General features: G+C 38.5%; 2 protein-coding genes across 2 annotated transcripts in view; both read right to left on the reverse strand.

Moving 5' to 3' along the window:
- The window catches only part of sl (small wing phospholipase C gamma 1), a 138,404-nt gene extending 137,656 nt beyond the window's left edge, over positions 1 to 748 (reverse strand). Inside the window, exon 1 of the mRNA XM_083135782.1 lies at positions 572 to 748. The gene's annotated coding sequence lies outside the window, so the exon portion shown is untranslated. The remainder of the gene's footprint in view (positions 1 to 571) is intronic.
- Positions 749 to 16,120: 15,372 nt separating this feature from the next.
- Positions 16,121 to 36,809, reverse strand: LOC145998953 (sterol carrier protein 2-like). The gene is made up of 9 exons (XM_083135783.1): positions 36,600 to 36,809; positions 33,121 to 33,250; positions 31,100 to 31,293; positions 29,147 to 29,337; positions 27,888 to 28,125; positions 26,646 to 26,901; positions 22,703 to 22,856; positions 20,199 to 20,428; positions 16,121 to 17,604 (listed from the first exon to the last, which is right to left on the reverse strand). The coding sequence occupies exons 1-9, from the start codon at positions 36,678 to 36,680 to the stop codon at positions 17,414 to 17,416; spliced, it is 1,665 nt and encodes a 554-aa protein (XP_082991909.1). The 5' UTR covers positions 36,681 to 36,809; the 3' UTR covers positions 16,121 to 17,413.
- Positions 36,810 to 72,089: the final 35,280 nt, after the last annotated feature.

A 72,089-nucleotide genomic window follows, 5' to 3' on the forward strand; every position in this document is an offset into this window, starting at 1 on the left:
CTTGCTACTCTGCACCAATACCAGACATGAATCTGACAGGTACATAATTGTCAAGTATTGTACCACTCCATCCCCACTCCCTTATGGCTGTCATTCTAATAACCTTTACCAACCAAGGAATTGTTGGTGCGAGCAAGGAACTATTATTTGCCCTTCAACAGTGTCAAAAATATATGTATTCGTACGTATTACCGTTTGTTATTGGGTATAAGATTTCTTAATCTTGTACAAAATTATATAACTGTTAGCAACAGTTCTAAAGCTATTTGGCAGTTATTGTAAGTATGTGCAAAAATGACTACTGTCATGAAACAAATATTTCATCATAATTTGTTAAATTCTACGTTGCTTGTCATTTCTTGGCGACACCTACCGTCTCTCTTAACGTATTTTTTTACACGTGTTAACAACTAGAATTCAACGAGAAATGAATCAATCAGATGAAGTATGTAATTTTCACTTATTTTTCCCAAACACAAGAACTCTTGCACAATCGGCGTTGTAAAGGTAACTTTCTCTATAGCACCCTTCATTCGTATAGATAGAAAAAACGGACCACATAAAAACATACCTTACTCTTGTTAGTCTCACATTCTGTCTACATAAAACTTTCATATTTGTGTCGTCTCTCCTTCCTGGTATTTTCCAACATACATTTTTGACGGGTAAAAATTTACATGAGTGCAACAATTACCTACAGACGATGTAAAAGGTAAGGCAGGTAAGTGCAAATAGGTAAGGTAAGGTATTGAATGATGTATCGGGCAATCTAATCTGATACAAACTCAACTCGCTGAAGGAAATTTTCCTTTATTCACTTCTTTCTGCAAACCAAATGGACAGAAAGATAAACACGTTCGTAAATTTTGTTCCAGAAATGCAAAGTGAAATGTACAGTTAAAAATAGCACTTTTTCGTAACACTCGGAATGGATGGTGACTAATTCCACACAAATTAGTTAAAAATCTGCAGTTGAAGGGTTGATAGGTTAATTTGTCCATTGTGTGATTATTTCCTTCTTTGCGTTTCAGTTTCACTATCACCAAAAATGAAGAACATAAAATACTTACGACACCGTAGCACATCCAGAAAAAGCAGCAGGACGGTTAGAAAGTAGTATTTTCAGCGGCTACTAAAAAAGCATTTATTTATCTAAATTTACTTCAGGGACGTAGCTAGGTTGATCAGTTCGGGGGGGCCAAATCTAAAATTTGTTCCTATGCAAATATTACCCGACAGTAAAGAGTTAAACAACTCTGTGTGATGCACACACACACACATATATAATGTTTATATGTACATTATATTACATTATAATATTGCTACATATATAGTGCATTGGTATATAAAACTACTACGAAGTGTATATAATATATATGTTAATACTGGAGGTCAAATAAACATTAGAGTTCAAGAATTTTCAGGAAGCAAATCAATTTATGAAAGTACTACTATTAAACTATTACTTTACAGTTTTCTTAATGTATTTTACTTTCTGCCTGTCTCAATGACAACTTCTTCTTTTTTATCGAAACTACTGTAAAAGGTAAAGGTATAATATCAGCAAGGTAAAGTGCTCCCCTGTGCATAGCACCACGCCATGAAGGCGTATAGGGGGTGTGATCCGGTCGTGAGTGGGGGTGATGTGATCAGCATCACGCCCCTGACCGCCTTTACCCCCCAGGGTTTCCCCCAGGTACCCATGCTATTCGACGCTGGGTAGGCGCCGGGGCCGCTTGCACCGTTAGAAAAGTTCCCGGATTTGAACCGGCCGGGGATCGAACCCGGGACCTTGAGCATGGTAGTCAGACGCGTTACCGACTGAGCCACCGCGGCCACGAAACTACTGTGGAAGTGCTAAGCTGATTTCTTGAAATCTGATAAATTATTCTGTGCAGGATTTTTCCTATTTAGCTATTCTGGAGAATCCTCCTATGGATTGCATTATTGTCTGTCAAGATATTTGATATTAAGTTTCCGGAAAGACAAAACTACTACATTTATTTTCAACACAGCTACAAATGTAACCATCATGAGGATTCTTCCAAACCTACAGGTGAAAGGGCCTCGCCGATGGTGTAGTGGTAAGGTCGTCGCCTTGTAATCAAGGGGTCCCGGGTTCGATATCCGGTGGAGATAATGGCACAGTGGTTCGGATCCCACTTTAAACTGTAGGTCCAGTCCTGATTAGCCTTTCTGTGCATAAAGTGAAGACAACAAATCAAACAAACAAACCTACAGATGAAATCTTACATATTCATTTTTCAGAATTTACGAAATCTGCTTAGCACTTTCAGAGGAGAGATGTTTTTGAAAATTCCTCTCTGCTGAGACATGCAAAAATCAGTACAACGATTCATTCTTTCAAGCAATAACAATTTTACTTTCACGAGTCATCATGTAAGTAAACTGCTACATTTTCTTCGTCCTCTTGCATCTGCCCCGCCTCCCTCCCCCAAAGCCCTCCTGCCTCCTCACTCAAGTTATTCCTTGCTCGAGGGCAACGAGGTCATTGGACCGTTCTGGTACTTGGCACCCTGGATAGAAGCAAAATCTAGCAGAATGAACAAAATGAATCGGAAACAAAGATTTACTGGGGAAGGGAAAATTTAACCATATTTGCGTATTGCCTTTCAGAAACTGTGCTCTCAAACAGCAGGGGTACAACCCAGGGATAAGTCTTCTCTACCATTTGATTGTCATTTCCTTCCCTTTATCTTCTCCATCTTTCCCTTGTTCCCTTAAAGCAAGAAAGACCGCTCCTTGCAATTTGTCAGGTTCGACAGGTGACGACTGTCCTCTCGCAGGAATATTTTATGACAGGAAGTTCAGAGAGTATTTGGGACGCAGTGCCGCCTTTGGTTGTCCTCAACCTTCGCGCCAACATTTGTTGAACAAGCTTGTTGTATTGTCTCCATTCAAGCTTTGTGCTGGTCTTAGGACCGCCTTGTGCCTTGTCAAGACGTTGCTTTCCTGAAGATAGAAGATCGCGTTTTATTCGTATTTCTGGGCCTCCTCGATGGCGCAGTGGTAGCGTCGTTGCCTTGTAATTAAGGGGTCCCGGGTTCGATTCCCGGTGGAGGCACATAGTGGTTCGGACCCCACTTTAAACTGTAGGTCCAGTCCCCATTAGCCTTACTGTGCATAAAGTGGACTTAAAACAATAACTCAATCAATCAATCGTATTTCTGGCTGCGAATTTAGGCAGGGACGTAATGATAACAATAATAGGACGTTACAAAATCATATTAATAATAGTAATAATGATGACGCCTTTAACATTGAAGAAATTATTTTCAAATTTAAATTCTAGCAGTATTCCATCGCAAGCAGCACTGTACATTACGCGAGTGATTTGTAACTCTCCTCCAGACACAAACGTACGCAGGATTTTCTTTCGGAGGGGAGGTGGAGAGAGACAATATAAAATATTTGGTAATTACCACTTTTGGGATTCCTTTTTAAAGTTGTTCAAAGAGAGAAATGGTATCTAGGGTCATTTTAGGGGGTGTGGGGGTTGCACTTACCAATTTGTTTTTTTCCCCGAGTTCTTTACAGATTTCATTTCAAAATTTTGTTTTTCTCAAAGTTTCGGGAGAGTTGTAGCCTCGTCAGCTCCCCCATGTGTACACCAATGCCTCGAGATTTAATAGGAAAAATAGGACGCGTGCCACTTTTCTTTCGAAAATTGTGCACCTCTAAACTTGCACCCTGCATTATCGCAAAACGACGTTGGTGGTTTGTTCAAGTGTCATGAAGACACTGACTTAGGTATTTTCACACTTTGTTTATTTCTGTCTCAGTTCGTGTTATCAGTAGGGAGCGCGTTTATAATAGCCACAAACCATGCTAAATAGACAGGTAAATTGGCGCCAAAAATGACAACTTCAAAAAGCCCAAAAGTAGGTAGTAAATATCAACTTGTTATTACTTTTCTTTTCAGTTCATTTGTGAGTTTTGCTTCATTAATTGCCATTTACTTTTATTCTATGTATATTTTATTTTTCAAATTTTGTACCGCTTTTTTGTTACTTTTAGTTAATCGCAATGTTGACGATTATGAATGGCAATTAATGAAGGAAAACTCGCAAACGGCCTCACAATTATATGTAATATGCAGAATATTATTAGCGACTCAAATATTCTGGTTTTTCTTGTTGTTTTTTAACATTCTCAAGAATAAATTCACATTTTTGCTTTATATTGCATATTTCTTATAACGACACGTTCACCATGGCGGGCCTCCCAGGTGTGGTTTACCACGTTCTCTTATAACCAAAGAGTGTCAGGTTCAAGTCCCGATGGAGGCACATTACACAATGGGTCGGAGTCCAATTGACATTATAAATCCAGTTCCAATTAATATATTTGAGCATAAAATGGACTTTAAACTATTTTTGATTACGATGACAAGTTATTGTAATAATGAAAGAAAATAATATCTCCTTCAGGATTCAAACCTAGGACTCAGTTTTACAGAAATTGTAATCTCTAGGCCAGTGGTTCCCAAAGTGTGCACCGCGGCGCCCTGGTAGGCTTACGGGGCCGCCGCGTGATGTTCCAATATTTTCAATGAAATTCAGTCATCGATATGATTGTTCCAAATACATGTTCTTATTTTGTACTTGTTGCATAAAAAATGTTTCTGAATTTTAAATATGTTTATTTTTTAACTTAAGGCAAGCAACGTAAGCACACTAACAGAGCGTTACAAGTGTTAGATAGGGCCTCCCCGGTGGCGTAGTGTTAGAGTTCACCACCTTGTAATTAAGGGGTCCCGGGTTCGTTACCCGGTGGAGTCACATAGTGGTTCGGATCCCACTTTAAACTGTAGGTCCAGTCCCAATTAGCCTTACTACGTATGGACTTAATACATCAATTCAGTCAATCAAAGCAAGTACTAGACAGGCCTACATTCATGACGTAGGCGCTGTGGAAAAATCTTGAAACACGAAGGGCGCCGGGAAACGAAAATGTTTGGGAACCCCTGCTCTAGACAATGGAGATTAGCTTTGTTCCTTCGTTCGTCAGTGCTGTATATATTTTTTAAAACAATGCAAATATAGGTAAAAATTATTTCTCCGTTCTGCGAGGTATCGGTAGAAAGTTAACATCTGCTAGTAATGTCAACAATGCATTAGTGTACATGTTATTATCTCGGCTTCCACTCTCTCCGACATTCATTCTAAACCATGGCATTACTTATTTAATTTATTCCAGTGTTCGTGGCGGAGTCGTAAGCGTAAAGGGCTACGAAATCAGAGATCCCATGTTCAAACCTCCACCAGTCATTGGTGACTCATTCTGTTTGTCTATGCTCCCATCACTTTTCCATCCGTCCATCATTCATCAATCCACATCGACTTGTCGTAAAAATTAATCTACGAGGTAGGAAAAAAGGTAAAATAGCCAAAATGGAAACCTATTGAATTTTAGCCGCCTCAGTGGCTGAGCACGTTAGCTCCCGAATTACGATTTTGTCCCCAAATGTTCTATGTCCTCTTCATGCACAAATAGGAGGCCAATCGGGACTGGACGTACAGTTTAAAGTTTGATCCGAACCACTATGTGCGTCCACTAGATATCGAACCAAGGATATATATATGGAATTATATGGTGACGACATTACCACTACGCGATGTCCTCCCCTGGACAGGCAGGCGTGTCTTTTGTTACTGTCCATTCATTAATTTCTTGTATCACCGTTGCATATCTTTGACGAAAATCAAAGTACATCCAGTGTTCGAATTAAAATGGGGGGGGAGTTTTTAATTTAACTCCTGACCATGTAAAGAATTTACCCTCGTAAGTATATTCTAGATCATATTTTGCCATTGCTCAGAATTTGACGCAATCATTTCTTTCAATTTCAAGTAAATGTTACATTAATATCAACATATATATTGTCAGTTTCTGAACTAAATTTTACATTAAAATTAATCCTGTTGTTGGTTTGCAAATTACAATATATATTTAATGAGAAAATATTTCCTGATTAATTTGCCTTCCTCTAAGAAAAATAATTCTGATATTAAATAAAAGTCCACTGAGACGAGATCAGTGATTACTGAAACCTTGTACACTAATTGGAAAATTTGTGTTATTTACTTTGAACCCAAGAAATGTATATAAATCAGTCCGTATGTTTTAGATACGGGATTCTTGAAACCCCTCCCCTAGAGAAATTTCTGCCCAACACAGTTGGCTTTCTATGAGGTACAATTCTCAAAATTAGAATAGGGAAGCTGTGAAATTTTTCCCTCACCATTTTTTCAATTTGAACACTGGATACAGACATACACATATTTCATTTTTTAAATTTAATCTACGAACATACACCCCCCCCCCCCCACACACATATAATTGTTTTACAAAACTGATTGGTACTCACTTTGTAATTCGCCCACAGTTCCATGCATTTTAGATGGTATGACGTTCCTTTGTGTTCCTTGATTTTTTCACATGCTTTCTTTCAGTTGCGCATCCCTATTTTCCTGAAATTTGGTTCTGCATATCCTGAATCTGTGCCAAATTTACGGCATGGAAAACAAAAGCATGCGTCAAGTTCCACACTACATTCTAGCCACGGCGCAGATGCAAACCAGTGTTTTTGAAACGTAGTATTTGGATAGTTTTGCAAAAGTGGTTGCCTAGGATTATCTACCCCAAGATCAGTAATTGTTTTCACATTAGTACATTCACTTGTTTTGTCTAACTTTGGAACGTCAGAACTTGGACCAACACCCTCTTCATTGCCGTCATCTTCCACATGTTTTGAGATAGTTTTAAAATATCCGGTTTTGATAAATTTATCCATTCAAGATGGAAATGCACAACAACGCTAGAACTCTTCCCACACAAGAACAAATACACAGTGACCGTAGGAACCCGAGACCTTCCTCGCAAGCAAGAACACAAAGCTAATCTGTGGCTCTGAAGCTGAAGCATAGAGCAATTTTAAATCTCAGAACAATGTCAGTACTGGAGAACTCTCTCCATAGCCTATGTCGCTCGACCACCTACTGTTGACCGCTCGGCCACGGCGGAGTCTTTGATTCCATCTGTATTGGAAGGGTCATTTGCAACAAAAGGGTCGGATCTCTGGTTTCCAGGAACTTAGGGCAAGGGTAATAACCTCTAAGCAGGCAGATTTTATGACCTTGGTTATAATCTGGTAAGCAAGGAAAGGGTGGAATTTTGCTGTCCTACATTTGCTTCTGAAGATTTTCTTCGGAACAGTGTTTCCAACTCTGCTACAAATTTACCAGAAAATAATATGTAGTATTAATTTAGGATAATTTTTAATCGATCAAAATTTTGTTTGCGGGGGCCAGAGTTACAACTGCCGGGGCCAAAGCCCCCGCAGGCCCCCCCCTAACGACGTCCCTGATTTACTTGTTTAGGGCGTTCGCCCCTGCCTCTGGTCCCTCTGGTATCGTTAAAGAGATTGATTGGGTTATATACACCGCCCATTAACTTGGAAACTAGTAAAATTGGGGAAGGTTAAGGGGTGAAAAGAGTTTAGCATTGACAAAAAATAATATCACATTCACAGACGTCATTGGCGTGCGGAAGGGGCTGGGCAAGAGGAGGCAGTTGTCCTCTAATATTCTCACTTAGAAACTTAGTATGGACAGAGGAATCTGAAAACCCTTCTTCAACAATATCATGTGCTCTTTAAAAGAAAAAAAATTAAGCCGACGAAAGATCCGAACAACTACAGAGGAGGGTGGTGAAATATTTCCTATGTAATTGGACTCTCCCACTTCGTTCTCTAACAAATTTCTTGTTATTAAGACCCCATCATATTTTATTCGTTAGTTGTGTTACCACTGTGTGTCTGCCCATACATTGGAAATTAAGTTGTTTTGAATCTGCTGTACAAAACCATATTTCTAGGTAACTTAGTCTATGAACCACAGAGATGGGAAATAAAGCGGGAGAAGATAACATTGGTGCCACTCAAGTTAGAATTCTTCTAGTTAATAGTGATTTTTGGTGGGTTCGGACACACGCCAAATACACCCGTTTTTTGTACCCATCAATACAATAAAACAGTGAGGTGAGATAGAATGATTTTATTCCTTCTCTAGCTGAACTTTCATCAAGGCCCTTGCACCCCCCCCCCCTTCCCTTCTTATTACAATTACTGGGTAGGATAGGCTAACATATGAAGCACTGTTATTCCAACATTCTTCTGCAGTCTTTAAGTCAATTGGTACTCTTAAGGTACGCTCTCTTCTGAGTTGTAATAATCAGAAAGTAAACACAGTTGTTACAACCCAGGGTTTCAGTGACTGTCACTGATACATTCTATTACTTAAGAAAGAATGTCTCCAATCTCCTTGGTTACTTTTTACTTTCATCGGCTTGAAATAGCTTCATCTTTTTTTAAATATATTCAGTGACGTCGACACTTGGGGTAGCAGTCAGTGGCGTGCTCAATGGGGGTGTTGGGTGGTTGGTGTGGGTCACACCCCTCCCCCCTTTAGGGACCAGTATTCCTTATAAAAAAAGAATGTCAATAACAGGAAAAGATTACAAAATGATGAATGAATACTAAAAAAAAAGTAAACGTAAACCCCCCCACATTCGAAAATAAAAAAACTATTTGATTTTACTACTAAGCCAGAGATCCTGGGTTAGAATGTCAGCTTGGCCATGGGTATTCTTTGTGTATGTCCCTTCATCAATTTTATCGTATCATATTCGCGATTAGCGAAAAGTGGCGGGAAAACGAAGTAAAATAAACCAAATCGAGCAATCAATCAATGATTTCATTTCATTTTTTTTACTTAGCGTCGCTTTTTTGTCACATTTGGTTAATTGCGAAGATGTTACGATAAAATTAATGAAGGTACAAACACAAAGAACGGGGTTCGAACCCGGAACTCCTGGTGTCGTAGCGCGCTGTGATAACCACTCCCGCACAGTTGGCTGATTTGGTGTTTTAAGTCCACTTTATGCACAGAAACAAAACAGGAAACAAATCACACTTTTTTGTAGTTTCTTCAATAATATTCATGTGACTTTTTGAGTTCTGAGATACATTTTTCATTCCAAATTATTTCATTATTCACTGCAGAGTACAACACATAGGACAAGAATGCGCACTCATCACGGGTTCGAATCCTGGCCTGGATTGTTCATCTGAGGTCCCTTCATCAATTTAATCATATCATCACTCATCCTCATTTTTTGCGACAACCAAATGTGGCAGAAAAGCGAAGTAAAATAAACCAATCCAACAACTATATGAACGAGCGTTCTCCTGCCCAAATAAATACATCCGTATTTATGACTGACTGTTAGAGGCCAAGAGTAGTATATTTAAATAAAAACTACTAAAACGAGAGTGAGAGAGAGCCCGAGCACATATTTGTAATTTAATCATTATATATTCCATACTTGAAAAAAAAGAAAGAAAGCATAACATAACACATTCCCATTTCATAAATAATAAAAATACATCCCATATTATACATACATATTGTACAACGTGTAAAATGTTGTGTAAATACAGAGAACTGCAGAAAATTTTACCCTGAGTTCTTTAGAGGATTTACAAAAAAAATCTATGAGAAACCAATCCCCTATCTGTCCTATAGCAGATAGACTGGGCAACCTGAAAGCACGGGCTTTCAACCATTGCAGCAGGGTGAGGGGACAAGGAAGGTAGAGGTAGAAATCTTCCTTTTTTTCGGGCGGCCGTTTCTACCTGGAAACTGGTCTGGCGGAAGAAGAGCGAGCTAGGGTATCCAGCCAGCTTTGCCCGTGGAGAACACCGATGGGCGAGAAGAGCGTAGAAAAAAAGGTGTTGCATATGAGCTGTGGTGGCTTTAACAAGACAATACATATTGTGATTTGAATATAATTCGAGATGTGAGATTGATTGATCTATCTCTGCTAGACTAGCTACTCCTCAGTGCACGTCACTGAATATATTATTGATTTACGGCAACACAATCACTTTACACTAAAATTCTGAGTGAGAACATGAGTTGGCAACTGCCTTGTTCGCTCGTGTGTACTCCTATATTGTAATATACCAAAAAAGGTGGATTCATTCGATGAGGTAGGATCATATTTACCTTACCAGAGTAGCTGGAATGTATTTTCCAGCTGAAGCAAATCAAATGAGTCTTGGCCAATTATCAGCAGGAAACAACTCATATCATCCTTTCACAGATGCAAATCACCTACCACATAGGTATGGAGTTATGCAGGTCAGAAACCCTCTCCCCTTCATTTTACTTAATAGAGTAATATAATTATCTTGCTCCATGTCCCCCATTGTGACAAAAATGTTTATTCAGCAGTCTAAACCCTTTTCCATGTTAGATGACACTTTTCTAATTGCAACAATGAGGATGACTAGATTACATAAGCACCTCAGATCATGGGATTTTCAGAAATTCTTGGGACAGTCCATTGAATACTACAAACAATCACAATAATAATAATAATCATTTATATGAATTATATAATAACTATTATAAATCAATTTATTCAAAACTATTATTCTTTCCCTGGAGAGAGACTTCCATTTGATCCACCAGATGTCTGAATATCTGGGGCAACTGTTTTTCATAATTGTTTCTTACATTTCATACAGTTGGTGCACTGAAATATATTGTTACTACATTTTTGTTATTAACTTTTACACATCTTGTTCAAGAAAAAGCTTTAAAAATGAGGGAGAAATTTTAGTCATAAAATTTACGTTATGTGACCTCTCATATAAAACCACCTTATATCTGGAATTTTGAAAAGTGTGGAACCATCTATTTGCATTAAATGGTAGAATATGAAAACATAACCTGGTCCATACATTTAACACTCAATTTTATGCTCTAATGCAGTTTTTACTTGCGTTATTCTATCTAAACTGCATTTATGTTGTCAATAATAAGAATAACAAACTTTTTTTGTAACTTGAAATGATCCCCTGCTTCCTTGCCGTGCCTCTAGCAGTGGTGTGCCCAGAATTTTCAAAAGTAAGGGATTACATATACATTTTAGCAGTCAGCTCTAATTTGATGTTTTTTTAAAAAAAAACACTGGGCAAAAGGGAGCATATAACCCCCACCAACCCCCTCTTGGGCATACCACTGGCCTCTAGGCAAGTAAGACAAGAGTTTTTGGAGTGAAGGCGGCTGTTCAGAATGAAATAAAATGGGGAAAAAAACAACTTGTTGCAGATTATGTAGTACACAAACTCTCCACTTACTGTGCAGGCAGGTGGATCCAAGATTTTGTAAAAGACTAGGATCAACTCTTAAAAAAAATTTCAAATGCAATTATGTACGAGACAATAGATCAAGATAGTATTGGTTCTCTCTCAAACTTCTTGGATGCACCCACGAACTCGTGTCCTCACTTTCACAATAACTTGCATTCCATGTCTGATAAGATTTTGGTAACATCTGTGGTATCATTAATCCAGATAATCTCTGTGAGAAAGTATGTTCACTTAGAGATAACTGTGTGATCAATATAGTGGAATGTTTTGACTAAGTGACTTTCGTTGTTTCTAATACTTAAGAAGATTAATTTCTTCCGCCATGTTTATTTTGCAAGGAAATTAAACTCTTCGAAACATTTTTTTTTTGTCATTTATATTATTTTATAACTTGAATATTTATATCAGTAGTTTCATCTCAAGAAAGACGATGGATTATAAAATTATAAATGTGTTCCAATACTAAAATAGGCCACTAGAAACGACGCAACTTGCGGCAGTTCCTACAAATAAAAAAAATTAATGCCTTTATTAAAGCGAATCATATGGAGATAAACTCATAATGAGGAAGTAAATTTAGGGAGTAAACGTCCACTCTAAGTAAAGGAAAAACACAAAACACCATACATGAATATAATTATTATTTATATATAGTGTTTTCGGGTGTTTTATTGTAACTACCCCCAACAAGTCACTTTTCCCTGGGGACGCCACTGAAAATTACAATTCGATAATTCTTCCAAAGATTAAGAGGAAAATACACAGTCTACTATGAAATCAAATTTAATATCTTCTATGTTTTACTGGAAGTGAAAGAGAACAATTATTTTTACCATTTTTATTGATATTGGAGATTGTGTAGATCAGAAACAGTATTAAGATAAAATCCAAATTTCCAGATCATCAAGGAATTTCTAGGCTTATGTAGTCTCTCTCAAAAGTCTTAGGACAACGACATTTTAAGCTAGGCAACCCAATTTACACAAGATGTTGGTGGGTTGCATGTAGAGTTAGGCTCAATTTCAGGGTTGCCACATGCACAATAGATATTGATGAAATACGCAAAAGAAATAAAAACAAGTATTATTGTATAAAAGTATAATAATATCACTATTATATCGCAAATGACAAAATTCTTTCTGAAAGAAAAATAAATAGGTGTTCTAGTATTTCATCGCTGATGAGTCTACAGAAAGGATAAGAGGTGAGAGGAAACGAAAGGGGACAAAAGAGAGGAGAAGAAGAAAAGTAGAGGAGGGAAGAAAGATAGGATAGACGAGGAGAGGAGAAAGTGAAAATAAAGGAAACAGATTCGAGGAGAGATAAGGAAAATGGAGCAAAGAAGAGAAGAGAGGATGAAAAGGAGATGAGAAGAGAGGAAGGGAGGAGAAGAAGAGTTTGGAGAGAAGGGGGAGATGAGAAGAGGGAAGTGGAGAGTAGAGTAAAAGAGAAGCTGATGATGAGAAGAGTGCAGTTTAGTCGGAAATCTAAGACAGGCGAGGAGTGGAGAAGAGTGGGATGGAGACAAGATGCGAGAAAAGTAGGGAAGGCGATATGAGATAAAAGCAGAGGAGGAGGGGAGAGAAGAAGGAGAAGAGAAGATCAGAAGGAACTGGAGACGAGAGAATTGGCAGAATATATCATCTCAGCGTCAAGAATTGATGCATTGATCATATTATCGACATTAAACATTCAATAACATTTGGAGAAAAATTGGATAAATATTTTAGTGATATAATCGCAGGTAAAATCAAAGATGTTACGTGGAAGATTTTGTCTTGCTCCAAACTCAGCCAAAAGGCATTTCACACCGATCTATACGACGCATACTTTTAGAAGCGATATTGGGCGGGGCCACGCAGGGGGTGTGCATGGCGATCAGCCAATGGCAGGAGTGCAACGTTGTACAGTTAGGAGACTGCGGCGCCGAAGTTAAAAGCAGTGTTCTGTATTTTTCTTACGCGCAAGAAATTTTCATAAAACTCGCCACTTTAAGGTTCATCATAAGATGGGGAAATACATTTTGAACCTGACTGTCAAAGTCCCATGAATTTCCGTCGCCTACAGCTGAAGTTATCGTTCCTTGAAGAAACAAGGGAAACATCACCTTTCATTTCCTTCCGCCTGTTTTTTTCGTTGCCACCGTGTTGACGCAGCTGAGTTGTTGTGTCTAGGGAAAACTGTGGGTGTTAAATTTGCCTCGATATAAACAATGATCCTTCATTGTTCTGGGTGTTCTCAAACACTGAAAGTCTGGGTGAGTTTGAGTGCAGTGTTTTCATAGCAAGGCCGGTGTAAAATTATTCGCTTATCGTTCACTCGTGCGCCACAAAGAATAGTTTGTGAAAAGATTAAATACAACCCTTTTGTGTGATAGTGTGTGTTCCGTGTGTTATTTTAATTTTAAATAATGTCACTCTCAAAACGTAGCACCAGTAGTACAAAATCTAATCATTATCATCCAGGAGAGTGACTCTGAAATGAGTGAAATCAGTGACATGGAGACCGAGAAAGATGACGAGAGCGGTGATGAATAGATACCTTCAAGCTTCTTTCAGGTATGGGTTTCTCGTATATGCTACAGTCATATGATACCATAATCCTGTGTAGAAATATTCACTATACTCATATATACTGTGCATGCATTATCAAAATAATGGACACATCGCAAATTTTCTGTCCTTCCCTTGCGCTATCAGTTAGTTTGGCAACAGCGCAGTGGCACTGGCTGGGTATTGGCCGAACTCATGTTCCTTCTAAAAGCGTGCATCGTATAATACATTCTCCAATACATTTCAAAATGTTATTGAATGTTTCATGTTGATAATTTGATCAATGCATCAATTTGTGATGCTGAGGCGACAATCTCTCCTCTACAGTCCCTTCTGTTCTTCTCTTCTCCTTCATCTCCTCTGCTTTTCTCATATCACCTTCCCTACTTTTCTCGCATCTTGTCTCCATCACACTCCTCTTACCTCCTCTCCTGTCTTAGATTTCAGACTCCACTGCACTCTCTTCTTCTTTTCGTTCTTCTCTTTTACTCCACTCTCCACTGCCCTCGTCTAGTCTCCTCCTCTCTTCTCTTCCTCTCATCTCATCTCGTTTTCTTCCTCGCATCTCCTCTTTGCTGGTTAGATACCCGGTGGAGGCACATAGTGGTTCATATTCCACTTTAAACTGTAGGTCCAGTCCGGATTAGCCTTACTGTGCATAATGTCTACTTAAAACACCAAATCAATCAACCAAATCAAAGCATCTCCTCTTTGCTCCATTTTACTCATCTATCCTATTTTTTTCTTTCTCCTCATTACTTCTCCTATCCACTTCTGTCCTCTATTTTCTTCCCTCCTTAACTTTTCCTCTTCCCCTTTCTCTCTTCTCCTCTCTTTTGTCCCTTCCGTTCTTCTCCTCTTTTTTTGTGTAGACTCATCAGCAACAAAGAACTAGAAAATCTATTTTCTTTCTTTCAGTAAGTATTTCGAATTTGCAACAAATATAATACTGATGTTTTTTCTAGTTTTATACAATAATTATAATACTTGGATTTCTTTCTTTCACGTATTTCACAAATATCTATTGTGCATGTGGCAACCCTGAAATTGAGCCTAACTCTACATGCAACCCACAAACTCCTTGTGTAAATTGGGTTGCATAGTTTAAAATGTCCTTGTCCTAAGACTTTTGAGAGACACTGTACAAGTAGACTTGCAGAACTATCGAAGAGTCAACTATTAAACCTAATAGTCCAAGATTTATAACAACTAAAATAACATCAGTGTTCATACCAAAGCATTATTAGACCATCATTTACTGTATATTGTCATTACAATAAAAATAAAGGTGAGTACTGTAATGAATTGGATAATTGTAACAACAGACCCATGATAAGGAAATAAATATTTGACCAGATGTTTATGCAGAATTGGACTTTTATGAAAAACAGGGAGGAGGGGGGGGGGAGAAAATGTTTGAAAAATTTGTGGTGTGTTTATAAATCACTTTGAGCTTTCAAATATTCATTTAACATTCCTCAATGTCTCACTATAGAATATTGCAACCAAGAAATCAGAAGAAATAGTAGTTCAAGGAATTTTAAATTAAATTTGTGATATTTTATTAGCACAAAAAATCCAACTTTGCAAAACTTAACATGCTTTATTTCCATAAAGTTTAATACAAAGTATAAAAATAATCTCTGACAAATCTTATAACAGGTCTCAATCAATTATAGGCATATAACTTCTCACAATATTAAACTATTCTGACCCCCCCTCCCCACAACAAGTTATGTTAACGGTACTGAAAAATATAAAATTCACATTACAATTTTTATGGCAGATAACAATCAACTTCATAATAATATATGGAAGGAAAAGGAAATATATTTTGGCAATATTGATGATGCGGTATGAAAAGATGTATGATGTTGCACAGCATGCTTATTATGACTTTCCTGGGATGTTAATGTTTCTAGCATGGACCATAAAAGAAATCTCAGCAGCTTGTGGTTAACTTTGGATTACAATCTTAAAGCATAAAAGCATAATTATCTGGCTTCATATTTTTCAGATGCATACATTGCAGAATCATGATTTTACAAGTTCCTCACCCACAAGTCCCTGAGGAATGTCTAATTGAAGTTCGTTGTATGTATTCCCAAGTTTCATACATGGGAATGAACACAAGCCTATAGTTGTATGGAGTTAAGGCAGCAAATATCACACATTCAACTTAGTAAATGAAGAATAACCTTTGTTTATTAGTAAGGTTACTATTTCTTTTTGCATCACTCATGCTGAAAACACTTCCATTGTGCACGTATGATGGGCACACAGAAAGTAATGAGCAACAATCTTTTAAAAATACACGCAAACAACGCAAACAAAGTATATCATAGCAAAATATAGACTTTACTGAACAAGTCGAGGTAGTGTGATGTCATTAGCTTCGATTGCACGAGCACAGGCAGTTGTTTCAAAATGACTGATAGTGATGTTTCGTTTCGGCAACACTTTGTGATTGAATCCCTTGTTATAGAGGGAATTCCTGCTGCTGAAATTCGGAATATACTTCAGTGTGTGTATCGAGATGTATGCATGGGTGCTAGCAGTGTTAGAAGATGGGTAATACATTTTAAGGATGGAAACAAGAGCATCAAAGATCAGCCTTGGAACAGTTGCCCACGAACTGCTGGCAAAGTTTTGGGCACCATCTTCTGGGAAGCAGAAGGGTGCATTCTGGTTCAATTTCTTGAACCTGAGGAAACCATAAATGCTCACTGTCATATGTAAACACTTCACAAGCACCATCGTACATTGCAGGATAAACGTCCTTGAAAGAAAATCATCCTACAACACGATAATGCATGCCCCAACACTATTCAGTTCACCATGGAGGAAATTGGGGAAAACGGGTTGGGAATTTCTGCCTCACCCACCCTACAGTCCCATCATTGCACCCTTCGACTATCATCTGTTCGGTTTTGTGAAAGAACAGTTATGAGGCCAATGCTACCAGACAACGGACAACATACAGAAAGCAGTGCATCAGTGTCTGCGAGCAGCTGAAACTGAATTCTACTGTACGGGTATTTTCAAGCTTCCAGAAAAATGGGGAAAATGCATGCAAAGAAATGGAGACTTTGCTGAAAAGTAAAGAGAAGTCTGTAGGTTATGATGTAGCAGGTTTTTCTTTAATAAAACCAAAACTTGGTTCATGAAGAACTGTTGCTCCTTACTTCTGTATGATCCTCGTATCTGTGTATCTACACAAGTGTCACAATATCATGAATTCCATATTCCTTTTACTTTCATTTTGATAACAAGTGTAAATAATATGTCACAGGGCCATATCAATTGATAATAATTTGTAGCGCCATAGATAAAAGGCTTCATTCTCAAAGACACTGGACAGACAGTGATATGCATACTCATATTGAAAAAAAATAATTCTAAGAACTACCACAATTCAATATTCCCCAAAAATGGCAAGTCCTCTGAAAAAAAAAGGGGATTTCATATCACCCACAAAGAGAGTGTCATATATATATTTTTTTTAATTTCCTTGCAGAACTAGTAGCTATGACACCAATTCCCATACTGTTAAAGTTATTGCCCTTCAAAAAAAATCAGGATGAAAAATGATAAGGGAATAGAATGTGTAAGTGCTGTTCTACAATTTTGATCTAATATTGTTAATTCTGTCGCTTGCACGCTTCTGCAACTCAGTTAATTTCATTGCCAGACCCATGTTGCCCTGGATTTTGACCTTTCCTTGGAAGAAAGCCTTCTGTGGATTTAGTTTGCCAGACATTAGATCTATTATATCTTCATCGCTTACTATAAAAGTCACATCAGGTTTTTCTGAAAGGGACAATTAATCAGAAAATTAATTCTTCAACATAATAAGTATGCAAATATTCACTGAAAAGCTTGAGACAGGCACACAGCTTTTTCCATTAATAGCATGGGACTTGCATGAATCTAACCTTCCACGATTCTAACTACTGTGATCATTTTGAATATAAAAGAAAATCTGTGTGTACTATTTTTAAATGTATTTCCAAACATATACTTAGTGCTATTTCTAAGGCAAAACCCAACAGAGCAAATTGGACTGATTTAAAGAAATAATTTATGGAATAATAATGTACACAAGGACTCTGTACATAGTAAAATCACTTTTGGTGAAAGTACATTAATCTCTTATTAATGAAATGATGTTTCTTAAGCTCTAACAAAGAAAACAAAATATATATACTGATGGGATGAAGCTCATAGAAAGGAAATGAAATATGCAAACTGTAACTGTAAATAGTGTCAATCATTAAACTGCAAATAAACATGGCAGCTGATATTTTGCAATCTATCTGAAAAATTTGCCAAAATTCAGCTACAAAGACTATAAATATATATTTTAAGTTACAATTATATAGTACATCCAGAACATTTTATTTTCACTGGAAAAGATACTGAAATTATTATAGTTTCATTAACACACTCAACAAACATTTCCGTAGGAAGTTCATATACCGGGTGACCGGGTGGTCCATTTATAATTATAGTATGGAATATCGCATTCAGAATGCATCCAATCGAAAAATTGCACAGAAAAAAAAGTTTGACACTATTGAGGGGGTAAGTCAATGCCGCAAAAATTTTGTCGTCGCCACCCACCCCTTCTTTTTCAACACGGAATCCAAATATGTAAAACAAATGGGGGTGTTCCATTTGAAATCTCACATTTACCCACCCCCACCCCCTTAAGGCAGCGACAAAATTTTTGCGGCATTGACTTACCCCCTCAATAGTATCAAACTTTTTTTCTGTGCAATTTTTCGATTGGATGCATTCTGCAAGCGATATTCCATACTATCATTATAAATGGACCACCTGGTATACAGTATTGGAAACTGAAAAATGTACAGGGTGGGCGGAAAGTCCCTTTACACTTTAATAAAATAATATAAAGTTACTTTATCCACTTGTATATCATCTTATCATATTGGACAATCACCCTTATCCTTTCTGCAACCTTCCCCGAGCTATGCCTGATGCCACTAATGTGCTGCCTCCTGGTGGCAGAAAAAAATGTGCAAACATTCTGAGTGAGTAGTGATGGCGGACACAAGTGCTTTCACTGTAGAAGAGCGTTTGGTGTCTTGTGTGTTGGTGCATGAACATGGAATCAATGGGAAAACAATGCAGGATATAATGAATGACTTTGAGGTTCGTTTTGGCAAACCATCACCGTCACGGTCAATTTTATTGGGATGGGAGAAGAAGGCGTTTGCTACGGGAAATGTTCTTGATGCTCCTCAGAGTGGAAGACCGAACACTTGAGGGGAAACTTGTGTCACTGTGGAGGCATCGACTGAATGATCACCAATGAAATCAACATGCAAATGTTCACAGAGTAAGCATCCCAAGAACAACCATGTGAGATCATATGAAAAAGGACTTAAAAATGAAATGTTTTCGTCCTGCCTCCGTTAATGAGTTGACAGATGTTGACCCCGATCATCGTGTTTGTGCATGTCAGTTACTGCTGCAACAATTTTCGACAGCAGAGGACAGGAAGCATGTCATGTTCTCTGACGATTGTGCGATTTATCGCAGCTCTCGCAATCGGAATGTCTTCTTCTGGGTGAAAGATTATCTTTACTGTTTTGAGCAAATCAAGCACAATCCACCTCATGTTATGGTTTGGACAGGGATGACAAGGATGGGCAAAGACTGTTTGGTCCTTATTTCTTCGATGGCTCTGTTAATCAGCAAATTTATCTGGCAATGATCACTGAGTAGTTGCTTCCAGAGTTGACAGCAAAAGGTATCGCTGACACAGTTTAGTTCCAACAGGACAGAGCACCAGCACATTATGCTCTCAGTGTCCGCAGGTGCCTGGTACCAAATTGCTGGATCGGACATGGGTCAGCACAATCTCCAGTTCCATTGCCTTGGGCTGCAATAGCCCTGATATCAGCACACCTGATAATGCACTTTGGGGGTTTGTAAGAAAAGATGTGAGGAAAAACCGATACGCCAACAACAAACAGCTGCAAGACTCTGTTCGTGCAGTGTTTGAGAAAGTCACCCTTGATATGCTGTTACGGATGAGCAATCAGACGTGGACACTATGCTACGAAGTTGGAGGAAGTCGCACAGACATTTTGGACCCATAGGAGGTAAGTTGTGCAAAAGCACATAATTTTAAAGCCTGTGTAAAGGAAATTTCCACCCCCTGCCCTGAATATTTACACATATTTTTTTTTATTTGCTTTATCAAACTTCAAATATTTTATAGAGTCGTTTACCATAAAAAGGCCTTTCTATAAAAAAAACAAAAATATATCTATATGTATGGTGCCAAAAACCACACAAACCCTGGAACAGAGTCATTTGTGATTGTGGCATCATCTTCCACTCCCCTTGCACCCCATAAGAGCGCAGTACCTTACCTTTTCCATTGAATTCCACGCTGCCTTTCCCTGTTTTGGCATTGATAACCCAATAACCTTCTTTGCCACCTGGTCCATTCCTAATTTTGAAGCCATATACTCCTCTAACTCGTTCAACAAGATTATCACTATCGTCCTTCATTGCTTTATCCAGTTCTGTGAAGAAGAAGTTGGCCTTAAATCCTTCTGGATCAGTGGCAGCACTAGTCCAGTGGAGTCCAATCTGAGAGCTGCAAGAATCAATTTTAATAGGAAATTTTAAAATCAAGCCAGAATACTGAAACACGACAAACTAATCATACTGTTTGAGGTTATCCGAGAGTTCATAAAATGGGTTAAAGAAAGGTTAAAAAAATGCTTCTTTTGAATGTGTGCAGAAAACACAAAAATGCTATATTCTGTGGCTCAAACCTGTGGCAAGCAAGGTTCAAGTTCGCTCAGCAATCAAGTGAGCAGTGCCTATTTGGCCGCGAAGTAGCCGAGTGATCACGTTTCTCACTGAGCGCAAGATACTTGACGTGCCCCTGGTAAACGGAGACCCGCTCAACAGAACAAGATTGTCATTGACGACATGGATAAGTGTATACTGTGAAGGAAAATCCATGAACTGTATGTAGTGAAAAGAGAAGTTCCTACAATATTGAAACTTTTAGCTATAGCTAAGGAAGAAATTAATTATCAGGGGGGGGGGGGAGAAACATTACGGAAAATTATGAAACAGATAGGCTTTAAATTTAAAAAAATTAGAAACTCTCACTTAGCTCTGGTTGAACGAAGCAACATTGTGGTTTGGTTTCGAGAGCAAGATATCTTCGTGCGATCAACAGATTCCGCAACGAAGGGAGGCCTGTTGTTTACATTGATGAAACTTGGATTCATCCTAATTACAAAGTAAAAAAATGTTGGCAGAGTGAAGATGTGTCTGGTGTCTTCACAAACGACAGTCCGGGGCAGAGACTTATCATAAGTCATGCCAGGGGTTCCATGGGGTTTGTTCCAAATGCACTTAATATATTCCAGCCCAAAACAACTTATGGCGATTACCACAACAAAATTAATTCCGAGAACTTCGAGAAGTGGGTGGAACAGAAACTTATTCCGAATCTCCCACCTAGATCTGTCATTATTATGGATAATGCCTCCTACCACTCAATTCAAACCAATAAACCCAGAAACACATAAAGTAAGAAACTAGAGATTCAAGAATGGTTATTAAAAAATAACAACACTTTCGATATCGAACAAAGTCAGAATTGTTGCTGAAAGTAAAAAATAATTTCCCAGTCCTGTATATCGAGCGGATACAATTTTGAAAACCCACGGCCACCACGTTCTTCGACATCCATCATATCACTGCGACTTGAAACCGAACGAGTACATATGGAGCACCATAAAGCATAGAGTTGCCTCACAAAACATTAAGTTTAAATTTGAGAGAAATAAGGGCTCTTACCGAAAGTGCAATTGGCAGTGTCACAGTGCAGGAATGGGAACGTCAACATGCCATTTGTTTGGAAAAAGAATATCAGAGGAATGATGGAATTCTTGAAGATGAAGTTCAAATGTTGATTATAAACCTGGAATCGGGTTCCAAAAGTAGCGATGTAAATAGCGACAGTGACAGCGAAATTTCGAATTTGGACCTGTCCGGCATACATACCTTATAATCGGTCTCCAGGCTAACCAGAAGCAAGAACCCAAAAGTAAGTTGCTTTCTTTTTAAATATATAGTTTACATAATTTAGAATATTAATCTTATGTGTTTAAATTGTTGATATCCTTCTGAGAGACAGCTGGCATTTTTAACTTTAGTGTCCCCCTCCCTCCTCTCTCTTATGCTACGTTATTTGAATTACCACATCTACAAACAAAACTTAATATTCAGCCTGCATATTTGTTTACTTGCAAAACTTTGACGGCACACGCCCACTTCTAGATTTGGCAACACAGGGGGGAAAACACGTGTTTCTGCCATCCCTTTAATTGCCCCAGTGTTCCCGAGATCCCCTCCTAAACATTCGACACTAGCATCACTTGTTTCTGGGCAGGGTTTCAAGTAGGTTGGTGGATCTATGCCTGTTACTACGAACTTCATTTGAACTCTGCCAAGCACAATAATTCTATTTTTATACCAATGTGTTCATTGAATTATTTCTCGTTCAATGTGCCTGAGAAATCGTCTGGTGAAGATCGATCTTCCGATGAAGTAGCCATGTTTGTTAGCGACTACCAGTCATCTCGCTGACCACCGGTGAAAGCACGAATCAAGTTCAGTGCCACTTAACCTCCAGTTGAGGAGTTGGCCGCAGATGGAGAAACCCAAAATTGCAGTAACCCCTAGTTATTTGCCAACCCGAACATTAATCACACATTGAAAAACCAGCCCTTAATTGCATGAATGATGATGTGAAACTATGACATGTAGTTTAAAGTACAATGATACCGTGGGTATTGTCTTATTGGTTGATTTCAATACCACTGTACCCTTCAGATTAACTCCTCACCTGTGAGCACCTGGGAATCCTAGTTTGTAGAGAGCCACGACCACAGCTCCACCCAGTCCTATGTTATGCTGAAGAGCTAACTTGGCATTTATCACTTGTCTTTTGTCAGCCATACCTCGTAGCTGCCAGCACAATTCAGTGCACTGTGCTAAACCTGAAAATAGGCCATGACGTTAAGAATAGCACATGGATTAAGGATGGTACAGATTAAATATACAGTGTATGAAAACAATCTTATAGAATTACCTCTTATGTGCAACGCATTAGCTTTAATACATAATTGAAATCAGGGCCATGGAACAAAACATGTATTGTAAACTCTACAATGTTTTGGATTTTTGATTGATTGAGTTGGTGTTTTAAGTCCACTTAATGCACAGTAAGGCTAATCGGGACTGGACCTACAGCTTAAAGTGGGATCCGAACCACTATGTGCCTCCACAGGGTATCGAATCCGGGACCCCTTGTACAATGTCTTCGAATTGCCTAACTAAAGTGCTTTGTTGATCATGGTTTGAACTGGAGAAAAATTGTACTTAATTCACACTCCCTTAAAGAAATAAATCAAAATAATTACTTTCAAAAAGTAAGAAATCCTAGACAAGTTATTGGAAAATTAAGACCAGTTTTACGCAACGAGTGACATATTTCAAATAGCTATTTATTTAAAATGCCTATCTGGTAGACACACATTGCATAGTGCTTTGGACCCCACTTTAAACTGTAGGTCCAGTCCTGATTAGCATATCTGTGCATAAAGTGGATTTAAAGCAACAATTCAATTTAAAACACCTAATACATTAATAAAAAACATGCCGGAATATTGAATTCATGGCATCTTAATTTTTATACCCTCCTACTTTTACAGGTAGTTCAACTCCTGAAGGACTGAGAAGCAATTTGTGAAACTAATCTCAGGTACAGATCAGTACAAATAATAATAATAGGAAACCCTTAAAATTGTCCTCATAGTGATTAAACCCTTTCAATCCTTAGTGGATGGGACATATTTACACTTAAACCCTCTCCAGATGAAAGGTTTTTAATCATGCACTATTTAAATGTGCAATTGTGTATAAAACAAAATCATAGAAGGGCAACTAATTACCACAGCGAGTTCAAACTGGTTTTGTTTTTTGGGGAGAAAAGACCAGGGTCTTGTGAGAAATTCAATATTTTCATACATCCTCTCAATAAGCCTACTTAGAAGAAAATTGAAATTTTTACCCAAATTTATTTATTTGGTGGGTCAGAACCAAATCTAATTGTGTTTGTATGAAAGTGGGATATCTTATTTTATATTCTGCGAAAATCATTGCCGTTCCACCCATAATAAATAAATCACCACCCATCTACGACAAACAATTCTCATTCAATGATGTCTTCTGTGCATATCTTCATATTTGAATAGTCCATGATTTAAAATTCAAATAGATTGATTGATTAAAATCAAAATTCTGGGTGCATCAGCACTTAGGCTATTTGCACCCATCATATTATATGGAGTGTAACGCTATGGGAAGAACTAGCACTACTTGGGTTAAAACTTTAGTTGATAGTAGACATATAACATATATTTATTTGCCTAAGTGTCTAACAATTATAATGCTTATAACCTAACTTTAACTATCTGGCCATATGTGACTTGATCTTATACTATAAGACATGGATTTCCCAGGTGTCACCACGTATGGAAATGAGACTTACCCTCTAAGACAGAAGCAGCGAACAGCAAAGCAGCCTCTCAGCGTCTGTCGATGCACCAGGTCTCAAGACTCTCGAGACTTGTTTCCGGGAGAATTTATTGAAGTTACGACCTTGTCTCTATCCTCAACAAAGCTGAGAGAGTTCACAACCTTGTGGCTATTTTCGCTGACTGTCCATTCTGGGGGAAAGGGATGGCCTTGCTGGCCATGGCGTAGGCTTGTGGTCAGTAGACCTCTGGGCTTATCACCAGGGTTATTCCCAGAATATTCACTGCCAAGGTTTTGGCCTTGTTGACGCTATTCCACCCAACTTCCTGTAGGTTATCTTGTGGGAAACCTTGCCCTTAGTATAGGGAGAGGAAAGGGCCTTGGCTGAATCACACGTGTCAAGGATGAGACACGTGTGTGTGTGATACATGTCCTTACTTCCTGGTCTGCTTTATTATTTCCTTGTAGAGGTAACACCCTATTACGTAACTCACAGAAACTGATCGTTACAGGAGCCAAGGCCCTTATCATAAATAAAAATCTACATGTGACTGAGTACTAAAAATCTCCTTGCTTTCAACAAACCTACTGTACTTGTATTGCACGGAAATTCAGTACTATTATGTACATAAACAAAAAAAAACGAAATTAAATATCAAGAGTTGTTACAGAGAAATGAGAAACTTAGGTCATGTTCTGTTGGTCCCAAAGGGTGATGTAACATTTGTCAAGAGAAGTAAATGGGATGAAGTGTAATGCATGTAAAACGTATGAAGCAAATTTTAGACAAATAGGATATTATGTAGAACCAAATGTAATTGCTATCCAGCTTATAGTAACAAAAATAAAGAAGAATTAAAGATGTGCGAGAATGCTGCACAGAAGTTTCACCATATTCCTACTTTACTTGACAATGGAATCCAATTTTGCATAACCTATCTTCTTCCTTTCCAGTACAGTAACTGTTATGACACCATTCACAATGAAAAATTCCACTAGATTATGCTAATTTTGTGTTCACTTTGTGTTGTGCACACAGCTGGAATTGATTTCTATGTCACTTTCTTTCCACTTTACTTAATTTGAAACACTCATGGGCTTGTGAACAAGTAGCGAATTGTGTATATTCTCTATCTATGCCAAATTTGAGTTAACATACTGTTATTCATGATTAATAGATATATTCATGTTATGGGACTTTGGATGCGGTAAGATATTAATGTACACATGAAATGTGCTTATGTACCTCCATATCTGTTTATTTACTTAAATTAATTTTGGTGAGCACTGTACAAGTACAACTGTAAGTTTCAATGTGGATGGTGACCGTGATCACCGAAATTAGTCAATCAAACAAAATAAACAGGTACACGGATATGTAAGAATGTTTCATGTGTATATTAATATAATGATTAGAGTCCAGAAGTTCAGGCATTTATTTTCATTAAAATAGGCAGGCAAATTTAGAAAATAGGCACTAAGCACTAAAATTGAAAAAAAAAAGACAAACCGAAAAAAGGCACATTTGGAAGTAGCTTACTTAGGCAATATCCTTACTCAGCATGAAATAATTTTTTCTCACACTTTTCTCCTTCAGCAATGTTGAAACATGCGTGAGTTGAATGTTACTTAAATAAGGCGAAAATTATTCACATAATAAACGGAAGAAAAATAAATGCCAACAACGTTTTTTGGGAGAAAAATAATTTATGTACATATTTTTTTTTTAAGAAAATGGTCAAATTTCATTGAAAGAGGCAAAAAGGCATTATATTAAAAATAGGCAGTGGGGTCCCACAATAAAAAAAAGTAAAGTACTCCCCTGTGCATAGCACCATGCCATGAAGGCGTATAGGGGGTGTGGGGGTAACGCCCCACACTTTCTTGATCCTGTCGTGAGTGGGAGTGATGTGATCAGCATCACGCCCCTGACCGCCTTTACCCCCCAGGGTTTCCCCCAGGTACCCATGTTATTAGACGCTGGGTGGGCGCCAGGGCTGCTTCCATCGTTAGAAAAGTTCCCGGATTTGAACAGTGGGGTGCCAAATAGGCAAAATGAAAAGGCTTCTAAAACATTTGAAACAACATAAAAAACGTATATCCGGGAAAATGTTATCAATATAAGCAGTAGATTAAAAGAGGCATTTTGCCAAACTTCCGGGCTCTAATAATGAGGCTTTAAAGTAAGACACATCTTATAGAATTTTTTCTCCATATTTTCCACAACTACCTTCATATCTTGAGCATACCTGTTGCACCCAAAGGATGTCCCTTTGAAATCAAGCCACCACTTGGATTGATGACATATTTTCCTCCGTAAGTATTATTGTTTGTGTCAATGAGTTCACCAGCTTTACCAGGTCCGCACAGGCCAAGAGCTTCATAGGTTATTAGCTCATTTGCAGAAAAGCAGTCATGAAGTTCAACAACGTCTACATCCTGTGCTTTATAGCCAGCTTTTTGGAACATTTTGTCAGCTGCAGTTTTTGTCATGTCGTATCCAATCTGCAAAAGTTAAAACATTGTTTGTTGGAATACTTGTGTATATTGCACTTACGTGAAATGGTGCAAGAGTAGTTTACAGTAGCATCAAATGGTGAAACGCAACATCCTGTACACTTTGTTCTGATGGGAGCAGTTAAGGGAAAGAGTCTTGCAAATTACTCATAACAACTTCATATTGCATTGAAAGATTGCAAGATAACTTGTATAGCATGTTTACAATGCATTGTTGTGTTGGGGTGCCATTCTTTAAATAAGACTTTTATCTTATCTTATCATCAATTTTAACATGTGATAAGTGCTAGAATACTGCGCTATGACTTTGCCAGTGTTGGCTTCAATTCAAGTTTCTAATAAAACAGAATAACAGTTGGAATTTTAACTTTCCTCGCAATGTGATTCAAACCTGATGATGAGAGCAATGTTTACGCTCAAAATGTTGCAAGCTAACATCAACTTAACTTGGCTGATAACCAGAGAACATTTGTTAGAATAAAGGTTGTACCTGAAGCAATCAACATTTAGACATAAATCAATATTTCAACCTCACAAAGGAGGATCTTCATCAGAAAGAGGGAATAATTTGATAATAAGTAAGGAAAAAGTGACATTACATGTAATGCAATCTGCTGGAGTAAATCAGAAGCTTGTGTGCATCACATTTGACCTTGAGTGGAGTGTAGCCCAGATGGCTTGAATCTCAAACTGTTCATAACTTAAGATTCAAGCACTTCTGTGAATCACCTTTTTATAAATATACATCTCCTTGCGTATGGTTAACATGCGCACTGCCATTCTCAAGAATTATCTTGCTTCACACACTTTCCTGTAGCACTCGTCCATCATTGGCTTCCCAATACTTAATTCCATATTAATTGTGAACATCTACAACTATTGTGTTCACAAAGGAACACAATAAGAATTTGCCATAAATTTTTAAGTCTAGTTATATAGCTTTGGAAGAAAGAAAAGAACTGTGTTGGACTTACAGCTTTAATACAGCTTTGATCATTGAATGTTGAAGGCAAATCCGTAGTCATTTCCATTCCAACGATTTCTACAGCTTGGCCTTCCAGCCCATGCTGGTGTACAAAATCTTCGTTACATAATATTGCTGCTGCAGAACCATCGGAAGTAGGGCAACACTGAAGCTTACTGAGAGGCCCAAATATTGTTGGAGAGTTCATTATTTGCTCAAGGGTATATTCTTCTTGGAACTGAGAATTGCTGGAAAAACAACAAGGACAATGAAAATTATCAAAATAGGAAACCTTAGTGTCATCTTTGCAAAATAACAACGTGCAATATTTTTAAGTACAGGGTGTTCCACTTGCTACATTACCAGGCAACAAAATGTGAACTGTACATACCTTAGTCTGTGAGAAAGGCAGTAACATCACAATATGTGCTGGAAATGACCACGTTCACCTCCAGACAGGCTTGAACATGACGTTTCAGATTTTGGAAGGCCTGGGCAAGCATAATCTAGGCACATGTTGAATTTCCTGAATGACCATTGATGGATTTTGGTTTGTTTTAGTATAATCAGCCTTTCAGATACCCCAGAGGATTATCTTCACATAAGATCAGGCAACAGCAGTTGCCAAAGACCCTTTGAAATAATAACGTCACAGAAAAAGGACTAAATTTCGGCCAAGCTGTGGCTGGAAGTGTAGTAACCAATCATTGTTCAGCACGTTCCTCAGCCAACAACCTGACATCACACATCCCTTTAACTTACATCTTCGCAGAATGAACTTTGTGCAGTTCATGTTTTGTTCCAGTGTCTTCTATATTGTCATAATTATCAGCAATATGCTGGGTAAAGTAGTGAGTGGGACACACATTCAACAATACATAACCTGTATGCACAGACTCAATTTACATACCTCCCTAATTCTTTCATGCCAAAAAATAATATCCCTATATATTTAAAAAAAAAGGGGGGGCAAACGCCATGGTGTAATAGCCCTCTAAGAGTCTAGGCCTGCCATGCAGATTTTCACTGGATGACACGTTGTCAGTACATCAAGTCCCATCACCAACATTTTCCAGCTTTCTACAGTGAATACAATATTCTAACTTGCAGATGTAAGAGTACGTTACAGATACAATATATATTATTTAAAGTTTTTCAGCTCTAAAAAAATTGTTTACGCATTGTTAGCTGTAAAAGCAGACATTCAGTTTTGTTCACCACAATGCAATATCTGTAACTATTTAAAAAGAATCTGAAATAAATACGTACGGATTATTCACAGAATGTTTATGATTTTTGTATGCAATTTTTGCAAAGTGCTCAGGCCTAGTTCCATATTTCTCCATGTGTTCCTTCCCAGCATTTCCGAACAGTTGTGCTGTAATAGGAGACTCATTCATACCCGCAACATCAGCCATAACCTCCACATGTTTGTCCATTGGATTTGTCCTATCAAAATACTGAAAAGAAAGATAATTCCATATAGTTTATCTTGTATGTACACATTGCTTGCATTATAGAATCATTTTCCTGTAGTTAAATAAATGTCTGATGAAAGGAGCGTGTGTTCTCCTGAAATGTCACAAAGAAAAACTGTTTTCTTATGCTTGTAATAACCGTAAACTACAGGAAAATAATTCCATATATATTATACATTTTCCATATTGATAATGCTACATTCACAAACATACAGGTTGTATTATAAGTGTGGCTAATATAGTGTGTGAAAACATGAATGTGTATAATTTTAGGAATATAATGTTTCACTTATTTCCAGAATTTCCTATCTATATTAACTAAGAGCATCTGGTCTCTTGAAATTCCCAAATGAAAAGAATACAATTTTAATGAAATATTGCAACAATTTTTAATGTTACTTTCAAGTACACACTAATATTCAACATAGCTAATTCAGTTGAAGTATAGAGCATTCACGACATTCGCTACGAGACTCGGCAGCAAGCGGCCCGGCGTCAGCGGTTGTCTTTCCCGGTGAACGGGGTCTGTGACAGCCACACGCTACAGTCAGTTTCTTTCGCTCTCTTTCCCTTTCTGTTCACGTTGCAGACTGACGCCAGTAAAATCCTCCCTCGGAAGTTGTGTTGTGTCATGTCTGTGTGTTGAAAATTGTGTCTTAATATGGCACCACAAAAGTTTACATTACAGCAAAGGATTTATCTTGTCGAGTGTTACTTCGGAAAGAGCAATTGTGGAGAAGTGCGATGACGTTTTGCAACGAAATTTCCTGGTGTTCCCGTTCCACATAGATCACTATATTAAACCTCTGAATAAAAGTGGAAACGAAAATGGGGAAATCTAAAAAATAAAGTATACAAAGACAATCCGCACACCATCCGTGAGTTAAAAGAGTATTGTACGAGAAATCGAGAGATTTACAGTAGACGAACTTGCACGTGTAAATGCCAATTTCCTTCGGAGATGCCAGGAATGTGTTGCAGCAGAGGGGCATTATTTTCAACACCTTATGTAGTCAAGGTTAGTACACAATATGAAAACTGTAATTTTAATAGCCGACTCTAGTGACTGTCGCAGACCCCGTTCACCGGGAAAGACAAGCCGGGCCGCTTGCTGCCAAGTCTTGTAGCGAATGAGGGAATGCTCTGTAGTTCTCTCAGGTAAAGACAGATGACATTAGGCTTTCATGTAACATAGAGGGTGTGTACACATTTTTTATCTAGCCTCTTATCAGTGTAGATGTGCTTACCACCATGCTCCAGCTGTCTTTAACCCTCTCCCCAAGGTATATACTAGCTGAGACCCAGGGAGATTGTCAGAAAAATTCTCCCTTAGATCACCCAACCCAGAAATTCAATTCTGAGCTCTCGTATGGTGCCTACCAACTGGCCCGTCACAGATCTCTCTCAAAATAATAACAACAACCAATAATAAAAACGAATGAAATACTGGCAATACCATTTTATCACAAACTTGCTTCTTCTTACAGAATCTTTTTCCCTCTGACAAACCCTACATAGGTATGCATCACATAAATTGAAAGAAATTATGTAAATAACACATATTTACACAAAGTTACAAACAACATACTGAAATGTTGTTGCATGTTGGAGGTTAAAAACAATCCAAGTTTTGTAGTCATAATAGCATCAATAAGTTTTGCAACCAATTGTTCTTACAATCTATAGTTCTTGCAACTGCTAGATGCCAGTGCATTCTACTCAATAACTTCAATTTCCCTTGTACCTTTGATGTGAGTGAGCCCCTTTCCATTTTCTCAAATCCCAAAGCCAAAACACAGTCTGCATTTCCTGATTCGATGATTTGCTTAGCCATATAGAGAGCTGTTGAGCCAGTAGAGCAGTTATTGTTCACGTTGTAAATTGGAATTCCTGTCATTCCCACTTCATAGAGTGCCCTCTGACCACAAGTGGAGTCCCCTGTAAAATCATAATAAAAAGCCAATAAACTTTATGTACACTAATAGCAAATCAAGGACAAAAAAGGACATGGAAAAGTGTGGCCTCATATAGTTTGAACCAAAGTTCCCAAACCAATTCTTAACTTCTGTCATGCAGGTTTCCAAATGTCCCCATTTACATGCGGCTGTCACAGTTGTGACACTGAAAGTCTCATGTACTGGACACTCTCTTGAGGTTTTCAAAATGGTGAAACACACAAAAAACAATGTATGTAGTGTGAACTCAACATATACTAGAAATGTAATGAAAAACTCAATATACTGACCAAGGCAGAAATTTATTTTATTATAAAACATAAAACTAAATGTAACGTTTCAACCTTCTAGCAAGGTCTTCTTCAGACTCTGCACCAAGTACAAATGTAACAAGGTACAAAACAGGACGATATATATATATATATATATACACAAAAAAAAATACTCACCTCCAGACTATTAGAAAGTTGTTTTCCTGGAACATTCTAGCAGGTGGCCTTCCCTTGTCAGTCAACTGTACTTTCACCTGACAGGCGATTTAGCTAAACATTTTCTTTCATCTGGAATATGGTTGGACTCTTTATCTCACGCTCTTTTTTCCTTTCTTCATTCTTCTTCCTTCTTCTCTCCTCTTTCTCTCTTGTCATTTCCACTCTTTCTAACACCTTCTTTCATTCTTTGTTTATCTTCAGTCCCCCATTCCAGTTCATTGTGTCTTTTTCACCTTTCCAGAAAAACAACTCTCTAATAGTCTCGAGGGGAGTAATTTTTGTGTATATAATCGTCCTGTTTTGTACCTTGTTACATTTGTACTTGCTGCAGAGTCTGAAGAAGACCTTGCTAGAAGGTTGAAACGTTACGTCTAGTTTATGTTTTACGATAAAATAAATTTCTGCCTTGGTTAGCATATTGAGTTTTTCATATCAATGGAAACAAGGCTTAATGGTCTTATAATAGAAATGTAAGTGTATAATAAACTTCCTATGAATTTTTAGCACTATTAGTGGATTTTTACAAAGTATTATCAAAATATAAAAACTACTGTTGTTCTTGTGTTTATTCTTTAACTATTTTTTCTATAAACACCACAGTTAACTGGTTGTTTAAGAGAATAACTGTAATGTAACCAGATGTTTCAAAACATCAGAACAATAGAGCTTACAAGTTTCATAAATAACAGTTTCTTTCATGAGATAAGAATGTGATCCGCTTTGGCATCAGAAGTTGGTCACCCTACTATCACGTTTCTATGATACTGTTCAATGACCTAATATACTAAAGCTTCTGGTACCAATGAACATATTAAGGTAAAAGAACAAGTAAAGTAAAAAAAAATACATTTGCAGTAGAACTCTAATTTTACATTCCTGTTGTTTTATATATAGTCTTCATGACCAATAGACCAAAACATTATAAAACTTTCCCAGATTTTACATTTTCCTGCATTGAAAGTTTTATTATCTTCATACACTAAAAGACATAAAATCACTACTAGTATTATTTACTAGTAGTATAAATTGTTGTAATAAAAAAAATAGCAACAAGAATCATCATGCTGCTAAAATGTATTTGCCTCATGATAATCTAATACCTACAGAATAAGAACAAGTCGTGAAGATCATATTCTATGGTTACCATGCCTACAACAGCTTGTTATAAAGGTGATGGAGTGTATGAATGGATGAACAGGATGTTTGTGATATCTTATGTAAATGTTATCATGATTAAATTGGTGTTGTACCTGATGACTTTATTTCTAACTATGGTTAAATCTAAACAATGGGAATAGGATGACCATTTTACTACTCACCATAAACATATCCTACACATGCTTGCTTCAAGTCCTTGTAATGTAGCCTTGCATCATTTAATGCCTTAGTCACAGCTTCCTTTGCCATTTGTGGATAGTCAAAGTCATCTCGCCTACCAGGTTTTTCAAACTGTAATGTTAATAATTCTCACACTGAAAGGTATGCAGGCCTTTACCATTATAAGTAAATTAAATATTGGATACTAAGTACTACTGTGTGTTCCATGCTATTACAAAATTTCTCATGATGAGTAACGATTATAAACAAATAAAAAACATAAAACAAAAAAGAAACACAAGTGAAACTTTTTACTTACATAAAAAATGTTAATGGTTCCGATTTTTCTATGATATTTTCAAATTCTCCTAGCAGAAAGGCTAATTATCGTACAATTTTGGCAATCATTGTCACATGAAATCTGAACCTTCCTTAAAGTAATGAGCACTACTTTGATTTAAAAAAATAAATTAAAATGACCACGCTCCCCATGGACAAGGCATTCTCCATTGATAGAAGCGACAGTTAAGTATTGTAGACTAGCAGGAATGAATGTAGAAGTAATTTAGGAACTTTTTTTAGAAAGCATTTAGGGATATTATTTTAATGCTAAGAGTACTAAACCTGACCAGCCTAACCTAACCATGGAAGCATTTACGGTGCAACAAACTCATGGTTCTTGAATTCTTCAATGAAGCAAAAATGCAGTTGGTACAAATTGGGTTTGTCAGACTGAAAATTGATAACAGATTGACAGACATAAGTAATTGTTGATGAACTACTCCGAGTATTCTTATTCCATTGTCGTTTGACTTATCATATCTCCTCTGTGCATCTCAGTTCCCATTGTTGTTCCTTTATAAATTGGTAAATGCTTTTTCTTATCAACATGTACATTTGATTATTTCTTGGTTTAGTGTTTTTAACAGTAACAAAAGGAGTAATTTACACATAATTAGTTGGAAACGTGTAAATACAGAAGGTTTGCTACACGTAACAAGATGGTTCCTATTTCGGCCACTATGAAATAGCACCACCTCCATTTTTCTTATATAAGTAGAGTGACAGGGTCGCGGAGATCAGTTGACTGCTCTATGCCAACTACGAAGGACCTGGATTCCGGAGTGCAAATCCTGGATATGACTCCCCCAACCAGGCTCCTAAAATGGATGAGTCACCCTTAAGGTCTGGTTCCCAGGTGCAATTCAGGGGCAAACCTTCCCATCCGTTCCCGGTAACATGGACGCACCAATAGCCTATCACGCTCTGTTACTTCTTTCCACCCGGTCCCCTTGTTTCTTTTTAATAAAGATGTTCTTTTCTTGGGACATTTTTCTTTATTTATAGTGGTATCTTAGTTCAAGTCCCTTGACATATATTTTAGTATTTATATTAGTAAAATAATATTTCTTTAACTCGGGACAAGGCCTCTCCCATTTAAAGAGTAGAAATAATTATTAAATTCAGAAAACAGTGTTTAAAGCAGTATTGCTTAATTAAATAACAATTTTTGGAACCTGCTGTGAATAAAAACAATGAAGATGGATAATTGAGATTAAACAAATGTATGACAGGAAGAGTTGATATAAGTAATGTTCACTGTAAAAGTCTTGTATTAGAATATATTGTAAAAGTCCTGTATTTCAATAACTGTAAAAGTCGAGTATTTAAACATATTAAAAGTACTGTATTTGAATATATTGTAAAGGTCCTGTAAAAAGTCCTTTATTCTGAAATTGTGCATGCCTCGCACCATAACCTGTTATTTGTTGGTTTTGTTTATAATAAACATGTTAAATCAAGCTGCAGTTTCTCTGGATCACTGCTTTCGCAGCTCTACACTGCTTTCACCCAGTAAGCCCTGAGGTAAACATTTATTCTTCAAAGTGAAATTATGCTCTTTTCAGGAAAATAATTTCAATTTTTCACATTACGAGCAATTATTGTTCCTCTTCTTTTTTTTTGTGTACCACACAATATGGCGGGCCAGCTTGACTAGCCTTGTGGATCATCAGTGGGTATGCAGTGTTTCCGACCTTCTTAACCAAAAAATGCCCCACAAACCATTCACCCATAGCCCCACAAACCATTCACGGTTAGGTTAGGCAAACAGTTAAAATTTGGGGTCGTAGTAATATCAGAAATGTATATTCCGTTTTTACGTCTTCTTCCGAAACAATGGCGTGGTTGGAAACACTGACAGGGGGTTACCTCTGGTTCATGTAGAGGAAGGAAATGAAAGCAACGGCAATTGTGCGTCGGAGAGATATTTATCTTGAAAAATACATGAATTCCCGGTGAAATTGACTCCAAGATGAAAGAAAATTCCTGCACAAACTTTGAAAATGCTACAGAAACTCATTTCCATAAGTAGTTTCAGCCCATGTTCCTTTTGTTTTATTGCGATTTCATAATGCTGTGAATGCAATTTTTACATGGTTCAATTTCGATTTATTTCTGTTAACACATGCTGCGGAGTTTTAGCAATCACTTAGTATTTTGTTCAAAATATGCTATCGTGGTTAGGTTAGGCAGGTGAGGTTTGGTTCCCTTAGCATTAAAATTAAGTCCCTAAATGCATTCTACTAAGGTTCTGATTTACTTCTACATTCATTCCCACGCTTCTACGATATTTACTGTCGGTTTTCGACGTAGAATATCTTGCCCATGAGAAGTGCGTAAGGTAATTTCCAAGTTGTTTTTTTCAACATAAATAACTTTTTTCGAGTCCAAACAGCGCTCATTACTTTAAGGTAGGTTCAAATTTCGTGTGACAATGATTTCCAAAATTCTACGATAATTAGTCTTCCTGCTAGGAGAAATCATAAAACAATCGGAACCATTAACGTAGATTCTTCTGTAAAAGTGAAGAAATACGTTGTGCCGATATGAAACTGCTACCGTCCCCCCCCCCCCCCAACATAAATAACTATTCTTTGAAATCAAAACAGTGCTCATTATTTTAAGGAAGGTTCAAATTTGCGTGTGACAATGATTGCCAAAATTCTACGATAATTAATCTTCCTGCTAGGAAAATTTGAAAAAAATCATAAAACAATCGGAACCGTTACTAAAATTATAAATTAAAGTAACTAGAATATGATAAATTAAACAAGTTGTAAATATTCTTATCAAATGAACATAAGTGTGTAATTTTCAAAATGTCAATACTAAATACACTCCAATTTTTCAACTTATAAAGCGGGCCCCCACCCCCCGCCAAAAATAAAAATTTGTGATTATGATAAACAAAACCCCAAAAATACGTTTAATGAAATCGGTTACAAATATCCCTTACTATTATTTTTTAGACATTCCACCTCCTAGCACACAAAGTGCCATTGTATATTTCGTTTGTGACGAATATTTACCCCTATACGTTATCCGTCTGGATTCCATAATCGCTTATCTAATGTGTAATATGTTAGCCAGACCTTAAATAAATCTACACTATACTGTTTTTATAAGTGTATACAATTACCTTGGTCATTCCCACACCAACTACAAACACTCTCTTATTTGCCATTGTTGTAACAGTTCTCAGAAACGTCCAACTGAACATAAAGTTGCAAACTAAGTGGCCGAGATATCTTGTGTTATCAGTATTCAGTAGCAGTAGCACATGATGATGACTTGGATGAAATTCGTAAATAGAAAAACAGAATGACAAGCAGAAGCAAATTCTTCGTGATAGTGATGAAGATAATATTTCTCCTCACTCGTGCCAGAGGTCAGTCCATGACCGATACGATCAAAATATACAGGGTGTCTCAATAACAATGGGCCCGTTCCGAAAGTCGATGGTAAGTGGCTGTCCCATAAGTGCTTCCGTGCGTTTCGTGAGTTTCATTATGCTGTCCCAAAAGTTGCATTCCGTGCGTTTCGTGCAAGAACGAGATTCACCAAACGCACGGGCCAGGAGGCTGGTTTGTTCAGTGAGAATCGTCTGCCCCTTGCAGACAAAGCGCATGCTGTTGGATTCAAACTGTACTAGTTCGGAAAATGTATTATAACTTTAACAGAGACCGATAGGAAGCAACATGCACAAGATGAGTATGTCTTGACCGTTCTTCGAATGTTATTATAATGAGTAACAGTGTCCACAGTATAGTTTATTTCTGCCATAAGGACATTCCTTCCGCTGACGCCATGCGGAAACTTTCTCTAAACAAAATTCTGCACCTGCGCTTTCGCTTAGAGTGTCCCATAAGTCTGTAAAATAACTGGTTTCACCAAATTCACGAGTCCAGTTATTTTCGCTGAATGCGTTCGTTTCGTTAAGACTTTCGGAACGCACCCATGATTGGGACCCGTTCGGGGACTCCGAGATACTTATATACGGGCCTCACACCATCTTCCGTGACGTCACAGGATTAGTCAATTATAGTCCATTTTTAAAAGAGTATAATATTTATTTTTCTGACTGTATCGTCCTTTCTTATTCGCTCAGAACGTTGATATCACATCAAGAGCATGGGCTTTAGAAAATACTAGGGGTGTTCGGAACAGAATTTTTTGGGTCGGGACGGGAAATTCTTTTAACACATTCGCTACCAAGAGTCTCACGTATGAGACGCAGCGATCTTGCAAAATAGACTCGGCGTCTCACATATGAGACACGTGGTTTCTCATAGTGGCCTGACGTCGCATATGTGAGACGGTGGTAGAACAAATAACATGCAATTGCTTCTCAGAAGATCGTAGTCTATTTCAGGGGTTTGAAATAAATATGGTGGGCTGTGGGAATGTCCGTCGCATGTACGTGGTCTATGAATCAAAAAATATTTGCAGTTGGCACACTGTTTTTTTCCAGGCTGATTGTAGCAACATTGTTGTTTTAGCTAAGACATTCAGTAGTTGTTTTGTTGCTATGTGCTTAACCTGAAAATTTTGTAGAGCTGTGTTTCATGTTCTCTGTTGTACGAACAACGAGTCGAAAAAGAACACTAATGCGGGGCAGCGAAGTGGATCGCGAGTTACTTCGTGATTCAGATGTATGCTACATTAGGTCTAGTCTGAGGGAGGAGTCAGCAAAAAAGAGACTTGGTCTGTGGGACAGGTTTTGATATTTGGGGTCAGTCTTTATTTGGAGTTTGCTTTTTACACTTTGGTAGCGAACGTGTTAATCCCGACATTCGGGACGGGAAAAATTCGCCATTTCCCACAAAGTCGGGACATTTTCGGGACCGGAAATGTTCGAAATTTCCCGAAGCTCTGAAAATCTCGAATTCTACACGTCATTTTCAACTTAAGTGATTGTTTTTGCATTTCTGGAATAAAAACTTACTCTAAGTTTGTAGTTTATCATCGTTAATATATAATGGACATTTCCATTTTGACATGAAAAACGTTTTAAATCCATTCATTTTACAGATAATGACACAAACATAAGATGTGCAAAATATCTCGGCGATATTTCGGAAAATGTATTATAATTTTTATAGATAGCGATATGAAGCAACATGCACAAGATGATAAGATACATTTTATGCTTATAGCGCAGAAACTAAGCGCTTCCGAGGTAGCTAAACTTTATAGGGAAAAGTTACTTGTTTTTATGATATCTACCAGCACCCAAGCGTTGTTGTAAGAGTTTTGCGACACCCTGTGTGTGTGTATATATATATACAAGGTGACTGGTAATTAGATGTATTCCCTGAAAGGGGTTAAAGTAGAGACAATTTGCAATAAATTTGACCATATGATACCCAGTCCGAAAATTAGTAGTTTTCGAGATAATCGAATTTCAATTGTTTTTTTTAAAAAAATGACAATTTTCCACATAAAAACATGAATTGAGAAAAAACTGCTCATTGTATGGAACTTATTTCAGCGTTTTCTGATAGCTAACAAATAAGTGGATCGTTGAAAAAAAAGTTTTTCCTAAATAACAATCACATGTAAGTACCGGGTGGGTCTAAACTTACAAGTGATGATAAAAAAATGCACTCTTAGTTTACTTGGCAACTTATTAATAACAAAAATGATATGACACGAAGCGTACAAATTACTTTAATTACTTCCTTGTGTCATCTGCTATCCAACAAGGAACAAATGTTGCTGACATTCACATTTGTGTACAAGAATTAATACTTCATTCATCTTCATGTGAATGGAATCAATGAACAATACAATTAACGAACATTACACGCAGTGACGTGCACTGAGGAGTAGCTAGTCTAGCAGAGATAGATCAATCAATCTCAAATCTCTTATTATTTTAAATCACAATATTTATTGTTTTGTTGAAGACACAGTTCATATGCAACACTTTTTTCACGCGCTTCTCGTCCCTCAGTGCGTTCAGCGGCCTAGCTCGCTCTTTCTCCGCCTCACAGTTCCAGGTAGAAACGGGTTTTCGAAAGGAAAGGGAAGATTTCTGCCTCTACCTCCCTTGCCCCTTCGCCCCCGCTCCAATGGTTGAAAGCCCGTGGTTTCAGATCCTCCAGTCTATCTCCTATAGGACAGATAGGGGATTGGATTCCCTTCGCTTCCTTTGTAAATCCTCTAAAGAACTAAGGGGAAATTTTTCTGCAGTACTTCTGTTCTCTGTATTTACATTACTTATTACGCGTTGTACAATATGTATGTATAATATGGGATGTACTTTTATTATTTATGCAATTGGAACGTCTTATGTGCAGACAAAAATTGTATGCTTTTTTAAAAATATGGAATATATAATGATTAAATAATAAATAATTGCTCACGCCCTCTCTTGCTCTTGTTTTAGTAGTGTTTTATTTAAATATACTAATCTCTTGGCATCCAATAAAAAAAATGGATAAGCTAAACAATCATAAATACGGATGTATTTATTTGGGCGTTCTAATTCTTGTTGTTGGTTTGATTTATTTTACTTCGATTATCTGCCACATTTGGTTATCGCGAAAATGGGAATGAGTGATGATATGATGAAACTGATGAGCGGACCTCACAAAGAACAATTCAGGCCGGAACGTGACGACCGTGCATTCTTGTTCTTGTGTATTGTACTCTGCCTGCAGTGAATAATGAAAAAAATAGAAATGAAAAATGTATCCCAGAACTCAAAAAGCCAAATGAATATCATTGAAGAAAGTAGAAAAATGGTTTGTTTGAAGGTGTGTTTTGTTACCCATCGCTTTTTCTAGCTGTATAGATTTAATCGGAATAAGTAGCTAAGAGCTTGGAAAGTCGTGAGGGACAATCATAAACAGAGAATTCTAGGCTCCTGATTTCACAGTGCCCTGCAGATGCACTGGGAGGAAATTATTTGTATTTTCTTCTCTCTTCCATCGCTTTACCTAATTTCTGCCATGACGATGAACGTTGATTAAATTAAACGGGTGAAGAGTAGTTGCAAAGAAACACTCATGCAAAGGCCAGGGCTCGAGCCCGGATCCTTCAGTAACGAGATCGTGAGATGGGGAAATTAAGGAAATCAAGCAATGCAAAATTTTTGAAAAACGTTAATCATAAATAAATATGGTATTTCAAAAATTCAATTGAAAATTACTACTCAGGAAAAATGTAGTTTGCTTTACCGATATCCACGTATCCGATTGGTTAGCGCTTTCCTCACATGTTTGTTGTCGGCCGACCTCCGTGGGGGAGTGCAAGTGGTCCCGGATACCCGATGGAGGTATATAGTGGTTCGGATCCCACATTAAACTATAGGTCTAGTCCCGATTAGCCTTTCTGTGTATAAAATGGACTTAAAACGTCATATCAACCAACCGTGGGGGAGTGGTTACCACAGCGCGCTACAACATCAGGAGTTCCGGGTTCGAACCTCTACCTGGACATGGGTGTTCTTTGTGTTTGTCCCTTCATTAATTTTGTCGTATCATCTTCGCGATTAACCAAAGGTATCAAAAAAGCGATTCAAATCAAATCATTGGTTGATTGATTGTTTGATTTCGTTTATTTTACTTCGCTTTCCGCCATTTTGGCTAATCGCGAAGACGATACGATAAAATTGATGAAGGGACACACAAAGATCACCCATTGTCAAGCCGAGATTCAAACCCGGCATCTCTGGCTCAGTAGTCAAATCAAATGTTTTTTTGATTTTCGAAAGTGGGTGGAAGTTATGTGTACAATTTTTTGTAGTCATTCCTAACTTTGCAATTTTTCCTGTATTTGACGTTCTTCTTTTAGGAATACTGGGCCATAAAAAGGGGGGGGGATTATGACCCATTGGGCACGCCACTCATTGCTACCCCAAGTGTCGACGTCACCGCACGTCACTGATTACACGTCTTGCTCAAAGTGGGCATCTCCGTTACGAATGCAGGCACGCAGGTTTTTACGGACATTTGGTCTCTTAACTCGTGATGTGATGGTGTCCTTGATGTGTTGACCAGCTGTTGAGATTCTCTCCCTGAGCTCTTCTTGCGAGTTTACCGGTGTCATGTCATGTGGATCCAAATGTAGAAGTCGCAAAGCTCAAATCGGGGGATCGAGCCGGCCAGGGAAACGGGCCGCCTTGGCCAATCTATTTCTTTGAGTAATTTTCATCCAGCCACTGTCGCACGCCCAGGCAGAAGTATGGATGGGCGTCATCAACAATCATTTGATCGAGCCATTTTTGCTGCCCCAAATCTTAAATGGCATCACTTATGAACATTTTTTGAGGAACAGGATGGCAATGTTGTTGGAGGATGTGCCTCTAGCTACAAGACGTGACATGGTTTATCAGCATGATGACTGCCCAGCTCGATCCCCAGATCGATTTGACGCCTTGCGTGTCATACCATTTTTGTTATTAATACGTTGCCAAGTAAACTAAGAGTGCATTTTTTTATCATCACTTGTAAGTTTAGACCCACCCGGTACTTACATGTGATTGTTATTTGGGAAAAACCTTTTTTTCAACGAACCACGTATTCGTTAGCTATCAGAAAACGCTGAAAAAAGTTCCATACAATGAGCAGTTTTTTCTCAATTCATGTTTTTATGTGGAAAATTGTCATTTTTTAAAGAAACAATTGAAATTCGATTATCTCGAAAACTACTATTTTTCGGATGGGGTATCATCAAATTTATTGCAAATTGTCTCTACTTTAACCCCTTTCAGGGAATACATCTAATTACCAGTCACCCTATATATATATTGGGTTGGTGCGAATGAAATGTCCGCTTTGACGTCTGGTGGGAAACTCACCTCAACAACACAACACAGGGATTGACTGGGGTCACACGTCTAACGTCATAAACTCTGTACACGTCCAGCAAACAGGCTGGAGCACCCAGACAGTCAGGAGGCAGGGTGTTGCTGAACAGGGTCATCTGAAAGTGCACCATGGAGAACACACAATTGCGAGTGATTTGTCTTTACGAATTCAAACTGGGACATTCTGCTCAGCAAGCCGCCAAAAACACTAACAGTGCATTTGGGCCAGGAATGGTAAATGAACACACCATTCGCCGCTGGTTTGTCAAATTTCGTTTCGGTGACACAGCATTGCAAAATGAACCCAGTGGCCATCGACCAACATCATGTTCGGATGAGCTCCTCAGGAACCCCGTGGAAGCGGACCCTCGGAAAAGTGTTCGTGCCATTGCAGACGAGTTAGGCATACACCATACCACTGTCGTTTGGCGGCTCCGTGCTATCAGTAAAGTGAAAAAGTTGGACTCATGGATACCACATGATTTGACACCGGTCAACAAGACTCGCCGTCTGGAGGTGTGCAGTTCTCTGAGTGTAAGGAATAACTGGGATGGTTTTCTGCATCGGATTGTCACTTCAGATGAAAACTGGATCTGCTATGACAATCATAAACGATCAGGACAATGGTTGGATCGTGATCAACGTCCAGGGCGGTTTCCGAAACCACCTCTCCACCCTCGGAAGGTGTTGTTGCTGGTATGGTGGTCTATGGTGGGTGTAATCCACCATGGATTTCTCAGGCGAGGTGAAACCATCAATGCAAATTGTTACAGTGCTGAACGCCATGAAATGCACCAGAAACTTCTCCACAAGCATCCAGCAATGGTCCACAGATATGGTGTCCTCGTGTTGCACGACAATGCTCGCCCACCTGTCGCACAAAGAACGGTGCAGGCTCTCCATGAGTTGCAATATGAAACCCTTCCTCATCCAGCATATTCTCCCGACCTCTCTTCCACTGACTACCATCTCTTCCAGCATGTCGATCACTTCCTGACAGGGAAGACCTTCGCTGATGATCGGGCGGTGCAACATGCCGTTGAGGAGATCTTTGCGTCGCAGACTCCAGACTTCTTTCGCCATGGAATCCAATTGTTGGCTGAGCGATGACAAAAGTGTGTGGCTGCAGACGGCGACTATTTTGATTAACCAGGTATTGTAGTTTTGATTTTTTTGGCCTTTGGCAATGACGCACTTGGGCCGGACATTTCATTCGCACCAACCCAATATATATATATAGTATATAGTCGCTGCCTCTTTTCAAACTGATGAGATGACCGTTCTGGTCCAGACACTCACTGCTAGAAACGCGAAACAATGAAATCCAAACACCAAGAATCATCATTTCGATGAAGGTGCGAAGGGGGGTGCGAAGAGATGCTTAATTTTCTTCCGCACCTCCTTCAGTACCCCCTTTTCAAAACCTATTTTCTACCTAATGAAATGTGGTATTACGTTATGATATTAAATCAATACCGCTATTATTGCATATAACAAGCAGTGGCGCAACCACAGGGGGGGCAGGGGGTCATTGCCATCCCAACCTTGGTCGGAAACGAGTTCTAGGGGGGCAAGAGGGGGCAAACATTGACGGCCAAGTGTACCTGAAGGGGACAATTACCACCCAGATCTTCAAATTTTATGCAAATAAAAATACTTTTCGTAAAATTTTCTTCCTCGCTTCGCTCGCAATACCTGCTTTTCTTAGTCTTGTCAAGTTCAGAACCGTAGCTAGGGGACGGCGGGAGACGGCCCTGGGCGTCTAACGATCTAAATTAAAACAGTTGTAAAATTGATTGATTGATTTGTGTTTTTTTAAAGTCTACTTTATGCACAAAAAGGCTAATTGAGACTGGGCCTATAGCTTAAAGTGAGTTCCGAACCACTACGTGCCTCCACCAGGTATCGAACCCGGGACCGCTGATCACAAGGCGACGATGTTACCGCTACAACATCGGGAGGCACAAAAGTTGTAAATGATATAATGCCATGGGGTTCCGTGAAATTATTTGTGCCTTATTAAATTAATATTGATTTCAGCCTGCAAAAAAATTTGATCCAAAAATGTTCTTGCTCGCTTCGCTCGCAATTTATAATTCTTTTCTGTAATGCATTGTAAATCACCAGACAGAGAAATAAGACTTGGCTTGATTTTGTTTTAAATGCATGAACAATTGTTTGGAGGAAAGGGAGCGTGCATTTTCAGAGGCAATTTATGTAAATTATGCAGTTGGTTTTTTGTGAGATAGATGAATTGGTTGTGTAATAAATAATATATAATATATATATTTATTAAAGAAACTTGGAATATGTACACAATTTAGTGTCCACGTGATTCCACTTTGCATATATGTGAAACACATATCGTGAATGAAAGTTATGTTAATGTAAAAAGGAATTATATTTGGAATGCATTTATCAAGCATTTTCTGTCTTTCAAAAATAGTTTATGTGCTTGTTTTCCGTTATTAATGTGAAGTTGAACGTGTTAAAAAAATAATTCACATCGTTTCTTCGAACACAAATGCTTTAGCACAAACTTCTACCCCCGTTTTGCGTAATTTACGAGGATAATAACGTCTTTGATACTACCACTACTAATAGTAATAATAATGTTGGTCCTGGGTTCGAATCTAGGCTTGGGCATGGATGTTTGCGAGTATCCATTCATCATTTTCATCGTACTGACTCATCCCCATCTTCGCAAATTAGCCAAAAGTGGCACAAGAAGCGAAGTAAAATAAAGCAAATCAATAATAATAATGTTATAAGAACATTATTAGTAACATTGTTATTATTATTAACATTATTATTATTATTATTATTATTATTATTATTATTATTATTATTATTATTATTATTATTATTATTATTATTATTGGTACGTTTATCCTGGTACACTATATGTAGGTATATTTTTTTCCAACGGATATTCATAAGTACCAATATAATTTTACTGACTGAGTATTCAATATAAAACGGCAAGTATTTCATGAAGAACCTAAGTGATTCATTCACGTCTATAGTTGATGTATGTGACCATTTTTGTGGCTCTAAGAGTTCTTACCTTTGTAAAATAAATTATATATTAGAAAGAAAGTTGTAAAGGGGGGGGGTCCGCGTGAGGTGGTTTCCTGAATGCTAAGGACAATTGGAGTGCCGAACAAGCAACATAGATAAAAATAGAAAAGCGTTAACGTCGTAATAACTGGCACCCTATTAAATTATAGTTATTGTCAATTTGCAAAAATATAGATTTATTAAAAATTGTCTTCCTCTTTTCATCTAGTTCTCTGACATAATTTTCCCCAACTTTTCAGAAGAAGCAAAGGAAGTATAAGGAATTAAACATAAATAGAAATTTAATTTACATTAAGTCCCAAATTTATATCTGACCATAGGCGCACCAGTGGGGGCAGGACGGCACTTGTCACTGCCTGCTGGAAAACGTGGAGAGAGAAATTTTGTTTGGTTCATTGTGCTCTTTGAGCATGGAAAGTGAAAGAAATGCTATTCAATTTTTAAATAATTGAAAATATAGCATTACCTCAATTTAGAAGTGAAAATTCCTTGCCTTTTCTTGGTAGTTAACATGCCATGGGTTTATTTGCACATGTTATTTAGTTTTCTTTTAAGGGAAAGAGGCACATGACTCCTAATTGCCTAGAGTCCCTTGTTCAGTATTTGAAAGATACACTATCAACAGCGCCAAGTGTATTTTCCAAAGTTTTGTAGGGGTATAAGACAATATGAATTTCCTTGACAGATCTCGTTCAAAAGCAATATCAGATATCTATCAAACGTTCATCCCAATTTCCCACTATATTTTAAAGTCTTCATGGTTATGCTCTAAATATATAGAGTTTCATTACTTTATTTCAGTTTGTGAATCATTGTTTAAACAGAGATTTGAAAACACCAGTAGAATTTGGAACTCACTCGCTACATAGAACTATTAAAATTATACATATGAATATTTGCTGAACCTAGAACAGGAAGGGGCAGGGGGCATGTGCTGAGGTAGAGAGGACGCCGAACGAGCAAAGCAAGATTGTAAAGAGTAAACATCGTGGGATTCTGTCGCTATGTTTAATTAATAATATGCATAATCAGTTTGCAAAGAAATAGTTCTAAAAATTTTCTTGCTCGCAGTTTGGTCATTTATTCAATAGTCATATTATATCTCTAGTTATTACTACTACTTCAGACAAACAAGCGCGCACGCACCCATGCCCTGCTATCTCATCGATGAATTGGGCACCCCCCAAGATGAACTCCGACTTACAAATACAGTTAAAAAATATTGCGCAAATGTTTCTAATTTATTTTATAACTAGCTCAAGAATTGCATGAAATGATTCCTGGTAGTAGGTAATGTGTTTAAATGTTGTGTTTTTCAATGTCATATATTGTTTTTTATCTAACGATTGATTAAATCAAGTACTGAACATTATCGGAAAGCAATATTCGAAACGTTAGACTGAAATGTTAACATTATCACAAAAATCTATTTTCCATCTTTTCCTGCATTTGACATCTTTTTTCTATTGAAATGTTACGTGAAGGGAAGGGGGGTTAATCTCTGGAAATATCTATGAACAAATTGAATTAGGGCGAATATTTTAAAAATGGTCCAAAATATGCACTTAATATCCCCAAACTTACACTCCCCCAAAAGTTTCCACCCCCCGCCCCAAGGGAAGAATCCTGGATAAACCCCTGCATACCAATAAGTCTGTCGTGCTTGTTCCCCGGCATTTCCGAACAAGATTTGGGGTTGAACCACCTTCTGGCAAGTCTAGAACTCGGCATTCAACAGAAAACTGTGTGGCGAGTCTCACGGAAATGTCTTAAATGAAGCAGTATCGTCTACAGCTGGTGCAAGCTCTGAAACCGAAAGACTTGGGATTGAGGGCGTCTTTCTGTGAAAAGTTACAACAGTGCATGGGACAGAAAAGCCACATGCTGTTTTGCAATATGAACGTTATTCTCCAAAATTGAATGCCTTTTGTGCCATTTCAAACAGGAAGGTTTATGGACCCTGACATGCTAGGAAGAGTGTGGCAGGAATTTGATTAAAGACTATATGTGTGTCGTGTAATACGTGGATCGCACATAGGACATTTATAATATGCTAGGAAAAACGTTTTGAGTTTTTCTATCTGTGTGTGTAATCTCAGTGATTTACGTATCATTACAATGAAATACGAGTAGACGCCGAAATCGGGAACATCTATTTGACTTACAAATTAATTTACATTTACATTTATAAACTAGCAAATTAATTCCTTTAACGACTGGTTCAAAATGTCAAGAAATTAGAAGATAGGTGAAATGTTTTTAGTGTTAGATATTATTTAATTATTGCCTTTTATTAAAATGATAATTAAATTTTCATACGTTTATTGTGTTATGCTCTTATAATGGTGTAAATCTATTAATGGTCTCTCGAAAGGAAATATTTCCTTATCAGAGTTGTACCTAGAGATTTCAGCGCCCAGGACGAGAATGATTCTTGCACCCCCTGAACCGAATTTGCACCCTCACCTACCTAGATGTAACTGGCATACTTAGGCATTGTAGAAATGTTATGTAACTACTCTATTCCGTTGAATTCGATGAAAAGAGAACTTAGCATTCAAGAAATGTGACCAATAAAAGGACAGTCGATTGTGTATCCCACACCATCTTCATTGAAGCAGTGTGTGTTATTGTTCAAATATGCAAAATCGATTGCAAATTAAAGATAACTAGGTGGAGGGACAAAATTGAGAAACTTTAGAAACTTAAAAGACATTAGTTTCCTATTAAATTAACATGTAAGTGCTATGTTTTATTCCCGACGAAAGGAGGTGAGAAAAGGAAGAGAAATAACAGGTCGGTCTAATTTCTATGTTCCAGGCACCTAGAGTGACAATGACAACCACCTTCGCAGCTACGGCTCCTTTCTTACTAGGCCAATATAATAATTTTAAAATCTTATCTATGACTGTAGAAGTACGTTTTTACCCCATACTGTTACCAGCCCTAAAGAGAGAGAGAGAGAGAGAGAGAGAGAGAGAGAGAGAGGAGAAGAAGAGATGTATATGCAATATTCACACACAGGCAGACATCATAATTTGTTATTCCTTCTTTGTATGTGTTTATGATGTTATTCTTAGTAAAGTATGTTTGAAGTCCAAACTAATTGCTTATCTTTGTTGTTATAACACAAACTCTTACCCTTGGAAAATTTTAATAGAACAAGATCGTTGGTGGGAAGGTGGGAGATCCCCCTTCCGCCATGGGAATTCGTACCTTGAATGTGACCACCAACGCTATGGAATTATCCTTATAATGAAGAACATGTCTGAATGTGAATTAACCACAAAAAGAGGACATTTTCTCAAGACTGCAGTTCGGAAAAGTCAAAAGAGGGAGATGGTGAACTGTCCCGATCAAATTGGAACATTTAGTAGCTTCGCATAAATGGTTATAAAACTAAAATTACTAAGAAACTAAAATTACTAAATATAGTAGACTGCAGATTTCTGGAGTCTGCCTCACTGCAGATTTCTGGAGTCTGCCTCTCTCCAGAGACAACCTATTAATTTATACAAGAAGAAAATCTAAATTCTTGCAAAATCTTAAAAAAAAATTATCTATGTTATTTTTGTAGGTTTGCATCAAAATATTTCATCGCTCGACGGGGGGGGAATGGCCCCCCGCCCTGGGTACGGGCCTGAGCTCCATCATCGGGAAATGGCTGAACTACAGATTATTAACCTCCTTTGGGAATAGATTGGATAACTCCATGTTAAGAGCGTGGTTTTAATATGTTTGATTTCAACGCCATCATCGGGAATTAGCTTAACTACCAATTATTAACCTCGTCTGGGAAAGATTGGATACTTCATCTTAAAAGCGACATTTTTGTATTTGATTTCAGCGCCATCATCGGTAAGTAGCAAAACTACAGGTATGTATCCTTTCCCAGAGGGAGGTAAATAATCTAAAGTTCAGCCATTTCCCGCTGAGGGCGCTGGAATCAAATATATTAAAATCAAGCTTTAAACACGAAGGTTCCCAATCTTTTCCAAACAGGCCCGTAGCCAGACGGGCCAGGAGGGCTCAGCCCCCCCTGGAACTACCATCAGCCCCCCTGACACTGCCGTCAGCTCCCTTGACATTAGGTAAAACTATTTTGTGTAATTAGTTTGCAGTGAAAAGTGAAAATGTAGATAGCAGATATTATTTTGCTCACAACTTTGGTGAAGTATAAATTCACAAAACATGAACAGCAGCTATTACATTATTTATCTGTACCTTCGTTACCCCTGTTGCGACCTCCCTTTTAGACAAAAATCTGTTACTTTGATGGCATCATGTAAATTCCCTCCGCATCTGCGTCAAAGGTCAACAGATTTTGGGAACGAAGTGGATTGATTGATTGATTGATTTAGTTTATTTTACTTCGCGTTTTGTGCCTCTTGGCTAATTTGCGAAGATGGGGATGAGTGATGAAATTGATGAATGGACATTCACAAACAACCAAGCCCGACCGGGATTCGAACCCGGGACCCTTGGCGTCGCAGCGCGATGTGCTAACCACTCTGCCACAGGGTCGAGCGGGAACGAAGTGGAGTTTCATTGCTTCGGCCAGGGGTGGAATGTACAGTAGGCAGTATGATTGAATATTGTCAGTGGCGTAGCGTTATAGTACGCCCATACGCCCGGCGTTCCCTGATTTAAAATTTCAAAAATACGTAAATGCTTTAAATATAAAGTAAATATTGACTAATTTCATATATATTTGACCTTCATGGCATTATAATAGCTATTTTTTGCGATCAGCTTGCAACGCTCCACTAACAACACTCGTTCCAGCATTTTTTTTTCAATGCCTTTCCTGGCCAGACGCCAGGCAGGTTCGGCGTAAAGGACTCTTATATTCTTTGCTGCCTTTCTGGAGGGAAAGATTGGATCTCTACAGCACGCGCGCAAATGCTCTCTCGTACGCCAGCGTACGGAGCAGAGGGCTACGGTGATTCGTTCACGTGACCCTTCCTGCATCCCGAAGCAGACAACTGCGGTAGAATTCCTACCCAGTTCTTCGCGCTCGTGCCACTCGTGCTATGTGATGCTACAATACGCAATATTGACTGACGTAACTTTACCAAACTCAAATATACCATTTCTTAATGACCATTGCATTGTATAATTTATCGCACGAACAGCGATGTGCATTAAAAACTAAAAGATCAACACAGGTTTTGTCAAATAAGTTAGTGAAGTTCTCGTGGTAGAAGTTCAGCCTGTGGCTGCTCTACCACTTAACCCGCAAAGCTGTTCTTTTTTTTTTATTATTATTATTTTTCGTTAGTATCTAACTGCTTAATATTGTGTCAATGGAAATGGTTAACTTTCATTTGAAAACTCTTGACATCGAATGGTCTGTGGACAAAATTATTTTAAAATGTTTATCACCATTCCAAGATGCAATAAACATTGGTCTGAATTACTAATCGGCACTGTTACGTCAGTACATATTCAATAACTTCTAGAAGGCTATACAGGCAGGAAATAAAATGTTTTGCAACATAGAGAAAATCATGTGATGCTAGGTACAAAGTCTAATGAAAATAGTGTTCATGGTTCAAAAGAAGAGAAATCATCTGATAGATGTTCAGGATTGGTGCCATTGGGAGGTGACGATTTACTACGTCTACGTGTATATATTCTGCAATGAAGTAAGTCTAAAGTCTCTTTGGTAAAATTCCCCTTCTTGATAAGATAATTACAATGATACTTAATTTTTTTTTCTGCTTCTACAACTGATTAATCTCGTTAGCTGGATCATTTCATTTATCAATTTCGATGCTACGGCCTCAATGCGATAGAGGTTGATCTAACTTTGTGAAGCAATGGGTTGTTAGTTCGATTCATGGTTAAGTGTGAGGGGTAGAGAATAACGAATGCTGTATATTTTAAGCGCAAGAAAAGTGGTTGCCCCGGGCAGATACTGAGGCAGTAATCTAACGCCAGAGATGCCCAAAGGAGGGAATTAATAACTCCGATATCCCAACGCAGGAAGTGACAATCGAGAAAGTGTGACGAAAGTTTCCAATTCGGGAACTGGTCTTTTCAGGTGGAATATTTCAAGTGGATTGTATTCTCAATTCAAGAAGCTCCTCTAATTGCCTCACGAGGGGGAGGGGGAGAGGTAACGATGGGTTTCTATCCTTACTGCACTTGGGCCTTGAAATGCTATAGGCATATACATGTCACACCTTTTGATATGTATGATATATATGTACGTACATGTATTTCCTTTTGCAGAAAAAGTAGCTACAATACTGTGCAAGGGCGTCCACAGAGGAGAGCCGGGGGGAGGGGGCTACTTGCACTCGTGAGATATCTGGATGGAAAGAATTCACATAATTCAAATCGTGGTGCCGTGAAAGACAGCAGATTTAGTGTCTATGCTAATTTTTCTAGTGCTGGGGATGCTTCATGAGAATTTCTTAACCAGGTGAAAGCACCACTCCACGTTTCCACCACTTTTAGCACTGTTGTGCTGCCCTCTTGAGAAGAAATCCTGCTGGCGGCCTTGAGTTTCGTTGAGGCCACCTTTCCACTCTCTCTGACGTAAATATGGACGTATTAACTTAATACTGATAACTTAATGAGTAATCAGGAAGAATATTTCCGCGTCCAGTAGCGGCGATTGGGTGCAGAAACTGCCCCCTTCGTCCCAACATATTTTTCGTGTGTTCTAGATCTTTTGCTTGTAGAAAGAGCATGTGGTGCGCTGCTCTGAGAAAATAGCGTTACATTGGGGTCATTAACAATGTCTCAAGGGTGCGTTGCCACAATTGTCAAGATGATAATTGCAACGACGTTCTGCACTCATTTCTGTAAATATGTTGGTTCAATACATAAAGTGCTACAGGGAGTATATTGCCATTGATTTTAGTTGAAATCAGATCACCACAGAAAACTTAAATTATTGTGGGTGTGTGGAGAGTTAAGACAAAATATAGATGTAGTTTTCGAGACAAGAGCAATATTCAAAAAGGGTCTCTGCAACTCCCACTCTCACTTTCATTAAGAATATACCTTCATGCGATACCTTCACTTTTCCGAAAAATCATACTCAGAAATGTATTGAAATAAGTTACAACCATAGACGGTTCCAGAATTTATTTTCTGTGAGGGCACAGCACGTGCTGTAAGCTTCGAGTTTATTTGTAAGTCCACTTGATGAACAGAAAAGCTAATTGGGACTGGATCTACAGTTTAAAGTGGGATCGGAACCACTATGTGCCTCCACCGGTATCGGACACGGGAACACTTGATTACAAGGCAACGACATTGCCAGTATGCCATCGGCGAGACCCTCGTCTGCTGTAAGCATGTGTGTATAGTGTGCATGCACATACACAGGACCAGCCCTAAGTGGATACGGAGCCTGGGCATACAATATTTTTCAGCGGTCTGAAAGAGGCAAAATTTTGTCCCTTAGTCTGAAGTTCAGGAGTCTATAGAATCCCAATATAAATATTATTTCAATTAATAAACAATAAAAATATATACTTTGTATTATTACCTAAGATAAATAAGCAGAACATGTTGAACGTTAAAAACAAGAACTATAGGAGGCTAATAAGTTTTCTAAATTAGTGTGTCTTTTCATTTCCGATGCCCCACTGGTGCAGTGTTCATTATAGGCCTATTTAATTACAAAACTGAGCATGTTCAAGTTGTTCAACATGTTACTATTATTGTACGTATCAAGGTGGTAATTTTAATCATATCCAATAATCATAATTCCTTTTTCTTTATTTTTCCTTGAATTTTGACGCTGTAGCGAATTTACGTTGATTTATATAAAATAATGTGAATAATACTTCTTGATTTCATTCTATAATTAAACGAACAATGCACATTAAGTATTTTTGATTGAATTGTTGATTTGCTTTATTTTGCTTCGCTTCTCGGCTACTTTTTGCTAATCGTGAAGATGAGGATGAGTGATGAAATTGATGAAGGGACACTCACAAAGAACCTCCATGCCCGGCCCGGGATTCAAACCCAGGACCGCTTGCGTCGTAGCTCGCTGTGCTAACCACACCGCCACGGAGGTCGGCGATTGAAATATTTGCACACGCGCGTACGCATATGAAGGCCCAGGGGGGAAAACGATGAATGTCGATTTTTCGCCCATTTTGAGATCGCAGCGCCATCTGATAGCTCAGAAGCTGTACTATAAGAATGTGAACGACCTTGGTTGGGAAAACGGTGAGAAGTGCTGTGACGGTTTTTTTTTTTTTTTTTTTTGACCGTTTGAATCGGTCAGGACATCAGCATTATGAGACATGCATCTTGAATTACATTTATCATTAACAGGCATCGCAATTTTATTGAGTTACAACATTGTGGGGTTACATCGATTATTTCGGGGACCACTCTGCAACTGTCGCTAGAGGGTATATGGCATATGTTCCCAAACCCACGAGAATAGGGGACGAGACAATACGATACAACATAAACACATAATACCCTAAGGTACGAGCTTGTCGACGAGATGAGTAATCACTCGCCGGCGCGTCGAGCGGTCCGGAGCGTCCCGGATTTCTTGTAGTCCCTTAAGAAGCTGAATAAGGCCTGAAAGGACGTCGGGCAGCGCTAGTTGATTGAGGAGATTCAGCAATGACGCTTGATCAACAGTCTGAAGTTCGGCTTGGCTTGGTGTCGGTCGAGGCGCTGGTGTGCGATTGGCTCTTCGCTGCGGTGTTGGCCGCTGTGCTGGCCGCTGGTTGGTCGAGCTGGTGGCTGTTCTATGACGGTAGTCCCGAGCTGGTGTCGTCACCGGGACGTCCTGTCGAATTGGCCGTGGTGTAAATTGGCGTTTGGGGTCCGATGGGGCCCGTCGTTCGTTCTTGATTTTCTTAAATAGGGAGCAACCCCTATAACTGGCATAATGACCGAGGCCGCAATTCGCGCATCTTGGAGGTATCTCTGGGGCCTTAATTGGGCAGTCTGCATACTTATGTGGCCCCGTGCATTTCACGCAACGAGGCGTCGCAAAACAGTGGCGTTGCCCATGCCCTATCCGTTGGCAAGCATGACATTGTAGTATCAATTTGGAGTGGTATTTTTCGACTGATATTTCGAATATACCCATCTTCTTAAAGGTGAGGATCTTACGAGATGTCTGGTTATTAGGTAGGACGACCATCACGAGGGGCAACGGGCGTCTGGGCGGACGGGAATTCTGGTCCGCTAAATTACTGCTGCTCTTCCGACTGCGGTCTAGTACATTCAAACGGCTAACACTATGGATAGTGAGTCCATATTCGTGCGTCAAAAATTGTTGTATTGCTTCGGGAGTGGCGTCCATCGGAAGGTTACGGATTATAACCTTAAGTTTTGCTGCAGCTGATGAGCCATATGCAAATCCAATTTCGTTTTTCTTAAGATATTCACAAATAGTTGTGAAATCGGTCTGAGTGGTAGTAGTTACTCGGCAATTCCCTCGGATGTAACGGAAGCTACACCTTTTGCCGACCAGCTTACTAATGGTTACTGCTGCCTGCTGGCTGGTCGTTTTATAGATTGTTATGCAGGGAGGCCTGCGTGTCCGTTCAGAAGTAACGGGTTGCTGCGTCGCTGAAGTAGCGTCATCGTCGAACTCGCTGTCGGTAGCTGAATCCTCTGCTTCTGCTGGTTCAGGTCTCTCTTCTCGGGCGCGTTTCTGCTGTCTCCCCTTATGCATGTCTGGGGTGGACAGCGACGGACGATGCCCTTCTGTCTACCAAGGCGAGGAATGAAGTTCGAAGTGCTTCCACCTCGGCATCTCGGGGAGGAGTGAGGGCTGTGACGGTTGATATATACTTACATAAATATCATCCCGCCACAGTCACTCTCTTCTCTTTATTTACGAGAGTAAGATATGTCATGCGCCAAAACAATTCATGGATCATTACGTGATGTATCAAGTTGCGCAGTTTTTCGACAGAGGCCGTTTGCTGCCTCGAGTCGTCACTCGCGCATGCGTAATAGACTCGTCGTTTGACCAGCGGTCGGAGCTGGGAGAGCGAACAGTCACGATACGGATCTCTTACACGCGTTGCCCAGGACAGACCAGGATTACTCGCCAGCCGGAGCGGAGAGACGAACAGGTATATACAGTAGTTCGCGAAACAGGAGCCCGACCTTTTTTTTTTTCCCTTTGTGGCGTATATGGCATGGCATTGTAGCTAACGTTATACGTTTGAGCAGCCCATTTCGTCCTAGTCATCAGGACTTTTTTGCCATTACGTAACGGGGAAGGAAGAAGGTCGATATGGGGCTTTTGTCAAATTCATTGTATTAACATGCATACGCGAATTGTGTAGTAACCGATTAATCCTTCTAAATTGTTGAGCCACTTATTTTTGAATTGGTTATTACAAAGAAATCAAGTAGTATTAAATCATATTTTTTTGTGTGTCTCTCCACTCCGTAACCGGCTGGAACATTGCGAGTACCCCCTTTTATTTGATAACCTGATCAATGACTTGTTTCGGCAACATCTCGAATACTTTTTCCACAGTTGTTGAGACATATTTCATGACAGGGTGTAGGTATTTATATTTAATTGTTTTAATATTTGATGAAGATTTGGGAAGGGATTGAATGCATATATATATATATACAAACTAAATTTTGGGGAGAGATCATTGTTATTTATTGTAAGTTGTTTAAATTGGAACTATAAATAAGAAAGGATAAAGTAGGGAATAAGCGAAGGTGAAAGTAGTACTTGGAGGTTCGTTTAATTCCAATTTGTAAACATTTATAGACTCAGGGAATTTTCATTGAACTGTTACATTTTGCATAATTTAAAATATTAAAAATATTGTTCTGATAAAGTCACTGTTACCCTTTTTACAAAAACTAATCTGTCTATGAATAAAAGTTTGTTTAAAATGGAATATTAATTTTGATCAATTCAAAAAATAGACTAAGTGATTATTCTTTTGCAAAAGGACTAGACGTAGCGTAATGTAGTGGATTGGAGAGAATTTATCTGGGTTGTTTAAGGGCGTACGTAATTTTCTTGAGAAGGGGAACTAGACGATTCCCCCACTTCTCAAGAAGTTTACGTTAACCCAGATTGCATGCATTCGGCGATTTAAGTTGTTTTTGTGTCCTGGAGGAAATCAAAAAACGAATCGATCCACGAAGTTCAGGGTCCTACACTGGGCCGGGCGAATTAACAATTTACAGTAGCAGTTTCTACAACGTTGTACGTTTCAATATTGCCTTTTTGAAAATTTTGGGTATCGGGTAGCCACGGTACGTGCAAAATTGAAGCGTAATTAAATAAATAAATAGTATTCGCCACAAAAAGATGGTAGCAGGCATGGAGAACTTTAAACTGCCGAGTGTTTCTAGATTTTTCTAATTTATCAAAAATTTGTATTTTTTTTTGAATTCTTTGTTATATATTTTTTTTGGCAACGTGATGGCACATATGTTGGAAACTAGTACCTTTAGTCTTGAATTGCCGACTACTTTGATTTCTTCACGTTTCCGTAGCAAATCATTGGAGACCATACCTCAAAGTCCTGACCCACAAACACCACGTTCTGTACTTAATCCTCCGCAACAAAACGCTTCACCTTTGCAAGCGTCTCCACAGTTATTAAGGGATAATGTAAGCCCCTTTTTGGGATTTCTTAGGAAACCGTTTCCTTCGCCAGATTTATCAGAAGTTCAGTTACAGCTACGTTATAACACTGTTGCATATTTGTTAAAGGATTTGTTAGTCACAGATGGGTCAAATTTTCATCTTTTGTATAAATTTCTATTGATGGTACAACGAGTAATTAAATTACAAATTTTGGACACTGAATCCATTCTTCTGGAATGTATACCAAAGACAAGCGGCCCTTTACGTCTTTGTTGGCTTGATTTTCTACATAATAAGCTTCCCTGGCCAATGTTTAAATGTGCTCTTTGGCAGCGTTTTGTGTCACGCCAAGCTCTTAGTGACTTGATTTCTGCTTATGTCACTCGTAATCAGGAGAAGGCGGAGAGTCTGTACTTTTATTTGCTGGAAATTATTGATGCCTCCAGAGTTTTGGAACTAGCATGGGCTGATAATCGTTTGCTTCGTGAAATATTAAACAATTTATCAATGGATACGCGTATCAGATTAATTGGACAGCATACACCTTCTACCTTACAAGAATTCTTAGATATTTCTAGAAATATTTGGACTATCGAATTACAAGACGGGATTCCATTTCACTCCATAAAGAAGCACCTTGTTTCAAAACGTCGACTAAATCGTCATACAGGGCGTTCCCATCAGACCTCCTTAACTTCACCCTTATGCGTTAATGTTCAGGACATTTCAACGAAGCATATTTCTTCTGGCCCTGCGGTGTTAGAGGATGAAACGAAATTGTCATGTGATACTGTTGTACAACCTGCGATTTCAGATGGGGACACTCAACCTCGCAATACACAAATTTCATATAATTCACCGCTTACTTCAGATCCTTTGATACCCTTTTGTCCCGTACTATTTGCAACTGTGGGCGACCGTTCCGTTCGAACACTTCTCGATACAGGAAGTTCTGTTTCGTTGTTGTCTCGCACGTTATTTAATTCTCTTCGTGATGTATTACCGCCCCCTCAACCTAGTCACATAATTTTAAATGATGTCCACAATAAGACTCTGTCTTTAACGGAAAAAGTCCTAATACCTATCAAACTGGAATTTTTGTCTTGGAAATGGAACGTTTGGGTGGTGGATGATTTACCATTTCCCTTGATATTGGGAAGTGATTTTTTAGTCTCACATAGAGTTACAATATCTTTTCCGGATAATTTAATTTCCTTCCCTTACTGGCCGGAGGGTGTTGCATTATGTACGTCGGAGGTTTCTGAACACGGCATTGAGGATGCAAGTGCTAAGGTGGACGGGTGCATCCTGGATTCCCACGTAGTACAACTGAACAAACTTTTTTCAATGTATGACGATGTTGTAACTGAAAGGGTGGGAAAGTGTCGTCTTGGCCCTTTTAATATCCCCCTTAAGACAGATATTCCGGTTCGTTCTCGCCCTTATCAATTGAATCCAATTCAATTACAGGAAATGCGTGACAATGTGGATAGCCTTATTAAGGACGACATCGTGGAGAAATGCCGTTCGGCCTACTCAAGTCCTTGTTTCCTTGTTGATAAACCTGACGGTTCTAAGCGTCTGGTGTGCAATTACAAATCTATAAATACCTTGATTTCTTATGATGCATTTCCTCTCCCCCGGATTGATTTACTCTTACAGCACTTACAGGGTGCCTCTGTTTTTTCGGTCTTAGATCTCAATAAGTCGTTTCATCAGTTGCCCTTAGATGAACGCAGCAGAGACCTTACAGCCTTTTGTACCCCGTGGGGTCTATATAGATATAAAAGGGTCCCATTCGGGATAAATTTGGGAACGCAATTATTGGGTAGAGCCTTAGAGGAAATACTGGGGGAATTTAAGTACAAGTTTTTAGTCAACTATGCAGACGACGTCCTTATCTTCTCCCCGGATAAGGATACACATTTAAAACACTTACAATTGGTGCTGCAAACGTTCCGAGAGGCGGGTCTCACGGTTAATCCTTCCAAAAGTGTTTGGATGTCTCCCCGTATTAAGTACCTCGGATATATTATTCAAGAAGGACAATTACTTTTGGATCCAGACAGGGTTAACAGTATTCAAAATATCCCTGCTCCAAAGTCACATCTTGGAGTAATGAAGGTTCTTGGCATGCTTGGGTATTATTCCAAATTTTTACCTAATTATTCGGCATTAACTACCTTCCTCACTGATAAACGCAAGAAGGATGTTCCCTTCGTTTGGACTGACGAAGATGAGAAAAAGTTTAAAACCTTAAAGGAAGCATTTATTAATCATACCGTTTTAGCTTTGCCAGACTTTACAAAACAATTTGTTTTACAATGTGATGCTTCTGGGTTAGCTTTAGGCGCTTCTTTGAATCAATTGGAACCAGATGGATCTTTGCGTCCTATTGCATTTGCTTCTAGAAAACGAACTCCGTTGGAGCGTAAGCAATCCATTTATGAAGCCGAATGTAGTGCCATAGTGTTTGGATTTAAAAAATTCGAAACGTATCTAACCTGTAAACCTTTTCTCCTCCAAACAGATAATCAGGCTTTATCTTGGTTGCTTCAGCATCCCGAGCAATATGGAAAATTTGGTCGCTGGATTTTGTATTTATCTCGTTTTTCTTATCATACACAGCATATTACTTCTAAACAAAATCCAGTGGCGGATTGTTTATCTCGGATGTATTCTCCTGTTGATTTTCAATTATCTTCTTCACAGATTCAATCTACTCCCATGGTATGTTTAGCACCCAAATTAGCGTTAATTCCTTTTTCAGCCTCGGATATTCGTCACATACAATTACAGGATAAAACATTACAGGAAATTCGACGTCAAATTCAGACAGGACAACAGGTAAAGCATTATTCCTTGTATAAGGATCTCCTTGTTTGGAAACCACCTAGATCTACTACAACCTGTATTGTTTTACCTAAGATTCTACAAAACATAATATGTAGGTATTATCATGATTTTCCCTTAGGCGGTGCACATTTGGGGATTGCAAAGACACTACGCAAAATCATGTCACTCTTTTGGTGGGAAGGTGCACATAAAGATATCAAAGAATATGTTAAGTCATGTGACTTGTGCCAAAGGGCTAAATTGACTGTGGGGAAGCCACCTGGATTTCTTTCTTCGGAAATCATTCGACATCCGTGGAGACGTCTTTATATTGATTTGGTAGGACCCCTGGTACGCTCTGCAAAAGGAAATGTATATATACTTGTGGTCGTGGACGCATTTTCTAAATGGGTCTCACTGTTTCCCCTTCGAGCAGCCACTTCCTCCCAAATAGTTGATAAACTACGTTCCTTGTTCCTTTCTTTTGGAAGCCCATGTGAGTTGGTGTCAGATAACGCATCATATTTTCGTTCAGCTATTTTTAATACATTCCTTTTTGAAAATTCTGTCAAACATATTTACACTAGTGTACATTATCCTAACCCCTCTCTAGCTGAACGCTTTATTCGTAATTTAAAATCAGCTTTAATATGTTACCATTCAAATGATCATCGTAAATGGGATGTTACCTTACAACAAATTGCCTTCGCCTTCAATAATGCGTATCATGAGGCTACCAAATCATCTCCCGCAAAGATTCTATTTGGTAGAGATCTTCAGGGTCCCTTGGGTTTTTTTTGGGAATTACAGGGTGAACAGGACCTAGGTGCCGATCCTACTCAGGATCGTGCTGTTCTTTGGGGGGAGGTTTTTCAGAATGTAGTAAAAGCATGGAATAAACGTCAGAGCCTATATGATCCGCATCGCCAAGCAGTTAAACTAAAGGCTGGGGATCTAGTACTCTATAAGGTCTTTCCAAAAAGTAATGCTTTGAACCATGTGGCTGCAAAACTAATGGAACGTTGGGCGGGACCTGCAAAAATATTGAAGTTGGTAGGCCCAGTTACCGCTCTTCTGGTTGACCCGGAAACTGAATGCCACCTTCGTAAGATGCATGTTATGCATCTTAAACCTTACCATGTTCGAGATACGTCAGATATTAATATTTTAAATGATCTAGATGATACAGTTTCAGAAGATAACATTGATCTCGGGGCTTGCTTAATTAATCTTCTTGACTCCAGTCAGGAAATTTCTCCATTGGAACGGAATTTTTCACGCGCTCCTGTAAATGATGAAAGGATGGATTATGAGAATCATAGGTTGATGGCGACAACTTCAAATCAGGTCACAGGCAATATACCTACTTCTAGTGTTTCTAGACTTAATAAACAATGCTATAGATGTTTAAAATGGGGCCATGTTAAGGCTAACTGCCGTGTTAAATTACCGGCCAATGTACGGTCCGGAGGCAAATTTAATCAGAGCATTAATAATGATCGTAGACAATCGGAATATAATGTAAACAACTAATAACTTTATGCATTAGACGTATAATGTCACCTTCTGGTAGAAATGTACATCTGTATATGTTAATCATATGGTATTCTTCTTCTTCTTTCCTATAATTCTTGCTTTTTCCTTCTTTTCTCCTCTTATTAGTAAATTTTGGTTTGTATTTATTTTCATGTTATCATTTCGTGGAGAATTGTACCGTGATGACCTACTACACCTATTGAGCATATCGACATCTTCATCGAAGTGCCCTGCTATCAGATTCTGCCTTTTTGCCTGCAGTCATACGTCACAGTTGTCTATCTGGAGATCTTCGCTTATCAACTGCACTAGAAAAAATGGATTTAAACTTTCTTCTACTCAGATCGTCACCTCTGCATCTCTTTGACCCCTGATGGAAAAGGATTCTAGTACGGATACTTGGGATTAGTACCGATTGACTCTGGTGTTCCTCAGGTATGTTTTGCAGATAGTGTTTTACGACGAAGAAGAAATTACGATATGTAATGTGCACTCTGTGACCAAATTTAGGAAAAATATGCCGCATCGTGACCTGAGTGTATTGCCTTAAAAGACCTCTAGTGATGATACTTCCATTGATGGCCATGTATTGAAGTATGTCTTTTGTTATAAAACGAAATTACCTTGTTCAAGAAGATGGAATGGTTTAAGGATTCCTTGGGATTGAATTATATACACGTCTTGCCTTGTAAATGTATGAACTGTATAGGATGTTCCCGATTACAGGATTAAACATCCCCTTTTCTTATATGGATATTTTCGTCGAGTTTTTTTCTCTTCCTTGTGTAACTTGTGCAGGAAGCATAGGGATTCTTAGAAGATGATTGTAATTATATATGAACATTTATTAGGATTTCTGTCACCAGGAACTTGTATTGTGCGAAATCATACGATATATTGGGTAAAATTTATTTCAACACCATGGACTTAATGGGATTTTATAAACTTGAAATATATTTGTAGTGCAGAAACTTGGTTAAACAAAAAGCAGGACACCTTCTTTAAAATTTCTTTCAGTGATATATGAAATTGTGTGGTGCTATATAGGTGTTCCTCATTGAAATATATAAGTGGGATATATATATGTATGTATAGATATGGGCTCATAATGCCTCTTATTATTACTAGTCTTTCATTATCAGAGTACTATAATATATTTATTTATTGTCATTTATATCTTGGGATACATTCTCCCAATATTTATTCAGATTAACCATATGATATTATTTTAATCTTGTCTTATAGACTTTTAGACATATTTATTAAAATGAGTTACTTGCTATATTTGCGGAGTGGATCTCCTCTAATGCATTGTTGAATGGTTGCCACAAGGATGTGTATATTTCTGTATTATTAGTGGCTTGTATTTAATCATGAATTGGACCTCATTTGTCTATATATATAATTAATTCAATAATTATGGGTATCAAAAAAATTTTCTTGGGTATTGTAATTCATTATGGGAGAAATTGGAGAAAATTTGCAAAAAACAAACAAAAAACAAAAAACAAAAAGAGTATATCCAAATATATAAAAAAAACTTAATTGCTGCAATTTTAAGAATATGTATTTAGTCATTCTAGGGGTGTAATTTTATGGTTTTCTATTGTTAAATTTATGCCTGTGTGACCTGGATTTTTCGGAGCAGAGGGAGGTTGTGACGGTTGATATATACTTACATAAATATCATCCCGCCACAGTCACTCTCTTCTCTTTATTTACGAGAGTAAGATATGTCATGCGCCAAAACAATTCATGGATCATTACGTGATGTATCAAGTTGCGCAGTTTTTCGACAGAGGCCGTTTGCTGCCTCGAGTCGTCACTCGCGCATGCGTAATAGACTCGTCGTTTGACCAGCGGTCGGAGCTGGGAGAGCGAACAGTCACGATACGGATCTCTTACACGCGTTGCCCAGGACAGACCAGGATTACTCGCCAGCCGGAGCGGAGAGACGAACAGGTATATACAGTAGTTCGCGAAACAGGAGCCCGACCTTTTTTTTTTTCCCTTTGTGGCGTATATGGCATGGCATTGTAGCTAACGTTATACGTTTGAGCAGCCCATTTCGTCCTAGTCATCAGGACTTTTTTGCCATTACGTAACGGGGAAGGAAGAAGGTCGATATGGGGCTTTTGTCAAATTCATTGTATTAACATGCATACGCGAATTGTGTAGTAACCGATTAATCCTTCTAAATTGTTGAGCCACTTATTTTTGAATTGGTTATTACAAAGAAATCAAGTAGTATTAAATCATATTTTTTTGTGTGTCTCTCCACTCCGTAACCGGCTGGAACATTGCGAGTACCCCCTTTTATTTGATAACCTGATCAATGACTTGTTTCGGCAACATCTCGAATACTTTTTCCACAGTTGTTGAGACATATTTCATGACAGGGTGTAGGTATTTATATTTAATTGTTTTAATATTTGATGAAGATTTGGGAAGGGATTGAATGCATATATATATATATACAAACTAAATTTTGGGGAGAGATCATTGTTATTTATTGTAAGTTGTTTAAATTGGAACTATAAATAAGAAAGGATAAAGTAGGGAATAAGCGAAGGTGAAAGTAGTACTTGGAGGTTCGTTTAATTCCAATTTGTAAACATTTATAGACTCAGGGAATTTTCATTGAACTGTTACATTTTGCATAATTTAAAATATTAAAAATATTGTTCTGATAAAGTCACTGTTACCCTTTTTACAAAAACTAATCTGTCTATGAATAAAAGTTTGTTTAAAATGGAATATTAATTTTGATCAATTCAAAAAATAGACTAAGTGATTATTCTTTTGCAAAAGGACTAGACGTAGCGTAATGTAGTGGATTGGAGAGAATTTATCTGGGTTGTTTAAGGGCGTACGTAATTTTCTTGAGAAGGGGAACTAGACGATTCCCCCACTTCTCAAGAAGTTTACGTTAACCCAGATTGCATGCATTCGGCGATTTAAGTTGTTTTTGTGTCCTGGAGGAAATCAAAAAACGAATCGATCCACGAAGTTCAGGGTCCTACACTGGGCCGGGCGAATTAACAATTTACAGTAGCAGTTTCTACAACGTTGTACGTTTCAATATTGCCTTTTTGAAAATTTTGGGTATCGGGTAGCCACGGTACGTGCAAAATTGAAGCGTAATTAAATAAATAAATAGTATTCGCCACAGTGCCTGAAAAACGCATTCAAACATACGGGGCAAGGGATAAAACGATGAAAGTCCGAGCGTCGGGTGAAGAACGATGAGTGTTTTCTGTTAAATAATGTGTCCCTCACTGACACGGGTTAGCGCTACGGGAAGGTTATTCCAGTCGTTCGTTGTGAGTGTGTTGAATCGTGCAGTGTTGGGATCAGTTCTATTGTGTACTATTTGTGACAAACATGAATGTTTGCTTAATATTTGTTGAGATATTAAGATTTTTAAATGTTTGTTATTTCAAATTATATGCAAGATGTCGCACACAACTTTAATTATATTGGTACAGTTGTGGTTGGAACTTGTATATGTGTTTCGAAATACGTCATAATCTGTTCGCATTGACGTCACGTTCACATCTCAACAGAGGAAGTGACTCGTACGTACAAGTCGCAAAAAGCTCTGAAAAATCAAAAAGAGAAACAGAACTCTCACGACTGGAAACTGAACACAAACTTCATTTACTGAAAGCTCAGAAGTTTTATTCCCTCAAGAAGTTATACAAAAAGAAGAGTAGAAAGGATGACACCATAGCTGCAGTTACCATGGATGTTCACCAGTAGCGAAGCGTAGTCTTACGAAGGAGGCAAGCAATGTTTCAGTACAACAAAACATGTAGTACAACGACATGCCGAGGGGAAAGATTCAAGGTTTATAGCCTCATTTACCCAGTCGCTGGATTTGTCAAAATATCGTAATAAAGTGACTGTACTAAAAATAAACCATATGATCCGCAAACGTCACATTTACTTTTTTAAAAAAAATCCAGGTAACGTTATTCATATGATATTAAACGTTTTGCATATGCGAACTTTCCGCATACGACTAAAGGGAGACGGAATTTCTTACTTACTTATTAGTACCTTTATTTGTTCATTATTATTTAATATGGTCATACGGTGACCAAACCGATTTAGATTAAAAAAAATGGGAATCATTTGTTTATTTTACGCTGCATGATGTAATTTAGTATTTTTGGGCACCCTAAAAACCGCATTGGAGTAACTTAAACACTAAATAAAAAGTTAAACACAAACAATAAAAAATTCATTTCAAAGCAAAGAAACACGTGCATAGACGATGTACTCACCACAATAAATTTCAAACTCTTGGTGTTGGTCGACCCCCTTCCACGATTTTCATTTTAACACTTATCTCTCTCGAGCTAAACGAAGCAATTTTCAATTGCTCAATAATACACCCGCTCTTCACATCAACCGTTCCTAAATACGCGTTCATTCCGATAAATTCACAGCACAAAACACGAAGCAACAAACACTCACACTATTCCACGCGCTTTCCACAACTGCAAATGCAAGCATCCACACAAGATCACTTTGAAAATCTCTGAAACAACAGAAAGTGATACCAACCTATTTCCTTAATTTTATCCGTCACAAGGGAAAGATATATCAGTTTGGAGATAAAAATTACGCGGAGGAATCAGAATCATTCCAGCAGAACGAGTATGTACATTAATATTTAAGTAATAAAGTGTCATTCAATGACGTGCCCGGGGCGAAGGGGGGGGTGGATGGTAGACATAACTCCCTTTTGGCCCAGTATATCTAAGAAAAAACGTCAAAGGAAGGAAAAGATGACAAAATGGGGACCGTAAAAAGACCCTGGGAACACCACTTGCGTCATAATAATAGAACTTAAAACATATTCGGGCCTCCCCGATGGCGCAGTGGTAGTGTCGTCGCCTTATAATCAAGGGGTTCCGGGTTCGATACCCGGTGGAGGCACAAGTGTTTCAGATCCCATTTTAAACTGTAGGTCCAGTCCCGATTAGCCTTACTGTGCATAAAGTGGACTTAAAACAACAAATCAATCAATCAATCATTAAAACATATTCCTGTGCTCATAATATACAGAATGTATACGATTTACTTCTATGCCATGTACAAATATCAGTAGATAGTTCTTTCTCAGATAGCTTTATTTTCACCCCAAGTTTTATTCAAAAGCAGTCAATTTATTGATTGTAAAATTTGTGAAAGAGCTCACTTGAATTACTGCGTAAATAATTTGGCAGTTGCAAACACTGGTAGCGGTCAACACTTCTGGCGTAATTTGAGCTGGACCGACCAGGAAGCAGGGTGCAGGACCAAGGTCCGTCCAATCTTCCCTCCCTCCCTGAGAAAACTCTTCACGGGGGTGCAGAAATTCCACTGCCCCAACTCCCAATGTCAACTTTTTTTACGCGTTTTACATTTCGCGAAATCTAAAATAATTTGTAATATAATATGATATATATGGAATTTAGAACAGTGATAATAACTTCTTTTAGTTATTTTATGACTAACAATTATTATTATATTTGCGATCTTGTTTACGTGTTCATGAAGACAAATATTCGTTACAAGTTTTTGCTGGCAACGTACCCATAGATGAATCCTTCTGCTTTCGGTTGAACTCGGCTATTTTCGGGAATCACGCAAGCTCGGAAAGCACAGCTTTTTGAAGAAGCTTTGTGGACGGGTTCCACCAGAATTTCACGCTTCGCCAAGTGACTCCTTCGGAGGCCTTATTTTCCCGCAGAACGGCTGCAAGCATTGAGGCTGGTGCTTGCTACAGAGCTGCTGGGGGAGTTTGCGGCCGCATTTTTTCGCGAAATCGAGTGCGATGGAAACTAAATACGGTTAGAACATTAAGTACATTAAATGATATTCGAATTATGCAAGCAGTGCTTGCATTGCTTGTACTATATCTTCGCCTCTGATGTTCACAAAAATTTACCGACCCCCAACATTAGCACCAATGATGTGTATTATAAATGTCAGTTGAGCTTCTACAGCTTCAATATTCACATCCTTTCCTCTGGTGATTAGTTTTCTTCACGTACGACGAGACCGTTGCTCATAAAGGACCAGAGGATATGTGGTCGACAGTTTTGTGCACAACTTTTTGCCGGAAAAAGTTCGTCGCGTGGTCATCTTTTGTGATTCTTGTGCCGGCCAGAACAAGAACTATACTGTCATTCGATACCTCTACCATCTCCTGACAGAAAAACGTCGTTTCGATGCCATCAACATGTTTTCCAATCAGGGGCTACTCCTACTTAGAGTGTGATAAAAACATGAGCTACATAAATCAACAGTCTCATGTTGATTTGCCGGACGAATGAAGAGATGTAATAAGGAGCAGCAGACACAAACCAAAGCCATTTCCTGTGGTAAACAGTACGAAGGAGCTCTTCAAGACGTGGACTGAGTTCTTGAAGCCAATTTTCCTGCCAAAATGTCCATTTTCTACCAGGCCAGTGCGTTGTTTGGAGATACGAGCTGAAAACCCTACCAAAATTTTCTACCGCAATACCTATCTTGGCACTTACTTGCGCGCTGATGTCATTTGGCGACCACCGAAGCGAGGAAAGAACAAAGGGACCTCTACTTCACCTAGAACCATTTTGAGAAATCTGTACGATGAACCGCTGCTCATTCCTTAGCCCAAGTACATGGATCACCAGGATTTGAAGCGATTTTTCACCAACCCAGAGGCTCAACAGTTTTACGAGACCATGCTAACCACCAACGCTATGATAGAAAATGATGAGGATCTCTCTGTGGACTACTTAGTTGATGATCAGGAATAGTTTGTGAGTTACCCCCAAGACTGATCCAACTTTTTTCATTTTGATGATAGTTTGATAAATAACAAACATCACTCTTTTTAATGTTGTAGTGTTACTCTCATTTTGTCTTGTTCATTAGTGCACACCTGCAATGTAGAATTAAAACCACATTTTTCGGCATAATTTTGCTTATTACTCTTTTTTGGTTTCCTCTGATTCTCCAGCAACATTTTCCTATGGTTAACTACATCTGTGGGAGTAAAAAGATACTTAAAAATAATTATTTTGGCATATAATGGCGTATTTATGAATATAAATACTTGTTTTTCATTTCCTGGCAAATCGTCTCGAATGAACATTCATCGTTTTTTCCCCTGCCCCTTCATATCTTAAGAGGGAGGTGGAGTTTGGCGAAGGTCGCCGTGGAAAGCGCTTAAATTTAACATGGGCTTTTTTGCATTTTGTTGAATATAACGTTTTAGGACAAAAATTTGCCGGAAGACAGGGCCGGTGGCAACCCACCATCGTGAGGAAATTGGGGAGCTCCGAGTGAGTGAGCGTAATCCGGTCACGGAGACCTACTATAACGGCTGGGGATACGTCGGGCCGACCCCCCGACTATTCCAATACCGGTTGAAGATCTCCACGCTTAGAGGTGACGAATGAAAGCGTGGGAGGGAGACCGGCAGTCGGTAGGTACGCCTAGGCCCTTCATGGGCTGTTGCGCGACGGATTATTATTATTTTTTACGCAGTAGATGTAAACTTACTTTATGGAACTTTGAGTACATGACACATTTATGCAATTTCAGTTCGATAAATGTGCACAAATTTCATTATTTTTTTTCAATTTCCCATAAGGAAATACGTAAAAATGCCATGTATTATCGACGGCGAAAGATACGACCGCTTCAGCCGAATTTCATCCATCATAGTTCGCCACTTGGCTACTAGATGTCTCTGTTAGAAAATTGCCTCAGGCTGACGGGGAGGACTAGTTCGCGCGGGTGTTTGAATCCTCTGCACAGCTGGGTTCCGTCCCCTCGTCAGAAGGTCCCGTAGCTGTCACAGCTTGAATTATTGCCTCTTTCCCAGGCAAGAAACCAAGAAAGCAGGAAGGCCATGAATTTGTGTATGTTTGAGTGTAGAGAAGCAGAGCACATTTACCGTGAATTGGAACCAGTGACACAGTACAGTAACTTTATCTCGACCCCTACTGCCAAGGACGTATTTAGGGGGTCCAGGTGTCTCAACCTCCCCCCGAAAGACTTACCAAGTACAAAAAATTAAATAATGAGATCATAAAATAACTTCAATTAAGTAATGAAAATAAGGTTGTTGTTTAATCGCAAATTTTGTATTTCCGCAAAAATATTGGAAAGCAATACGACTTTGAATGACAGTACCAAAGAAGATTTATGCAAGAATTATTACTACTTATAATAACGTGCAAAATATTACCAGGAATTTTACTTTCGTCAACTGGATCTAACATCATTTTTTCATACTCAATAACCCTATATTCTTTATCTATTTGACATTAATTTCCTTGCCAGGGCAGTTTCTATTTTTTTTTACAAATTTTGCCGACCTTAACTACACGTAAGCTAGATAATGAATACGTGATGTTATACTGTATCACTGTTGTTATACCGCCTTCTTACCTATTCATGTAAAAAAAATATAATTATTTTAATATAATTATACTTATTTTAATTTAACATTATTAATATTATTATTTTGAGACATTACGTTAGGACGCCGCTCCGAAATATATATCTAGATACGTGCCTCGTGTTCGATTTGAATAAAATGTAGAAAAGGCGGCGAGGGTGGTAGCGCTTCCTCTTTTTACATTTCGATAGTTTTACCTCACATGTAGTACTTTGTGAGTCAACGGTGCAGATAAGACATACGTGTACACACACACATAACTGATGATTCGCCAAGGAACTTCGTTAAATTCCCATGCTTGTTCCAATCACAAATCACATCCTCTCCAAATTACAATAGCCTACTATTGTTGTTGCTTACATATATGTGTGTGTGTGTGTGTTTCCTAGAACTTCACTATTTCCAAGCATAAACTTGATGTGACTCTTACAAAACATTTGTTTTTGGAGTGGAAGGATCATGAAAAGGTCTACTGTTTCTTTGCAAATCTTCAATTAATCTAAAATTTAGAATAAAAACATAATTTTGGCTGACTTGCTTACTTGAGATTTAAAGACAAATTATTAATTTGAATTCTTCATTAACAATAACAAAAGTGACATAAAATGTAGGACAAGATTCTTGGCTTGGTTGAGAATTACATTAGAGATGTACAGGTTAGGAAAGGGGAGGGAGAATTCCGTCTTCTTCCTCTTCAGCGCGAACCCTGCCTCCTACATTCTACATGTCCATTCAAAATGTCTTCTTAGTTTCAGATATTTTTGCCTCCCCTATAGCGTAATGGTAAAGATGGCCCTCGTAATGTCAAAAGGTCCCGAGTTTGGTACCTGGTGGACGCCCAATAGTTCAATCCCACTATAAATGTAGGTCCAGTCCCGATTAGCCTATCTATACATAAAGAAGACTTACAGAAACTCAAACTCAAGATACTCAAACGACCGGCATAGGGTTGACGGCGCTTGGTGCAGTGAGAGAGATCCCTTTAGCCAAATCACAATTAGGAAACAAAAACTCATCTTCAGGTGTTCCCTCACTTTTTCGCCCTTAGATGGCAGCTGCTGATAAGGGATGAGCATCCCCCCCAAATAAAATTCTGCCTACGGGCCTGCTGTCCTGCATCGTGACCGTCCGGTCTAAGACTAGGGATGGCCAGATCCGGATCCTAAAATTTTTCGGATCCGGATCTGCGGATCCGGATCCAGAACTTTCGGATCCGGATCCAGAATTTTCGGATCCGGATCCAGAATTTTCGGATCCGGATCCAGAATTTTCGGATCCGGATCCAAAACTTTCGGATCCGGATCCGGTACTTTTGGATCCGGATCCGGAATTTTCGGATCCGGATCCGTTTGCCATCCCACATGCGCTTCTTTGGAAAGTAAGAATGTGCTTATAACATATTGTTACCTGCTAATATATATATATATATATATATATATATATATATATATATATATATATATATATATATATATATAGTGTGTGTGTGCGCGTGCGCGATTTGTAATTAATTAATACACTTACAAGGGAGGTCTAAGTCTCCCCCTCCGATTTCCATGAAACTTGGCAGGTGTATAGAGGCCCCCCTCAAATGTCAAGATGAGGAGAAATTGAAGTGGGGATCTGACCCCGAAACCACGTAAATATGGCATAGGAAGAAACAGGGGGCATAGGGCCTCTCTATACACCTGTCAAATTTCATGAGAATCGGAGGGGGACACAGGGGTCAGATGATCCTCACGTCAATTTGTCCTCATTTTGACATTTGAGGCGGGTTTTGGCCCCAAAAACAGTTTTTTAGCCGAAACAAAAAAAAATTGTATTTCTTCCTTTGGGCCCCTCTATACACCTGCGAAGTTTCATGAAAATCGGAGGAGGACACAGGGGTCAGATCCTTACTTCAATTTGTCCTCATCTTGATATTTGAGTGGATTTTGCCCCTTAAAACAGTTTTTAATAATAATAATCCGTTGCGCAACAGCCCATGAAGGGCCTAGGCATACCTACCGACTGCCGGTCTCCCTCCCACGCTTTCCTTCGTCACCTCTAAGCGTGGAGATCTTCAACCAGAATTGGAATAGTCGGGGGGTCAGCCCGACGTATCCCCAGCCGTTATAGTAGGTCTCCGTGACCGGATTACGCTCACTCACTCGGAGCTCCCCAATTTCCTCACGATGGTGGGTTGCCACCGGCCCTATACGTAGGCCGAATAAATTCCGACCAGAGCCGGATTCGAACCTACGCCGTCCCGCAGCGAACGATCTCAAGACGAGTGAACGCCTTAACCCGCTCGGCTACGGAGGAGGACTAAAACAGTTTTTAGCTGAAACAAAAA

The sequence above is a fragment of the Lepisma saccharinum genome, chromosome 14 (genome assembly GCF_977018435.1).
Source record: "Lepisma saccharinum chromosome 14, izLepSacc3.1, whole genome shotgun sequence".
NCBI classification, from domain to species: Eukaryota; Metazoa; Arthropoda; class Insecta; order Zygentoma; family Lepismatidae; genus Lepisma; species Lepisma saccharinum.

Excerpts from the sequence above, each read along its gene's own strand:
- LOC145998953 (XM_083135783.1), bottom strand. The coding sequence starts at position 36,680 with ATGTTCAGTTGGACGTTTCTGAGAACTGTTACAACAATGGCAAATAAG. Across the intron at positions 20,429-22,702 it reads GGATTCCCAGGTGCTCACAG|CTCTCAGATTGGACTCCACT; the intron begins GTGAGGAGTTAA and ends TGATTCTTGCAG. Across the intron at positions 17,605-20,198 it reads CGTGGAATTCAATGGAAAAG|AAAAACCTGATGTGACTTTT; the intron begins GTAAGGTACTGC and ends TGTCCCTTTCAG.